Raw genomic sequence first — 70,053 nt, 5'->3', positions numbered from 1 at the left:
AACCAACACATCAAAAATATTCTTGCCAGGGTTCAAGATGCTTGCCTTCATGGCGTGGAAAGGCAGGGTGCACTCCAAATCTTTTGAAAGCTTTCTTCTCTTCAAAAATCCTATTTTCAAAAATATGCAAATAACACATATTTCAAAAATAGTACAAAAAAGTTGTTTGGAAAATTTTCAAATAAATCTTAAAATAAACTAGACAGAATTTGAGAGATGTAGGAAAAAGAATCAATTCATTTGGAGTTATATTTAAAAAGTTATAGACAGTCAAAGCTCTGGTCAAAATCTGTTTTTAAAAGAAAATCCAGAAAATAAAACGGTTCGAATGGAATTACGCTTTCGCACAGAGAAGACGTACTTGAGCCTTTACGCCTCCACTTATCCAGCGTGGGCGGCGCATGAGTCACTGACAGTGGGCCCGGGGGACCCACTGGTCAGGTTTGACTAGTCGACCTCCCTCCTCTTCCTCTGCCCCGAGAGGAGGCGGGACTCCGGCAATGCTCGCCGGCGAACGGCGGCATCGTTCGGGAAACGGAGGTCACCCGCAGGCTCAGGGGATCGAGACGGTCACTCCGGTAGTCGTTACGGTCTCGGGGGTGGACGGAGCTGCCGGCGGCGAGCTTCGCGGCGGACGGTGGCCGTCGGGCAAAGTGATTTTTCTCCCGCGGCGAGTCCCGATCAAAATCGAGCAGGGGGAATGGTTCACGGGAGGAAGAGGGAGTTCTTGGTGAAGAGAACGGAAAGGGGGAGGCCCTGGTGGTGCCGGAATGAACGAGGCAGTGGCGGCGGCCGTGGTTGCCGGAGATGGGGAAGGAGACCTCCCCGGGTCGATTGGCTGCCAATGGGGGTCCTAGGGAGATGGCTTGGGACTGCCTGCATGCGGAGACGAGCTCGGGGCTCCTTAAATAGGCGATCGGGGTCGGTTCCGACGGTGGCCGCGGATAAGGTCGCCGGCGACCGCCATTCTGTAGCTAGGGCGTCGTGGCGGCGACGAGCGCTAGTGGACACGCTTGTGGATGAGCTCGCGCTGTTCCAGGGGGCTGGTGGCGAGCGGGAGAGGCTCGGGCGGCGCCGACATGAGCAGGGGCTGTCGGGCGGCCGTGGCGGCTAGCTCCTGGCTTGCTGGGGACGTGGCGAGGGGCGGCTTGGCGTGATGCGGTGAGAAGGGGAGTGCGTAGCGCGGCTCTGCAGTGGGTAAAACCAGGTGCGCGATGCGTTTGCTCGGGCGCGGCACGTGCAAAATGCGTGCTCTGCTCGCGCCCAGAGGACGCACGGAACGTGCTCGACGAAATGCCAATGCATGCCACAGGGCTTGGGTGAGGCTGGCACTTAGCAGACCTAGGTTAGGAGTAACTGGGATTCTAGTGGACATGTTAGTTTGATCAGAGGTGCAAGTTCACAGTGCAATGACAAAATTCATGTCAAAGTTGTTCATGCACTTAAGGTGTTTGACAAAATGCCACGGGCACCTAGGCATTTCTTGGAGGGGCCAAAATCTCCAGATGGTGGTCTCATTGGATGCATAAGAAAGTGGTGAGGTTAGTTTGTCAAAAGCACAAAGTTGTTAGTGCAAGTTTTGCAAAACTCCAGTTCTGGACAGGAGATAAATGGAAGTATTTCATGAACCAAAAATATTCAAATGGGTGCATGCTCCTGGACTTAGGGGTTTGGTAGGGCTGTCTACAAGTAGGAGAAGGCACAAGGTTACTGGAGCAAAAATAAATAGGGTTGCAGTAGAAATCACAAGGCTGCACCAGAATGGAAAAGAGGTTGATTCACTCAAAATTTTCAAAGAACAACACTAGGTTTTTGCATAATGTTGAATCATATGTTACTATCAACATCCCATAATTTTGGTGGAGGCTAGAAAGAAATATCTAAATGCGTTGTAGTGCAAAATTGCACTCTGGACCAGAGATGAAAAATTGATGCAGAGCTCAAAATATTACAAGAATAAAATATATTTTTGCATAAAAGTGATTTAAAAACATCACATGACATCTCCAAATTTTGGTTGGAACTTTAAGTGAATTTATCAAATGGTTGTAGTTCAAATATGGCCATGTAACCTTGGAAAAACCATTTTTCAAGAAAATAAAGATCAAGCAAATTAATTATGTAATTAGTTCTACTAATAAAAGAAAAGTTTTTCTTGAGAGGTTAAACAAGTCCAAAAACATATTTGAAAAGTTTTCACTTTGGGGAAAAACTCCATAAATCAAGGGAGGAAAAGGTTCAAAAATAAAAAGGGAGCCCAGAAAATAAAAGTTTTAATTTCCTGGCAAAATTTTTAATTAATAAAACAAGGTTAAAAATTTGGGGTGTCACACATCACCCTACAGTCTCTAAAGGAGAGATTTTGTGAGTGGTTATTCGGGTACAAGTTGTCCCCAACACTGACAGCAGTTAGCACCTGACACCGCACCTAATCCACGTGATCGCCGCCACCGCTGAGAGCCAACACTCAAGCGGCAGCATCACGACAATCATCGAGGATCATCGCGCACAGGAGCATGGAGAACCCCAGCAATGCCGCCAGCCCTCCGCACACCAGGATCATGTACCAGTCCGGCACCGCCCCCGCCATTAGAGCCTCGTCTCGAGCTTCTGTAGACGGAAATGGAAGAAAAGGAAGGAGAAGGAGAAGTGAAGCCAGGTGGGAGGAAGAAGAGAGGAGCACCGCGGTCATTTTATAGCTCGAGATCGGTGTACGGTGGGCAAAGTCCACCAGCGTCGCTCGTCGCTCGATCGCCGGTGTTTGGAGGCGAATCCGCGAGTAGTGCCGACAGCGCACTGGCCCGCGAGGTGAGTGCACGCTGCACCGGCAGCTAGCAGGCTGTGCACTACCGCGGTACGGCCTAGATGATCTACGCACTAGACGTCGCCGGTGGAGAACGCATGGGAAAGCGCACGGGAGAGAGAGGGAAGAAAGAGCCAGAGGAAGAAGGAGAGACTGACAGTGGGCACCGGGTCCACCTATCAGCCAGAGGGAGCACTGTGCTCTCGGGTACGACCAACGTATTTTAGAAAATTTAGAGTTTAATTCTAAATTTTCTGTAACCAAAAGTAGAGATGTCTCGTTTTCCCCAACCATGGATTTTCTACGCAACGCCAGTCTTCCACACTGTAGTTTTACGCCACTTATTGCCCACTCACTATAGCCATATTTTATTGAATGAATAAGACGGTTATTTTGTGATTTTTTTTATTTTGAGAGTAATTCTTTTCAAAACAGCTTTTAGCAAATCTCGAGGATGGGATTTTTCTTAAGGGGCGTAGTGTTGTGACACCCCAAAATTTTGACCTTGTTTCATCAATTAAAATTTTGCCAGGAAATTAAACTTTTATTTTCTGGATTTTCTTTTGATCTCAGAACCATTCCTTTCTTGGTTATTGTGGAGTTTTTACCCCAAGTGAAAACTTTCCAAGTGTATTGTTGGACTTGTATACCCTCTCAAGAAGACATTTCTTTTACCAGTGGGATTGATTATATAATTAATTTTCCTGATCTTTATTTCTTTAAAATGGTTTCCTTTGGTTTTTAGGGTCCCATTTGAACTACAACTCTTTTATAAATTTATTTAAAATTCTAACAAAAAATTTGGGGATGTCATGTGATATTTTAAAATCACTTTCATGCAAAAACATCTTTGATTCATTGGAGTTTTTGAGCCCTACCTCAAGTTTTCAAAACTGGTCTAGTGTGTATAATTGCACTGCAACCTATTTAAATATTTCTTTCTAGCCTCCACCAAAATTAGGGGATGTTAGTAGGTTTATATTATTCAACTTTATGCAAAAACCCCTGGATGTTCTTTGAAAAATTTGAGTGAATCATCCTAATCTTCATTCTGGTCCAGCATAGTGAATTGTATTGCAACCATATTGTAACTTGCCCTTTCACTCTTGATTCTTTTTCCTACTTATAGCACACCCTACCAAACCCTTAAGTCTAGGAGAGTGGACCCATTGGGCTATGTTTAGTGCATGCCATGATTCCATTTACCTTCTGTCCAGAATCAGTTTTCTCACAAACTTGCACTAACAAGTTTTTATTTTTGTCAAACTAACCTTGCCATCATCACCTACATCTAAAGAGACCCCAATCTGGAGAGTTTGGCCACCCCAAGAGTTGCCTAGATGCCCTTGGCATTCTGTCAAACACCTTGAGTGCATGATCAGAATTGGCATGAACACTAGTTTGCATTGTTAACCTGCTTACTTTGCCAAACCAGCATGTCAACTAAGCTCCTAGCTAACCCTAACCTAGTCCTGTTATTTTTTTGTTTGCATACAAGCCTCCTATCTCACCAGGGCATTTCGTCGAGCAGTCACCGTGCGTGCTCTTGGCGCGGCCAGAGCGCGTGTTTTGCACGTGCGTGCGCCCGGGTCGCCGCGTCCCACTGCCGCCTCCCCCGCGCCCGTTCTGGCCCTTCCCGCGCCCAGCCAACGCGCCCCGGCTCCTCCCTCGCCGCAGAGTCGCCCCTGGAGCCCCACAGCACCGCCGTCAGGTCGGACATGGCGGCTAGCGGCTGGCCACAGCAGGGCTCTGCCATGGATGGTGCCGCCCGAGCCACAGCCGCGCGCCAGCTGCCCCTGGAGCAGCCCGAGCTTATCCAGGAGCTCGTCTACTAGCGCCCGTCACTGCCACGCACTCCCAACTATGGAATGGCGGTTTGCCGGTGATCCTATCCACGACCGCCGAAGAACCGACCTCGAACGCCTATATAAAGGAGCCCCGAGTCATCCAGACCCTCAGGTAACCCCGTACCATCCCCCTAGCACTCCCATAGCCGGCCAACGATGGAGGGAGGCCATCTTCCTCATCTCCGGCCAGTTCGGCCGCCGCCTCGCTCCGGTTCAATTCGTCGCAGGCAGGACCACCCCGTCCATCCTGTGCTTCCATTCTACTCCCCTCGACTGTGCGGAGCTACCCCGCCTCTCAAACGCAGTCAAGAACCATCGTAACTCGTTCCCCCAAATCCACCCGAAGCCACCCCCGCCGCGGAGCTCGCCGTCGGCGACTCCCTTCGTCCCCGCCAGCCTGTCGACCACCGGGAGGACCGCCCTGGACCAGCGGATCCATCCCTGCCCTTGGATCCCCGTGGGGAGCCGCCATTCGTCGGCGGCGATCGCCGGAGCCCCGCCTCGCTCGGACAGAGGAGGAAGGAGGCGCGGGAGACTGGTCAAACCTGACCAGTGGGCCCAAGGGACCCACTGTCAGTGACCCAGCCCCACCGAAGCGTGTTTTAAGTGGAGGCGTATTCCTCCAAATACGCCTTCGCTGAGAGGAAAGCGTAAGCCCCCCGAAACATTTCCTTTTTTTCTCGTTTTATTTAAAATAGAAATTTGACTAAACTTTGACTAGCTATAACGTTTTAAATATAAGTCTAAATAACTTGATTCTTTTTCTGTTGTTCCTCAAATTTGGTCTACTTTATTTTCGTATTGATTTGAAAATTTTCCAAACAACTTTTTTTGTACTGTTTTGAAACTATGTGTTGATTTGATTTTTTTTCAAAATAGGAATTTTGGAGAGAGAAGGAAGAAACTTTCAAAAGTTTTGGAATGCACCCTGCCTCTCCACAGCGTGAAGGCAAGCATTCTGAACCCTGGCATAATATTGTGTGTGTTATCCGATACGGTTACAACACCACCTTGACTCGGAGTATCTGTTAATTTTTATGTGATGTTATGATCATACTTACGATCACATAATAATGTTTCTATGCCATCAGAGTTGGATACGTTTGTGATAGTAGTCACCCTCGTATGCCTCCCATGCCTACCGGAAGGAAGCCGGAAGTGTCTCTGTCTTGGGTAGACATGGGCTTATCTCTAGTTCCTCATCGGGATGGTTGTGTCCGATATGGCATGATGAGGTATGAGGAGTGGTGATTCTATCTATCGGTTGAAATATTTTTGTTATGCTAATCATGCATGGAAAACTAAAACCTCCTGAGTCGACCATAGATCGAGTCTTGTTCCGGTAACCCCCATACTTGTTTCGTACTACCACTTGTCCCTGCCACAGGAAGGGTACCGTTCAGTAAGTTTTCAACCCCTTTCTAGCACACACCGTACAGAAAGGCCATGGTGGAAGATACCGACTACAGCTGGTAGGCATGCCACCTGGTCCGGGGGCATGGGTGTTTCGGTTGTAGCTGAAGGGGTAGCTCCCCGAGTTTGCGCGCGGTATAAATTTTGTGATCCCATGCTAGTCGAGGTTGTAGACTCCCCTCTTAGAGTTTTGCTTAACAGGTGTCTTGGGTGATTCCAGACACCGGTGGAGTTCAGCTGGTGTGTGCGAGTCAGGTGTGTTTTCAAGTAAAAGTCCATAGACGGAATTAGTCCCGATGGACTAAAGAAACCCGTTACTCGTGGGTAAAGAGTACACCCTATGCAGAGGTTATATCTATTCGAATAGCCGTGTCCATGGTTAGGGACTACAGTCTGGGATGGGTCAAGTGTCGGTCATAGTGTCGGTCTTCGGAAGAAAGTTTGCTAAACCAAAACATGGATCATGACTTGTGGCACATGATGATTATGATTACTATTATTATGGACTGACCGTTTACATTATTTGAATTATTGAGTATACTTGGGACGGTTCTACCTCCTGGATATTCACTGTGATTACTCTCATATAAGCCCTTTATGAGGTGTCGCCGAGACACCTGACTGTGGCATGCTTATTATTTAAATTACTTTATAAGCCCTTTATGAGGTGTCGCCGAGATGCCCGACTGTGGCATGCTCGTTATTTAAATTACTTTATAAGCCCTTTATGTGGTGTCACTCAGACGCCCGACTATGGCATGCTTGTTATTTAAATTACGTTATAAGCCCTTTATGCGGTGTCGCTCAGACGTCCAACTGAGGTATGCTTTATATCATTATCCTTTCGAGGCGTCACTTCAGACACCCGATCGGTGCATTATTATTTTACTCTCTGATCGCATATTCATATTTGACACAAATAACCTGCTTGTGTGCATCATGGATTTTTCGTGACTGACATGTGATTGTGGAATAATTCAGAGCATGAGTTTCAATTGTTATATTATACCTGGGTTCTTAATGTTTGCGAGTACATTCAAAAGTACTCACTGGCTTGTCCTTGGCTATTGTCTTGGCCAGATTTCCCGCGTGGAGAGGAGCACTGGGACGACAATCCCGGAACCTAGGCAGTGATGAGAGCAGTCTCGCGAAGATAGGAGTTATCTAGGTCAGTTGTTCCTGTGGGAAATGGAGTCCCATAGAGGCTGATGATCCGCAAACCGCTTCCGCCATCAGCCACTAGTAACCATTTGTTGTACTCATAGACCAGAATGGTCTTGAACTACATATCTTGTACTTTGCTTGGAGTTTCTGTATCAAGTTGGTGTCTCATCAGCTAACAATAATCCTGGAGCTGGTGAGCACAAGGGCCATTTTCTGGGAAATTAATATCCCGAAAATCCGGTCCTGACGTACGGGCGGGGTCTCGAACGCCTACTCGCGCATACGTATGGCGAGGGCTCGTGTACATGGCTGGGTCGGAACGGAGAAACAACATCGTCGTCGTGTTCATGGGGAGGCAACGGAATGCGTGGTCGTGTTCATCGGGAGGGCTTGGATGGAACAAGCGATGGAAACGAGGCCTGGCGTACCGCAGAACGGAGGAAACAGCCTTGTGTTCGACCGGCCATGTTCGAAACGGGATCCTGTTCATCGGGAGGGGTGTGGCATACCGCAAAACGGAGGAAACAGACCTCCTACGGTCGAAACGGGGGTCATGTTGATCGGGAGGGGTGTGGCATACCGCAAAACAGAGGAAAGGACTTGTGTTGGAGCACTACGGTCGAAACGGGGGTCCTGTTCATCGGGAGGGGTGTGGTGTACCGCAAAACAGGACTCCACGGGATACTGTTCATCTCCACCGTCGACATCCTCCAGCCTCCACGGGCTCCTGTTCATCCAGCCTCCACGGGCTCCTATTCATCCAGCCTCCATGGGCTCCTGTTCATCCAGCCTCCACCGCGCGCTACTCCACCGGCTACTGTTCAACTACCCCTCCACTGTCTACTGTTCATCCAGCCCTCCACACCACGGGGTCCTGTTCAACCACCCCTCCACGGGCACCCCTCCACCGTCTACTGTTCATCCAGCCCTCCACACCACGGGGTCCTGTTCAACCACCCCTCCACCATCTACTGTTCATCCAGCCCTCCACACCACGGGGTCCTATTCATCCACCCCTGCACGGGCACCCCTCCACCGTCTACTGTTCATCCAGCCCTCCACCACACCACGGGGTGTCCTGTTCATCCAGAGGCAACGCCACCGCTCACTGTTCATCCAAACCCCCTGCAACGCTCACTGTTCATCCCAACGATCGGCTTCAGTTAGCAGCAATAGCAAAGGAATCACTTGATCGGGTTCAGTTAACAGCCATCGATCGATCGCTCGGGTTCAGTAACGCGTAGCCTATAGTGCAATCGCTCGGGTTCAGTTAGAGCCCAACGCCTCGCTCGGGTTCAGTTAGAGCCAACATGCCTTGCACACACGCGCGTACATGTACGAGAGAAACGCGCATCGCTCAGCCCCCGACCTCCCACCGTAACGGGGAACTCCCTGAAATTTTCCTCCCCCTCGCTTCTACCATGGTTTTTTCCGTCATGGACGGTCCAAAGAATGTCATGCAGCTGCGTCTCCAGCCCGCCCAGGACGAAAAGCCCATTTTCTGTCATGATCTTTTGTCATAGAAGTAGGAGCCCAACACATCTATGATGATACCGGGTTTTGTCACAATTATTGTCATAGAAGTGTCATATGTATGACAGAAAAAAAATTCGTTCGGCCCAAAATGTCACGGATGTGTATTTTTTTTGTAGTGCGAGCACGTCCGTCGCTACATGGCTGCTATGGACGTCAGGTTCTCCAATACCTGGCAGGTTCTTTGGGCAGATGACCGGAGATATGATCCTGTGATGGTTCCTTCTCTTTGGGTGTCCACCGCCCGCGTCTTAGGAACTGCGAGTGACCTAGATTCTTCTATAGTATTCGATCATTATTAGCTACCTAGCCAGTTATGTATTCGATATATAATATTCGAGACGATGTATTAGAGATTATATATATTATTAGAGACGATGTATTTGAGATTATATATTATTCGAGATGATGTATTCAAGATTATATATTATTTGAGACAATGCATATTATGTACTATGATTTATTTTTTCCTTATTGATTGCATCCATGCATTGTAATTTGAATACTAAATTGTTTGATATTTCTTTTGGATTAGTTAAATAAAAGCTATGGCGGACAATACCGTCAGAGAGGGAGAAGAGGCCCTTTTCGAGATCATACGCAGCCCTCGCGGGCCAGATGATCTGAATGAAGCAGATGACGGCTCCCAATATCTGAACAATACCAGGGAGGGTGATGATAAGATATTCGATCTCGACGACCGAATGGATGAAGTCATGAACTATGATTATGATTATGATGATGCAGACAATGTTGATCTCGAAATAACAAAGACTGGCAAGGTATATTTATATAAGCAGGCATCTGGTGATCATCACATGTTTTCTTATTTGAAGATATATTAACGAATCGATCTTTCTTCTTTCAGCCCTCCGGATCGAGCAAATCTGCTTCTACAGACAGCAGGACAAAGCGAGGCCTGGGAAAAAAGTTGAAGGAGGGTGTAAAGTACAACATCGATTCCATCAAAGCTAATGGCGAACCCCTCATGCCTAAGAACATTGCGAATAAGTTCGCTCATCAGTGTGGAGTTCTTGTGAAGGACCAACTCCCGATCTCCATTCAAGAATGGAAAGAGCCAAAAAATAAATGTCCAGATGTTACTTGGGTCAATGACAGACCAAAAAATGCTTTGGGAATCTCTCATGGAACATTTCACCCTACCAGATCATTTCACTGATGCAGATGTGCAGAAAGTCAAGGACGCTGCTCTTAGGAAGATGGTAATTGCATTCAACACCCACAAGAAAACTGTATGGGCCGACTACGTCGAGGGAGAAAACAAGACTCCAGAATTCAAGGGAACACTGGAGAAGCAAAGAGAACACTGGCCCGCTTTCGTGAAATTCAAGGAATTCGAATTAGCTAAGGAACAGTTGAGAAAAAACAAGGCCAATGCCGCAAAAAAGACGCAGTTCCATAGGCTGGGGCCAGGTGGCAACACGGTGGCAATGCCTAAGTGGGATAAGTCTGAGGAAGAGATGCTGGATGCAGGGGTCACTCCAGTTACTAGAAGCTGGGGCCCCAGGTGCAGAACTTGGTTTTATGCACATGGGGGGCGTTGGACCCGAAGACAGGCCTAGTTTCCAAGAAGGCAAGTCTAAGAGCCGAAGATAAGTTACTTCAAGCAATAGAAGATGCTCGAACGGGGGTGTTCATGCCCAACAGAGAGAACGACGAGCTTACGCGCACCCTGGGAAACCCTGAACACCCGGGAAGAACACGAGGCAAGGGCGTTATTCTGGTATGAGGGCTTTTCAGAATGGAACGACGACTACATGACCCGTGCAAGAAGGAAGATGGAGGAGGATAAGAAGAGGAAGATGGAGGAGGAGCAGAGGAAGTAGGAAGCAGAACGCCTTCAAGGCCTAGAATTAGCGCACGCGGACTTGGCACTCAAATTCCAGCGGTAGCAGCAGCAGATCGACTTAATTAGCCAGGAAAGGAGGTCTCAGCAGCGGCAGCAGCTAGCGGATGATCCAGCATTGGATAGCACCATCCCATCCATGTCGAGAAGCAGGATTGGTTCCGTCCCGGGGGACACACTGCTGGATAGATACCCCGTGGATGACATCATGCAGAACACTAACTGTGAGCTACACTTCAAAATAAAGAACATATCCATGAAGGTGGCGGACGTCGTTGCTTATACAAATCCCCCCGAAGCAACCTTCCATTGCAACCCGATTCCAGCCGGCTATGCTTGTGTCATGGTTGATGAGGGGGTGGACCAATATTCGAGGCTAGAGCTTGACATTCCTGGACAACACGAGGAGCACACACTAGGAGAGGCCATACATCATATCATCCTATGGAGAAAGGATTGCATCATCTTTTGAAGGCCACCGACACTGCGTCGTCATCCGACTCCTCCTTGATGTGAGGCCACTCCTCCTCCTCCAAGTCCGGCACAGCAGCAGGCCACTCCTCCTGCTTCAAGTACAGCACAGCGTGAGGCCACTCCTCCTCCTTCAAGTCCGACATCGCGTGAGGCCACTCCTCCTGCTTCAAGTCCGGCACAGCGTCAGGCCACTCCTAATGCTCCAACTCAGCCACGTCAGCCGTCTCCGCCGCCTCAGCAATCGGGGAAGAGAGCCGCCGCAGTTGTGGCATGTAGCGCTACGAGTCGAGGTAGTACAGGAGGTACAGGCGGAGCCAAGCGATATAAATATGGTCCAAGCCTCGCTCCTCTTCCTCAGAGGCCTTACGACATGACCGAGGAGCAAAACGCAACCATAGTGAAGGACCAAGTGGACGCCCATTTTGGACCGAAACCGGCACCGCCGCCAAGGGAGAAAGTGCTTGAGGAAAAGATTGACCACTTTATATGTATGGCTAGACCACTAGCTCCCAAGCCTGTTGACTCAGACTATGAGCGCCAAATCAGGAAGGCACATCAAGCACGAGTACAGAAGGAGTCGAGCTCGAGCTCGAGCCAAGCAGCTGGCAAAAAATGCGGGAAAACTGTTCCCCAGCTGGGAGAACAGGCGATGCAATTGATCCCCCTGTTAACGTTCCCCAACTAGGCAATCTGGTAATAACCGAGGAGCACATAATGCAGGATGAAATGCTCGGTATGACTGTTGGACAACTCCTCGAGATGGAGCCCATGTCTCTGCTTAGAGAGGAGGAAATAAAACGGAAATATGTCCGTGGTGAACCTTTGGTTGAGCCCGAGGAGGTCAAGAACCTCCCAACGAGAATGTATGAATTGCATCAATGGCACATGAAAATTTGCAAGACCCACAATCTATAGTCCCTCATGGTGAAAGTCAAGGAAGATGATTACTTCCATAAGCTAGCTCTGTCTATTGAGTATAAAGAACTGTTTCAGTTATTCAAATATGACGCACTCGACAAATCTATCGTCCGTTGCTATTGTTTGTAAGTGATTTCTTTCTATAATTTAAGTCTCAAGCTAGCTGTAGTGCTCTCGTTGATCATTACCTATAATTATCCTCACTATATATTTTTTTCTGTGGTATTATATAGGATGAAGATGTCCGAATTGAGTAAAGCTGGACGCTATGGCATTGGGTTCATTGACCCAAATACCATTAATGAAGAGACATGGTCATATGAACATTATAAACAAGAAGTAGAGAATAACATGCTAGAGTTCTTGAAGCGCCTCATTACCAATGCAGATATACTACTTCCTAACAACTTCCAGTGAGTCACACTATCTTGTACTACAAATTATGTTTTTGTTTCTAGCTAGATGTTAATAAGCGTATAGGGTTTAGGGTTAGTTGATGAGTGTTATGCACACGCCCGCTTAATTTATACATGCAAACGTGCGCATGCAGGTACCACTGGATTTTGGTAGACATTAAAGTTAAAGAAGGAAAAGTTGAAGTACTGGAATCACTGCTTAAAAAACCTAAAGAGTACTCAATCGTGAAGGGGATAGTCAACAGGTAATTTCAATCATTATATATATGTCCTGATATCAACTAATTAATAACTCCTTTATTCATTTTCTTTGCCGGCAAGCCGGCATGGCTTGGCAAAAGTTCATCAAAGACGTTCCAGGCCAGTTCAGAGAGAATATGTATTGGTATCGACCCACGGTCATTAATTAAGTAGTACTAGCTAGCTAGCTACCATGCAATCTCTTTAATTCTAGTTTCAATAACATTAATTATCATGCTTGATTAATTATTATCTGATTGAACTCTATTCTCGTACAGGCCACGAAGCAGGAGCCGGGGAATGAATTATGTGCATACTACGTTTGCGAGAACATTCACATGATGATGTTCGAAAGGAGCACATCTGATAGAAAGATATGGGTACGTTTGCCAGAACACTATACACAATTTTTACATCATTATCGATATCTAGCCACACAACTAATACATGCATATTGATCTCCTTCTTAACAGTTCACTGAGGTGCGGCAGAAGCTCCTACCAATGGATCGTGTACGAGCAATTGCAGAGGAAATAGCGGGATTTTTGCTCGACCAGGTCATAGATCCTAGAGGAGAATTCCATTACCCGCTACCGCAGTAATGCCTCCATGTAGGAGAGATTGTATATATATACGTACATGTGTATGTGTGAATATGGTGGTGCGAGACATTTGATGATAACATGTACAATATGTAGTATCGTAAAATACCAGCAAACGAAAAAGAATTAAATGGAAAACACAAAATTAAAGGAAAAAGAAACCCTGAACCCAAAACCCCTCTAACCTTTTAGTACCGGTTGGTGTTACCAACCGGTACTAAAGGTCTCCCCGTCCCCGGTGCTGGCTCATGCCACGTGTTGGCCCTTTAGCGGCGGTTCGTGCATAACTGGTACTAAAGGGAGGGACCTTTAATCCCCACCCTTTAGTGCCGGTTGCAGAACCGGCACTAAAGGCCCTGACGAACCGGTGCTGTAGCCCGGTTCTACACTAGTGGACGAGCATACACAAAATATTCAGATTGAAGGCATCATAATCAAAGATAGCATATGAACACCGAGTGAACAAAGGCAATAAAAGAACAACCCATCAAGGATGATACAGAAAATATGGAGATTGATGAGGTGATACTCTAAGTTGACAAAGACGTTTTTTATTTTCACATGTCATTATTATTTTTATTCTGGTGGGATAGAACAATATGTAATTTGTAGTATAATAATATCATGCCTATAATTCTTTACTCACCTTAATAATATTTTCTGTTTTATAAGTACTGTATAATATTGTATTATTGTGTGTTTCAGTTAGTAAGCGAGGAAGAATCAAATGAAATAGACGACACAGATGGAGTAGAAAAAAATAGCACACATGCTACTGATTGCGAAGTGACAAAGGCATGCTTTCTTTTCAACTATCCCAAATAGTTCTAATTATAATTATTTTATATCCTCCATACAAATTATTCTTTGTAATGTTCCTCTCAGGAATTAACATTCAAGGAAACAAGTGAACAAATGCAGCCAACTCAAGACGATGAATTAGCACAAAGATTCGACACCGAAGGGGGAGAAACTATAGGGGACAAGCTGGCTGAATCAAATAGAATAGACAACAAAGATGAAGTGCAGAAAAAAAGAGCTCGCGGTTCACTGAATCCGAGGTGACACAGGCATATATTTTTTTTCAACTATGTCCCAAATAGTTCTAATTCTAACTATATTATATCTTGTAATGTTGCTTTCAGGAATTAAGCTTCAACGAAACAAGTGAACAAATACAGCCAGCTCAGGATGAGGAATTAGCACAAACATTTGGCACTGAAGGGGCAGAAACTATAGGGGACACGATGCTAGAATCAAATGGAATAGCTGACAAAGAAGAAGTGGAGAAAAAGCATAGCATGCAGTCCACTGATTCCGAAGTCTCTGAAGTGACAGAGGCATCAGAGGACGAAGAATTAGCACACACATCCATCACGAAAGGGGCACAAACAGGGAAGCCTATCTGTCGTGGTTTTGTCACGGCAGATGTCCTAGCGAAAGGACTTAGTCGTGGAGCCATCGCAACGGGTTAGCTTAAAGGGGTTAAAGTGGACAAAGGACGCAGAGAGTTTATACTGGTTCGGCCCCTTGTGGTGAAGGTAAAGGCCTAATCCAGTTGTTGTGGAATTGCTAGGGTTTCGATGACCAGGGAGCGAATCCGCTATGCCTGGCTCTCGAGTTGTTGTTTCCTGTCCCTAAACCGCCGTCGGGTCGTCCCTTTATATACACAGGTTGATGCTCGGCGGTTTACAGAATCCCGAGGCCGGCTCATAAACGTGTATGGCTCAGTTTCTACCTTGCTTATCTTACAACACAAGTTACATATGATTTGGCGGTTTATGTGTACAGTCCATAACCCGCCTCTGGGCCTTGGGCCTTCATAAAGCGCCACAATCCTTGTCTTCATGGGCCTCATATATAAATAACTCATTATGGGGATAACTCGGCCTCTCCTGGCCGGTTTATACCCAGTAGTAATATCCCCAACATTAGGCCCTAGATTGATTTGAACTGGTTCATGTCAATCTTAAACACTTGAGAAAAATTCTTCTTTCAGCACCTTCGCATAAATCTTGTAAACCGCCATGACGTCATCTTCCAGTATCATGATCGTCTAGCTTAGCACTATGATCGTTTAGAGCATCTCCAGCCGCCCCCAGGCGATTTTTCGGCCGCCGGCGCTAAAAAATCGGCCCAGTCGTGCCCCCAAGGGCCCAGTTTTCGCCGGCTCGGGCCGAAATTGGCGTCGGCGGACCCAACCCGAACCCGACGCGCTGGGGGTTGCTCGGGGGCGCCGGGCGAATCGTTTTTGGCGCGAAGAGCCGCGGGCCAGCCGCGTCAGCAACTCGACTCTCTTCTCGCTGCTTCGTCGTCCTCATCGCCTCGTTTCCCGTGACGAATCAATGCCAAAGCTGCATGCGCTGCCGCGCCGGTCAGCCTCCATTGATGCCTCACGGGCGGCGCAGTGAAGGCCGGGCGACGCGCCTCCCCTCGGCCGCCACGCGTAACTCGCCGGCCAAGCCTACAAAGCGGCGCCTCCGCCTATATAAGCCGATCACCAGCGCGCCGGAGACACGCACAGATACTCCACGCCGACGCGCCCATTTCTCCCCCTTCCTCTTCTCGTCGTATCCAGTTGAGAAGAATGGCTGAGCGCTTTCCAGGCGACGGCGTGGCGGCGAATGGCTTCGGGCGCTGCCATCTTCACGAGGACGAGGCTCGCCTCCTTTTCGAGGCCGAGTACCCAGTCCCGCCGGACATGCGGGTGCCCGGGGCTTGGAGGATCAGCGCCGGCGGCATGCCGGTGCCACCACCACTCACCGGGGCGGCGCGGCGTGCGGAGATCGCACGGATCCGCGTGTCCCTGCCACGGGCGGCGAGGGAGGGGCCACGGTACGTCCCCGACAGCCCGCTCTGGGAGCCCTACTTCCGCCGCCGTCACGCCGAGCAGCTCGAGGCCACCAACGGCATCGTGCCCTTTGGCAGGCTCAACTCCGAGGGCCGTCGCCGGTGGTGGGGTGTGGCCGGCCGTACGTTGGAGGCCGTCCTCGAGTACATCGAGGGCGGCAACACGCCGCGCCTCGAGTACCCCGCTCCCCCATCCTTCTCACGACGCCGTGGAAGCTCTTGGACGCCGAGGCGCATGGAGCGACCCAGGGCGTCCTCCTCCTTGTCCGGCCGCTCGTCGGGCTCTCCCTGCCTCCGCCCCGTCAAGCCGGAGCCCCAGGACACGCCTGTCAGCGCGCGTACCCGCAGCTCCAGCGTCCGCATCAGCGACTCCGCCCCCCCCCCCACCGGCCGCTTCGTCCTCGTCGAGCCCAAGCCGGAGCCCGGCCTCCTCGCGGAGTACGAGGAGATAGGCTGGCGCGGCTTCTCCGACGAGGACGCCCTGCGATGGGCGCGGGATGACTACCTCCGCGACGAGATGGTCCGGCAGTGCCGAGCCCTGGAGGAGATCGCCGCCCGCAAGCGTGGGCGTGAGGACGAGCACGGCATCGTCGTCCTCGACAGCGACGACGATGACGACGGCCCCGGACCGTCCAACCCGCCGCGCCAACCGGGGGAGGGATGCAGCAAGGACGGCGGCGGCGAAGGCGGGGACGCCGACGCCGACGACAATGACGACGGCGGAGACTACACGCGGTTCTACCGCCTCCTCGGCATGTAGAACTGCGACGGCGGGCGGCGAGCAATGATGGAGACGGCGGGGGCAGCCCGTGCTAGTTTTTTTCTTTTTTCTTTTTTGTAAAATATGTTTAAATTTGAACGAACTCCCCGATGTTTGCGTTAAATTTGAGCCGTGTTTGCGCCATATTTGACTTTTTAAAAAAACATGGGCGCCGCGACTGGGGGCATCACGCCCCCAGTGCGCGGTTTAGCGCCGGTGCGCCCCCAGGGGGCGAATTTTAGCCCCTCCTGGGGGGCCAACGGTTAGATATGCTCTTAGTTTATTGCTATTGCTTTCTTCATGACTCATACATGTTCCTATGACTATGAGATTATGCAACTCCTGAATACCGGAGAAACACTTAGTGTTCTATCAAACATCACAACGTAACTGGGTGATTATAAGATGCTCTACAGGTGCCTCTATGGTGTTTGTTGAGTTAGCATAGATCGAGATTAGGATTTGTCACTCTGATTGTCCGAGAGGTATCTCCGGGCTCTCTCAGTAATGCACATCAATATAAGCCTTGCAAGCAATGTGACTAATGAGTTAGTTACGGGATGATGCATTACGTAACGAGTAAAGAGACTTGTCGGTAATGAGATTGAACTAGGTATGATGATACCGACGATCGAATCTTGGGCAAGTAACATACCGATGACAAAGGGAACAACGTATGTTGTTGTGCGGTTTGACCGATAAAGATCTTCGAAGAATATGTAGGAGCCAATATGAGCATCCAGGTTCCGCTATTGGTTATTGACCGGAGATGTGTCTCGGTCATGTCCACATAGTTCTCGAATCCGTAGGGTCCGCACGCTTAACGTTCGATGACGATTTGTATTATGAGTTATGTGATTTGATGTACCGAAGGTTGTTCGGAGTCCCGGATGAGATCACAGACATGACGAGGAGTCTCGAAATGGTCGAGACATAAAGATTCATATATTGGAAGTTTATATTCGGACACCGGAATGGTTCGGGTCGTTTCGGATTCGGAGTACCGGGGGTTACCGGACCCCCCTCCCCCCCAGGAATCTATTGGGCCTCATGGGCCTTAGTGGAGAAGGGAGAGGGCCGGCGAGGAGGTGGCGCGCGCCACCTTGGCCCAATCCGAATTGGGCAAGGGGAGGGGACGGCGCCCCCCTCCTTCCTTCTCTCCTCCTCCTCCTTCCCCCCTTCTCCCACTTGGAATAGGAAAGGGGGGGGGGCGAATCCTACTAGGTTTGCAGTCCTAGTAGGACTCCCCCCCATGGTGCGCCTCCCCCTTGGCCGGCCTCCTCCTCCCCCTCCTTTATATACGGGGGAGGGGGGCACCCCATAAACACACAAGTTGATCTTTAGCCGTGTGCGGTGCCCCCCTCCACAGTTTTCCACCTCGGTCATATTGTCGTAGTGCTTAGGTGAAGCCCTGCATCGGTAACTTCATCATCACCGGCACCACGCCGTCGTGCTGACGAAACTCTCCCTCGGCCTCAACTGGATCAAGAGTTCGAGGGATGTCACCGAGCTGAACGTGTGCAGATCGCGGAGGTGCCATGCGTTCGGTACTTGGATCAGTTGGATTGCGAAAACGTTCGACTACATCAACCGCGTTACTAAACGCTTCCGCTTTCGGTCTATGAGAGTACGTGGACGCACTCTCCCCGCTCGTTGCTATGCTTCTCCTAGATAGATCTTGCGTGACCGTAGTCAAGTTTTTTTAAATACTACATTTCCCAACAGTTATCGCACAGGCGGCATTGCCGAGACGAGCTGGCGAGATCCTGCTGTCACCGGCCACATTGGCAATGGCCAGTCCCAACGTGTGCCGGCCGAGGAGCAAAAGAAAGCGGCTCCGCCGCATTAGATGACCAGGCCACGGGACCGGACCATGAGGCCCTTCCCAGTGCTCCACCGTGGACAGGTGCTAAGCATGCCACATAAGTGGAAAAATGACATGGCACATCATTTAAAGAGGGGAGAGAGCACTTTGGTGACCCCAGGAAGAACCAATGCCAAGCGCGAGAACCTAGGCAAACCACTTAAATGAAACAATTTGACCAATGCATGAAAGACTTTAGGTGTTAACTCATTAAATAAAGTGTGCTTAGCAACAACAAGTTAAGCACCTATGCATTGGGGAGTTGAGTTGCTAAGGTATTTAATGCACTTAGCACCTCATCTAAACACCATTGCATTGGGAGAGGTCTGAAGAGGCGCCGTGGAACTTGGGACGCGGACATGCAGGGAACTAGAGCTCCGACGAGATCGCGCGCCCACCATCCACTACCGTACACAGTAGTTCGTGCCCAAGCTCCAGCGGTGGCAGTGACAAGAGCGAAAGAGCAGCTTTGGGACCTTCACCCCGTTGACCCTGCCTCCAACACTCCAGCAGCTACCACCTCGGCAACAAACACCAGAAGGGCATCCTGTACAGGTCGTCGTTCATCAGCCTCACAATGGAGCCGCCGGCCGTCGCGCACCCAGCCGCGCCGACGCCAGCTGCATCTGCCACCGTATTCGCTCATTCCGCACACTGCTGGGCACCGTTGGCACGCCCTGCCGCTACTACTCGAGTGCGCCACCTCTAATGTGCACTGCCGCTTGATGAGATTACACCGAGCACCTTCCGTGTACGTGTCTGAGTCAAAAACCACTCCGAGGGACCAAGTTTTGCTGGTTTTAAAGTCGAGGGACCATTTTTATACTTTTGAAAAAATTTAAGGACACTAAATATACTTTTCCCTTGATGAAACGACCCTTTCCGTCGGACGACACGTCGATTCGGGAATCAGACTTTTTTTTGTGCGAGAAAGATTCGCACATCAGACTTAGGCCCTGTTTGGTTCATAAGTCCTAGGACTTTTTTTAGGCTCAACTTTTAAGTCCCAAGTCCTTAAAAGTCCCTACCTGTTTGTTTCTTGGGACTTAACATGGACTAAAAGACCATATTCCAACTAGAACTCCCTATAAGTCCCTCTGAGAGTCTTATTTTATAAGTCCCAAATGCCCACTTTAAGTCTCTATCGGGTTGTTTGGACACGGGATTTATGCCAAACCTGTTTCCACTATTCGCGTTCAGGATTCTAACCGCCTAAAACTATGTTTGGTTGATCCAACAAATCTCAGGATAAGGAAAACTTGGTTTCCCATAAACCAGGAAAACGAGTATTTGGAAAAACGACTAATACTCGTTTTTCTACAAACCAGTTTAGCTTATCGTTCGTTTCAATCAGACTCTAGCTTCCATGAGACATGCGCCGGTGGGTAGCGTTCAAGTACGTCTACTAGGGCAAGGTTAGCCCCGTTCCAGGTGTCCTAACTGCTCCTCAGCGAGGACGACGGCCGCGTTTCTCCTGTGACCGTGGGCGTGCTTGGTGCCACTGTGGTCGTCGTGTGTGTGACGAGACGAGATGTACATGGCTTTGCTGGAAACGACGGCGTGCAGCATCCAGTACAACAAGGTCGCATTCCGATTCCAGGTGCTGGTGTGAGTGCCCCGGCTGCTGCTCGCTCGACTGTCATCCGTCAACGAGGTGCGCAAATCCAGCAAGTTGGTGCCGCCGGCGAGCCCACCATTCTTACCGTCAGTGAAGCAGCAGGTGGGGCAAGCGACGGCCCAGGACCTCCTCAAGGAGCGGCTACTCGAGCAGTCCAGCTCTGTCCCATGCCCACGCCGTTCAGCCTCGAGAACACCTACCTCGCGCGCTCTTTTGCATCACGTAGATCAGCTGAAGACGAGGCCGACAGAGAGCAGCACAGTGGGGTTGATGGCGGTGGTGACGCCGCCGAAGACCAGCTTGTCGCCACCGGCGTCCCGGCCTGGTCAGACGCAAGGAACAGTGCAGCCTCCGTCACGTCGACCGCGCGGCGCGCGCAGCACCTGCCCACGCAGCACGTTGTGCGTCTCTGTCATGGCCTCCGTTTCCTCGGCGCTCACGGCCACCACGGCGCAGCTCAATGAAATAGCGCCTGAGTTCCCCGGCGGTCGCATGCACCAGGCCCAGCATCGGCCAGCAATTTGATGGACATGACGTGATCAAGCACGCCCAACTCCATGTTCGTGATAGGCATGTCGAGAGCTGCGGAATATGCCGTGGTCGACGTGCTGGGCATGGTGCCTCCCATATGAACAGCTTGGAATCTTTCTCAAGGTTGAGGATGACCCAAAAGAGACAGTCTAAATAAAGTATTCTATAAACTAGTTTTAATAAAACAACAACTTAAAGGAAGCGGCGATTTGGAGCCCGAGCTCAGCTGCTCTCATAATCTGCATCGTTCGTTTCGGTCTTGGGATGTGGACAAATCCAGCTGGTGCGAGAGATACGTGCGAGGAGAAACAGAATAAATCAGGGCGTACGGTAGGAAACAGTGCGATACAAGCGGGGCGGTGGGGCGCGTCCCGACGGCCGTTTCGCTGGATGGGTCTGGGCCGTGGACCAGGACGACGGCTTTCCTTCTAGGCCGTGGACCAGGTAGTGGACTTTCATATCTAGGCCGTGGACCAGAATGTTAGGCTGGTTATTCTGGGCCAATGACTCAGATAGTGGGTCCGTGTGGCCGGTGGGCATTTACGCCGCTTGAGACTGTCGTCGGTCGACGCGACCCCCCCTCGTCCGGCAAGAGATGGGGAAAAAAGATAGATTTGTCCTCCACTACCGCCTGGTTCGTCCTACAGTGCCCTCCTCGCCGCCGCGGTACCGGGGAGTCTCGTCGCCGGAAAAGGCGGAGAGTCGGACGGGAGGCCGGCGAACCGGGTTGCGTACGGGACTGTGCTCCGGCTGCGGCCTAAAGTAATGGAGGGAGAGGGTATGGAGTTTCTACTCGACGCCGTTGACAGGTTGGTTGCCGGCGAGATCTAAGAAATATTTGCTGTTCTTCGTAACTGGCGGCGGCGTGACTAGATCTTATATTTCTAATCCTTTTGCGGGCGACTGGCCTTTTTGTATTTTGCAGGTTCCCGGTGCGCGAGGAATTTGCAGACAGCCTAGAGAACCCAGATCCAGTTCAACTACTATATTTGCTGGAGAGCGGGACTGCAACTAAGGATATGGGTGAGGTCAATGGCGTCACTGAGCAGACTCAGGTGGAGGACGTAGAAGCAGCAGCTGCAACCCAGCAAGGTGTCCATGGTTTCCAAGCTGAATCTCCCACGAGGTCTGCTCAATCAACAGGCAGGGTGAATCCACAGGCCCCCGGATGGACGAAAAGGTGAAAACTGCACTATGCTGTTTGCAACTAGCACTTTAAAATGCTGTTGAAATTCGTACCCTACATACATTTGTCTGTGCAAAAAGTGATTCAGAAAGTTCGTCTGTTATGGCTTCGTAAATGATTTATGAAGTCATTTCCCAAAAATCATGATTCTGCAGTAGCCTTCGGGTGTGGATTAAAAGAAGACATCCATTGTTATTACGTTCCCGACAAATTTGCTTAAAACAAAAATGAATACTGAATGTATATATTGGAATTAAAGGGGCCGCTGGCTTTAGTGGTGGGTTATGAGGACAAGCCCAGTGTCCTGTTTTTACTTGTATGCTATAGGACTAGCAACAAAATACAACTGTAATCATTTCGAAAGAAAAAGAAGTCAGGGGAAACTGTTCCTGTCGACTCTGAAAAGAAATGTAGAATCTAACTACATAACCCCCCCTTTTTTTTCTTAATTTGCAGGCTTCGGCTCGGAAGTGCACCACCTGACCGGGTGCCCTGCCCATCGAGGATGAGCGCATTAGAAATTTCAATACGCAAGTATGCAGAGCAACCTGATAAGAGCGTCGTGAAACCAGAGCTGGGGCTTAGTTTTGATTCGTTGGGTGAGGCGTATGATTTCTATAACCTGTACTCATGGGAAGTGGGTTTCGGGATAAGATATGGAAAAAGCAGACTCAACGCCGAGAGGACAAAAACTATGCAGGAAATAGTGTGTGGTTGCTCGGTGAGTGCTTGTTTCATACAACAAAATAACTGAAATGAAGTGAATATGAAACATTTTATTTAGTTGATCCGCTGAATTGTACAATTTCAATTAGAAAGCAAACTCTTGTACTAACGTGACTGCTCCGCGGCCTGCAGGGAAAACCGGAGACTGAAAACAGTCGATCCTGTAGATGTGAGTGCCCAGCTCTGATCAGGCTCCTACGTGCTTCCGACAACAGCTGGTACATCACAGAGCACCGGGCAAGTCATAACCATTCCATGTCGCTGACAATGGGAGAGAAAGTGCACTGGCCATCTCATAAGCACATAGATGTTTACACCAAAGACTTAATAAAGCAACTGAGGGAAAACAATGTAAATCTTGGGAAAGTATACAGCATCATTGGGAGCTTCTTTGGTTCTGTGGAAAAGGTCCCCTTCACGAAGAGGACGCTAAGGAATATCTGTGGCCAAATTAGCTGTGAGCAAGCTGAAGACGACGTTAGGAAGACGCTTCAAGCGTTTGCTGACATCCGAGCAAATGACCCTGGGTTCTCCTATGTGGTTTTGGCTGAGAAAGACAGCAAAGTTAAGAACCTGATGTGGGCTACCGGCAGCAGCAGGATGCAATACAGATTCTTTGGCGACGTTGTGACTTTTGACACTACCTACAGGACAAACTTATATGATATGCCGTTTGGGCTATTTGTCGGAGTCAACAACCACTACCAGAGTATTATCTTTGCGGGGGTGCTGATGCGTGACGAGCAGGAAGAAAGCTTTGAATGGGTGTTTGAGGAATTTGTACGTATGATGGGTGGACCTCCGCCAAAGACAATACTTACAGGTGAGAGTGTCCAGCAAAACAGGGAAAAAACAAGATACTATTCGATCTGTCTTGGTAATTTTTATTCATTATCGGCAGACTTATTAAGATTTGGAATGCTTCTCTTTATTGTGCAGACCAGTGCAGGGCGATGGAGGTAGCAATCAAGAAGATATATCCTGACACGGTGCATCGTTGGTGCAAATGGCACGTTCTGAAGAAAGCGAAGGAGACACTAGGGCCCTTGTACACGAAGAAGAGTGATTTTCAAGCTGAATTCCACAAAGTTGTTAACCATATGCTGACGGAGGAGGAATTTGAAACAGCGTGGGAGGCGCTGCTAGATAAGTACAGCTTGAGGAGCCATAGCTACATGACCCAAATATATGAGACTAGGCGGAAGTGGGAAAAACCTTATTTCAGAGGAGTGTTCTGCGCAAAAATGACAAGCACGCAAAGGAGTGAGAGTGCAAACCACATGTTGAAGTCTTACATGCCACCAGCAAGCCCAATGCACGTGTTTGTCAGGCAATACATGAAGCTTCAGTTTGACCGCGAGCGCGACGAAAGCTACGAGGAAAAGAGGACAATGATAGTGAGTGCACTCTTAGCATGAGTCGTTAGTAGTTCTGGCTGCACCAGAAGCATCTTGCAATAGATGCAAAACTGATCAATCGACTTGATTTTATTTCCATTCTTCGTTTTGTTTTACTTGCAGGGCGGTGCGGTGAGGCGGACTAATCTCGCAATAGAGCGACATGCCAGCAAGGTGTACACCAGGAACATGTTTGAGGAGTTCGGTCGTTTACTAATGGAAGGAACTGCATACAATGTTACAGAGGTGGAAAGGATGAGGAAATACAGGACCACTCACAATAATGGAGCAAAAAGGGAAAAGTGGAGTAGGGTCGAGTACGAGGTGACCATCAGCGAAGACAGGTCGATATTCAATTGCGAGTGCGGGCAATTTGAACACACAGGGATGCTTTGCAGCCATGTGTTGAGGGTAAGAATCCAACATAGATCGCATGCTGCGAAAGAATAAAGAAACTCATTAGCTGCAAACACACTTGTTGAGTCTGTTGTTCTTGACGTGCAGGTTACGGAAATTCTTCACCTTGAAGACATTCCAAAACACCATATCCTAAAACGTTGGACCAGGGATGCAAGGGATATACTCCCCGATCACCTGGTGCAATACCAAAAAGACAATTCACAAAATTTGTCATTTACGTTTAGGCATGCGACGCTGTACTTCAAAGCCATGGAAGTTGTGAGGATGGGGGACGCAAGCGCTGCATGCTATGAACACGTCAATGCCAACCTGGATTTGCTGCTTCAGAGTGCGGCGCCTCTAGCAGAGAAAAGGGATGGCCTCGCTTTTGAGGACCGTGTGATTTCAAATGAAGATGCCAGGCACTCTGCCAATGGCGGCAACTCATTAGCTAGTCTACATGGTGATCACTGCCAAAGTGCTACTAATTCTGTCAGCACGAATGCGTTACAGAGCCTCGCAGCACCGGAGAAAAGGAAGGGTCCAGGCAGGCCGACGAACAGCAGAGACAAGGCGCCATATGAAGGGCTTAGTAAGAGAACCCGGTTCTGCAGCCTGTGTCGGCGGGGAGGTCATAAACGGACCACATGCCCAGATAGGGGTGATGAGCCAAAGAAGCCGAGAAAACCAGGCAAATGCAAAAACTGTGGTTTGGAAGGGCATCGGCGTACTACATGCAAAAGGCCGATTGGGTTTGCTGATAACTGATGTAGTTGTTCCATTTTACCAAACATGAATGTTTTTCCCTGGGAGGGTGTATGAGTTGGTTTTATGTTGTACGATGTTATCTGCTAGCTGCATGCTAGTACTGCTAAGTTTTATGCTTGTATCCAGCCGGTAGGCCAGAACTATTTTTCTGCTGTACTGTCTATCTTGGAGGTAGAATATTTTCCGCAATACATGGAGCTACAAAAATATGGGTGCCGTCGGCGGTTTTCATTGTGATTCGTAGTGTCTAGCATGAGAGAGGAGCACTGGTTTCCTGCTCCGATGGTTTTGCTTACGACGTGGAACCAGCCACGCGGCGCAGCGACCCAACGCCGGAAACATGCACACAACCCCAGCCCCCTCTTGTTGAACCCTCGCCATACTTCCGCGCTCGTGCGCAACGATTCAAAATTCAAAAAAGATGATTTAATGCATGTGTGGGAGCGGAATTACGGGTTGGCAACGCCACGGGGGTATAAGTAAGAAGTGAGGGGGGGGGGTGGTTGTTCGGCAGCCTCACCTTGAGAAACACCATTGCCATACTGCTTTGAATTTTTTTGAAATCGGTGGCCTGCATCTGATGGAGGTTTCTCTAGCTGAATCGGGGGCCAGTGGTACAACTAGGGGTGCGGCGCGCGATGGTTTCGACGGCGTGAATCTTCGAGTAGTCCCTTGCTTTTTCCTTCGAGATTTCTGTGTATTATTCAGCAGCAAGTCCATCGTGACCCAGCTTGGAACCGCTTTGTAATGTAGCCGTCGTCTCCCCCGCGATTCGATTGCGCAAGTAGTGCGTGGAGCTCGACGGATCTGCAGAACGAGGTCGACGCCGCCCATGGGGAGGTAAGCATGCCAAACGGCTGATCGCTCTCACGCAGGTGGCCCGATGCATATCAACAGGGGCTGGCGGATAATGTCCTGATGTTATGTTTTTCCAGGGCGAGGTCGTCCAACAGCAAGAATCTCAGCCGCAAGCTTTGGGCTGCGTGGTGGGGCAAGATTCATGGGAAGAAGGATTTGGTGAGTTCGATCCAGCTGCGGACCCAGGCTCCCCTGGTACCACTTGTAGCTCTGCCGTGGACAGCGAGTCCGTTGTGTTAGGCTATGGCGACGATGGAGATTCTGAAGATGAGGATGAAATTACCAGCGTGCAGGCAAAACGCCGCCGGATTGTAGATTAGAACCCGCGATTTGTTATAAGTACTCAACTAGTCTTTGGTGAATTTGGGTAGGTTCATTAGCAGTTCAGGACTGCACTGCATCTGGAGCCTACTACCTTCTTTCCATGTACGAGCTGTGCTGCGTTGACAAGTCTGATGAGCTTACATACGAACCCTTCTTCTCTCTAGTGCCATTGGTCTTGATGACGTTAGTTTGGGTCAACTAACAAAGAACAAATCAAGGGCTTCGCCGTGAGACCGCGATGACTTAATAAAGTGAATCCCCCGCATGATTGATTAGGTCTAGAGTTGGTGTGTCATTAGTGCACGGTGGCGATAAGCAGTGCGCATGGGGGAGAATTATTGAATGCATGGGTTGGTGGGCGTTTTTTGTACATGGTGTGCCCACCGCATGCAAGCCCAAGCTGGGCCCCTGCTTCTCATTATTCGAAGTCCTTGGCATCGACCGCAGAGTGAACAGTTAATGTACTGTACCGATCAGGTGAGCATATCAGGGGCTACCCTCCTGGTTCCCCGCAAAAGGACGTGCGTACAATTGCTGTGTCCTCTTGTGTACGCGTGGTCACGCCTGGAGCATTGCCCCGTTGGCCATTTTTAGTAACTAGCTCAGCTGCGCCACGCGTTTAACAACAAGAATAATTTTAAAAAGGTGACCATATATTCTCCGTGACAAGTTTTGACAAGTTTTTTTGCATTGGGATCATGATGATCGAGTGTTAGCTACTTCGACGTGCGGCTTGCGCTGAGTTCTTCCCCGAACCAGAACGTATTTTGGCAACACTCATTGTACGCGCCTAACCATTGCTAGATTTTGTGCCAAAAAAAAAGATTAGGAATTTTTTGGGCGGCGTGGGCAGTGAGAAGTAAAGATGACTTGACCAGGCACTGGGTCACGGGGGAGAGACAGCTCGCAGCCTCATTTACAAAAGCCTACCTCGCACATATAGAATACTAGTATCTCCCTCACCAGTACTCACTTCCTCCTCTTCCACTGCTCTGTCCACCTCCCTCCCCCCACCATAAACACTGTTGAAAGACCCAAGATCCGGTGGCCGAAGGTTGGGACGGCGACTAGAAGGGCAGTGCCGGCGCCGATAGTGACGAAGGTGAGATTTCCCGATTTGGTAGCAGCTTATCGGGCGGCTCCGCTTTCCCACCTCCCCTTTTGCTCTTTTTCTACTGACTGCACTTTTGAGGCGGCTGCCCCGTTTTGGTTGGTTCTGATGGTCTTTTCTTACTCGAATCCTTGCTTCCTCCACTAGGCACATAAGCATGGAACCACCGGATCCACCACGGAAAAGGACACTGCCATGTGAGGAAGGTGATGTCAGCGGAAAGAACAAAAAAGCTAGATCCATCGTAGCAAACGGCGAATCCGACGAAGGGGACGGTCCACGAGGCCGTATCACTTCTCCCGGCGCGGCTGCTCCATTGGTGAGTCCTTCTTTTGACGGTGAAAAGACATCGCCATCCTCTCTCTCGAGCACGTGATGTTTAGATTAGGTTTCTGTTCTTGATTCCAGTGCGGCCATACGCCTTGGTGCGATTGACTAATCCGGATGGATGCGAATCTCTGAAAAATACATTTTTTTTTGCAGGGCGTGGCTTCCGAAGAGAATGAGTTGCCGCCAGAAGCCAAGGGAAAAAGGAAGCGAGTTCTAGCCAACGATTCCAGCGGAGGGGGGCCGAGCATGCGTAGATCTCGCCATACACTTGTTCTACTGCCCGACTACCAGCCCCATGAAGGTCAGGCGGTCCCAGCTGAACCGCCAGTACTCCTTGCAGAATCTGATGTCCTGCGTGGTAGGGTGGTGAAGTGTACTTGGAGCTGTCATCAAATCCTCCATCTAGGCTTAAGATCCTACAGTTTGGTGGATAGAACTGGCATGGCGAGCTTGTTGACAGCTGCATGGACTGGTGAGGCAGATAGGAGGTTTTATGCTTGGCTGCTTAGTAGATTTAGGTGGGAGGACATGAGATTCACATTCCCTGACGGGCAATATAGATATTTCAGCTCCAGGTCGGTCGTTAGGACTTTGGGTCTGAGAAACAGTGGGCGCCAAGTGAGTATGGTAAAATTGAAGGTAAAGCATAGGCAGAATTACACTCTCCGCATCAGAACAATACTAGGGATTGAAACTAGAAGTCACGCCAGGGACGGGGGGTTAACAATTGGAGCTGTACATGATACCATCACACGAATGTTGGCTTCAGGAGTTGGTAACTACCACCCCAGGGCATTTGAGATGGCATTCTCTCTATTAGCAGCAGGTACATGTGTTGGCCCCAAGCAATCATACTCGTCGATCCCCTAGGAGATGTTTGCATGTGTCCTGTGTGACGGTGGTACTGGTGAGTATGATCTAGCCGAGTGGGCATTTGAAATCATCAGATCGGCTGTAAAGAAATTGCACAAGGATTTGGATGCTGGGGTGAGAACACTAATAGTAGGCGGTAGTCATTTGGCACTCATTGTAAGTGATTTCTTCTGAATGTTTCTGAACACTTGTAAGCTATTTTGCAAATGAGGTTGTTGCATCTCTAACATGTTGCCACCTTTTTGTCTCTTTGTTGTGCTTGAATACTTGCAGGTGTGGTTCTTCGATTGGATTGACTTTGGACCAAATAATGTCGAGCCGCACACTGTCCCCCGCGTCAGTGTTTACACGGGACAGATCTGCAGGAGGCTAATCTACCTGATAAGGGAGTACCCAAATATATTCACTGTAAGATAGTGTCCTGTTCTAGAGAAATAATTACATGTACTGTCGGTCGAGCTAACAAGATTACAAAAATGTTGCTTCAAATTTGCAGACAAAGCCTTATGATGCGTTCAACCCGCTTGATGATGTTTGGCACAGTGTAGTCGGAGAGCCTGGTGGATTCCTACAACAGCCAGGTACATGAAAAAGATGGGGTCGGGTCAGACATTTCATTAATACAAAAGAAAAATTCCTAATACAACTATAAGTTGGGGACGGTTCTAACAAACATGTTCTGTTTCTTGTTTCACAAAACAGAACAATTAGGTGCACTCCAATCAGCTCTGGAACTCATTTCTGCCAGCCAGCAAAATGGCATGGTGTCTGACCATGTGCAAAGGGGAGATGGGCTAGCATATGACTCCAGACGATTTGCTGCCGTCCAGCAGGAGGGCTTGCCGTCTGGCCAAGGGCAACTAGGACAGAAGGCAGCATATGAGTACCGAAGCGATGCTAATCATAGCAAGCTATGCGCTGCAAAGGGGAAGTGGGCAGCGGATGATAGCTCAGACTCATCGAGCAGCGACAGTGACGACGAACCGGTCAACCCAAGTGTTCGTCTTGCTAAGAGATTGGAACAAGCTGATAGGAGAGGTTTGCACTATAGCATAGCCTTCCCCATATGAAAAAAATATAATAACAAAAATGTAAAAAAAATGCGTTGGGCACCACTGATGTCCTCCCTGTGGTTGTTTGTGCAGGTGAACCCATAGAACCACAGGATGCCCGCGGGGACATAAGGATTAATGATGTTGTGTGTAGTGCCCGTGTGACAGGCATGTGCTTGCGTGGCGAATGACTCGTTTGTAGTTATTATCAAAGTGTCTTCAAATGATAACAAACATCTGGAGATTTATGTTGAAACACTGCAGGGCCACGTAGCATGAACCGGCTCAGGAGAAGGCTGCAGCCCAGGGGGGGTGCTGGTGAGGCTCAATCAAGCACTGCACATGCGATTGTTACAAACAATGCGATGGTGCATGTGAGAGGCGACTACCTCAGGGCAGAACTCTATCAAATAGAGGCCCAGGCAAAAGCAGACCTTGAACGTTAGTTCCATGAAAATTTTAAGTTCTTTGTTGGTACTTGTGTGGTTAGCATACGGGGGGGGCACACCAACTGGCGGGGGTGTTACTAACAAATGATGTTCATATGTCAAGCAGACGCACAAATCCATGGAATTCTCCCGTGCAGAGGAGGAGCATCGGGTACTGATGCAGGTGCTGTCGACGGGGAGAGGCGTGAGCGTGTACGGAGCTTATCTGCAGCTGCTCTGGCTGTGGTTGAGCAAGCTATGGAGAATCCAGAACTTTTTGAAGGTTTGCTTTGCCCTCTTGGTATGCAGAAAGAGTAGTTGAGAAAATTGTGTGAGAGTATGTCGTTTATGTGCAGGTATATTTGATCAAGCTAGGCAGGTGCTAACAACCCTCGGGGTGCAAGGTTACAACACAGGTATCAGTACAAACCCATAACTAAGTGCGCTGGCTACTTAGACATATGTGTATGCGGCCATTGGAGAAATGCTAGATTTACCTAATGAGCTTGTTTAAGTATACAGATAATGTAACGGGGGATCATGACAATGTAAACAAGCCCTCCAAAGAAAGTGCCGAAGAAGTTACAAATCTGGGAGAGCCGGCAAGAGACAGCCAACTGGAAGGAGGCGATGCAAATGTTGGTGGCGAAAATTGGAGCAGGATGCTGAATACAAGCCAGCAAGTGGCAACGAGCCTTCCTACAATAAACAACAATGCTGACGGGTTGCCTAGCGGGGATATGGATGCTGTGCTTGGAGCAGAGGGTATATGATTCGATTTACTCATTTAGCGAGTCATCTTTTTTACAACATATTAGCAAATGATCAAAATCATGTTGGCAATTTTTTTCAGTCCTGGGTGATGGGTTCTTGGGCGTTGGATCTATGGTCCGCACTGAATATTCGGGAGAAGACGACGACTCAACGGGTATGGACCTACAGGACAGATTCTATCATCGATGCTTTCATAAAAATATGGTACTAGACTGATAGATGTTATTTGTTTCAGACTTGGATGATGAATTTCTTGCAGTGGCATCTCAAGTGCCGATTGATTACATGGATGTAACTGTACAAGCCCATGATGAAACAACCTTGGTGGGAGTGGATAATTTGATTGGTTTACTAGCTGCATTGAACACATGCATCTGCTGGATCGCGTGGATTGGAGGTGATTTCTAGTCTGAACTAACTTTGTCCATAAGATGCATAGTCATTGTAGCAAGCATGATCATTTTTGCTTAGATTAAAAAAATGGTATAAGAAACTGACCTGGCTGTTTCATTTCACATAGCCTTAATGGTTGTCAGGAGCGGAAGGGAAGAAGATACAGGCGATGAAGACCCACCATTGAGCGGCACTATCTTGCTGGGTTGGCATGGTGTGCCAGGCGTTGACGATGCTAGTCCAATTAGAAGACAACAACATTCCAGACGACAGCAGACATCCAGTCGATGTCCATTGGATGTTCAGGAATCATGCCGTCCTGGGCCTTGTTTCAATCATGACAACAGAGGTAACTAGCTGCCCCGGTGAAAAATACAGATTGTGTCACTTTTCACTTAAGTGGCAAGACAGCTGAGATATAGATTGTGTCCCATGGTCATCCTCTGTAGATGAAGATGATGATGAAGCCCGTGGACATGGATTGCCATCTGAGGATTGTGGATCAGCCAACCGTTTCCAACAAGCAATTATCACCTATCTTCATAACTGCAGCTCTATAAAACGTGGGAGATCTCAGAGTGGTGGGACTCGAAACGTGCTCGACGTAAACGATCTGGGTGCATCACAACCCATTGCAGCACAAGACCTGGCCAGAAATGCAGCTGCTGATACGGTGACAGAGATTGATGGCAATCAGAAGAAAAACCGCACAGTTGTGCTGGATGTGCAAACAAACTGTCGCCCTGGACCTTTTTTCAGGCATGATGATACAGGTAACTGTTAATGCCTCCATGTCCTGTCTTTGTTTAGCTCACGGATCCTTATTTATATACTGGAAACTTTAATTGCACTGCAGATGGCGCCGATGGACAAGCTCGTGCACAGGGGTTTCCGTCTGCCGTTTCAATGACTCCATTCCAGCAAGCGGTCCTCGGTTATCTGAAAAAATGTGGGATTAGATACAGTGTGACAAAAGGGGGTAAGAAGCAGGATTGCACACATGAGCCTGAGTTTCAAAGTGTTCATAACACAAAAAGAAAGGACTGGGGTGAACGCTACCCACCATCAGTTGGATTGAACCATGCCCAGCCTACTCCTGAAGCGATTTCAAGGTTCAATACCAACTTGCTAGCATGTGAGGGTGTGATTCTGAAGAAGTAAGCATTCATGCATGTTACCCCTTGTCTTGAGTTTTGTTTAGAAAGCAAATGAGCAGAATTAAAAATAGAAAAAGAAACAGTTCTGTCTTGTCCAATCTAACATGACTACCGAATAAATTTGTGCAGGAAATGGGTAAAACACTATCATCCAATACTGGCGGTGCTGTCTGGGCAAGACATCAAGGATGAATTGACGCCGGGGTGTGAGATGACAATGAATACATGGAGGTGTGTTCAACGCATGCTGTGGGAGAAGGATAATGGAATTTACAAAGGGTGGCTAGACAGATTCAGAGGGGTCTTCGACCCAAAATTTGTTGTAAGTACAATTTATTATTAAGTTGGGTAACATGAACTAGGAATGATATCCTTAATGTTGGTTCGGCGCACAACAATAAACATAGCCCCATGATACATTTACCTTTTCAGGAAGAGGTTTGCCGAGATGACGGGGAAACTGACTGGGATTACATCGACACTATGATGAACTCAGAAGTGAATGGATATAGAATTGATTGGCTTAAAAAGGTAAAGATTTTCGGTAAAAATTTAGTAGAAAAATAAATAACTGTGTTGATGGGTGGGACTGACATAGCATTTCAATGTGGGCACTCACCGCAACACACAGTTCTGGTTCCCAGTTGATTTTATGGACTGCTGGTCAATGTACCTTCTGGACAAGGATGAAAAAACTGTGATGGTGCTTGACCCAACAGAGACCGATGCCATGGATGAGATGAGGGTGAAACATGAGAGCCGTGCCATGAAGTTCCAGCGTAGGTTCTGCTCTCTGTTTAACAACTTTTTCAGCAGCGGCTTGGTTGACATAGAAGGTTGGAAATTCCTGTACCCACTAGTGGCGCAGCACGATCCATGCAGCAGGTTTGTGACCCTCCATAAAACCCTACCACACTCACCCCCGACTGATTAGTCCCTCCAGATGCAAATGCAGTGAATGAATACTCCTTTTTTTAAATGAAGCTAAATGCAAAGTTCTGCTGGTTTGGCAGGGAGGACAGTGGGGTGTACATTGCACACTACTACACTGACTTCATGGGGCTCTACCTCCGCTCAACGCTTTGCAAGGTTTGTGTAACTTCTTCCCGCATGGCTCGTGTTTGGAAAAGACAATATATGAAAATGAAAACAGGGTTTAAGGTGGAAAACAAACAAACACTAATGCCTTCCTGGTTGACTTGCTACTCTACAGAAACAGATTGATGATTTGCGGGGGAAACTTGCATATGAGGTTGTGGCCATGAAGGGCAACAAGGGAGACATACCGGAGTTCCTGTACGACGTCATCATAGACTGATGATCTGGTGTAGCGTACAATAAATGGACAGAGAAAGATTGGGCTACAAGCATGCAAGATCTTTTGTCAGCCGTCGTTGTACTACCAGTTCCTCTTTGAAGTGCGCGCAGTTTCATTTTGCATCGCTTCGGCACAAAACGCAGGGCGCAGAAACCTGGTTTTCCAAATCAGTCGTTTGTGTGCGTGCGTGGTGATTCAAGTTATGTAACCCCCTTAAATTTGAGACTTTAGACCTACAAGCTGGCAGCTGACCCTAAAAGCAAAGACTGTGTGGACTTGATGAGATCGTAGTAAACAATATTGAGTACTATAACTGGACGTGATTTGCCATAACAATTGGTGAATGACATGTTTTCTAGTCTTACTGTTATCTGAAAATTGAACAACAAGCTCGCCCCTTAGAAATAGCGTGGGATGATATTAAGCTTGTTTTGGACACTAGAAAAAAAAGACTTGTAAAAAGGGGCTGCCTTCAATCGTTTGAGAGTTAGTACTAGATGATGGCGATTGTATTGAACGGTTCATATATAAAAATGGCGACTGGTCTATAGAAGATGTAAACAAAAGAAAGAATGATGTCAAAATTTTGAGTGACTAGGTGATGACGATTGAAAAGGGAATTTTCAACAAAAGATCTGGATGCCGATTCTGTTTTTGTTATTTTTGTTAAGAAGAACTAGAAACAAACATGGTTGCCTTGCTCAAAGCTGCAATTTTTTGGAGATTTTACATGATTCGGTTGTCCCGTGGTGGTGCGTTCATATAGAGAGACGAACAGAATTTTCTTTCGTCAAAACCTGGGGCATGGATGTTACATGAAGAACCACTAGCTACAATAGGCACATCACCGCAACGAGAAATGCCTCGCCAGGTAATTCAAAACTAGTCTAGGCAACGTGGAAGTAAAAAATAAATTTTGGTTCATTGGGATATAAAGGGGGGGATGGTTTCATGATAGATTTGCAACAAGTCTGCTGCCGAGAAGCTAATGAAAGATCATGGTCCAGCCGTCGTGTGGATCATTACAGTGCTGATTGAACGAGAAAAGACATGAAGTAGGGAAATGGTCTGTTGGTACGTGATGCAGGCTAAAAATTACTGATGGAGTAGCAGAAGATACAGATCATTTTACTTGGGGGAGTCCGCTTAGCGCCCCTTTCGCACCCAACCATACTAACCAGACTGGTTTGAGCCGAGCCAGGAGTCAGTTGGTGCTAGGACCGTCCACAACGCCTCGTGCGCCAGCTTTGATGTATTCCCCTGTAGCTTGAGGCACTCGTGCAGGGCCTGCCTTTTTGTTTTGTCGGCGTTGTACTATTCAAGTGAGTACCGCATTGTACGGTTAGATGATGTCAGCCGTGAAGATAAAGAATGTAGTGAGCCGTTATGATGACTCAGCGGCGCTTCATGTTCAATTAAAAAAAACAAATTGCTTGAACTGTGGAAGTGGACACGATTGAGAAATGTGAACCTACCTTTGTTCGGGGGATCTTCAGCTTCTTGCCATCATAGTGCCTGGCGATGTGCAGTACACACGCCCCAGTTTCAACCCTGGTGCGTGCTCAGCATTGACATAAATAAGAAAACGATTAGGGAGAGGGGTCTGTTTGCAACAAAATGCCTTAGTTGCACCGAGAATTCATAGGGCGGACGGGAAAAAGCAGGCAGACATTGGGTAAAAAGATTTAAAGGGTGTACCTATCGAAATTTTCCTCAGCTACGGCGGGGTAATTTGTCGCCCACTGACCATCTTGCGTTGGCCATCCAGCGTAGTACTCATTCAAGCAGTGGAATAGCGCATGATGTAGCTTCCAGGCAATCAATTCAAGGCTATCCTTCTTTGTGTCGCTTGGGCCATCTCCTCTAATAAGTGGGTCAAGCACATGCAGCTTCCTTGCCATCATGTCCCACATGAGTATGATCCAGCCGTCCTCCAATGGGACTGGCAAGAAGAACTGAGTAAAATGCGTTGAACAATTAGTTATGAAATAAATGATGTCTAAAATGAACAAGTGTCAAGAAAAACACAGGTCTGCATGCCGCTAAAAGTCTTTATTAGTACTACCCATTAAAAAGGTGTGGAAGGAAAAAATGTGTGTACCATCTGGGAAGAGGTTATGTCGTACGGGATGTCCTTCCCCACCAGCTGTTTCTGAATCGAAATGTTTGTCACATATTCATGGTCCGCCAAGACAATGGTCTGGATGAACGGATGCATACGAGACGATATATTATTACAAGCCTTTGAGACAACTGAATCGGGGCGTGTACTCACATAATATAAGAATAACATAAATAGTTGGTAGCATATTAACAGGGAAAATTCCTTACCGCAAAATCAGGTTCCATGTTGTGCCTCCAATTCATGTATGGGCTTTCTGAGTTGGCTTCTTGGTCAGATTGAGAATATCTTCTCATGATTAGCGACATGAGCTCGTGGTGGAGATGCTCCATGCCGATTAGCTGTTCACGCATAGCCATCCCCGAAACGCGGACGAACCTAGGATTATCATGTATGATGTAGTGCCTGCATAGCGGAACAAGGTACGTCCAAAAGCAATGGCGTGGTTAGCACGATCATCAGTGAAGATCTTTTGCAAAAAAAAGGACTTTCAGTATGAAAAAAACTGAGAGTACATGGATAAGCCATTGTGGGTAAGCGGAAAGAGATTCGCAAAACACCTCTGCAAGTCCGACGGTGGCAGCTGTGAGAAGTGGGTGACAATGAGATCAGTGGTTGGCGCATGTGGTGGACGAGGCGCAACTCCATTCACCCATGGGTCAGTTGCAAAGCCATGCTAGAATATGTATTTCCGCCTCTCTAGATTAGTGCAACGTTGTCCGAACACAGTTAAAGGCGTGTTGGCTGGGAGGTCTGCATACATTTCAGCGATTGACATTAAGCATGACTTGAAGTAATTGAACAGATTGTGAGATGACCCTGGTGTCGATTTCTTGCTGGTAGAGTTAGAATCCTCTGCGTTGAAGATGCGTTTCCGCAATAGCCCAGCTGGTGCAACAGGCGATGTCGCTGCAAAACGACCGCCCATAACATAAAAAAAATATGGATTAGCAACGTTTTTAGGGGTGTAAAAAGGGTGTGCTTTTTGCATCTCCATGGATGATGGAGATCATATGAAGCAGTGGACATGTAATGGGAAATGTCGTCCCACCTTCACAACCAGATAGGTCAAGCCTTTGTCCCTGAATTCTTTCTGCCACAGGTGTCCTGAACCGAACCGACTTGGAATTCGTTGGAGCCGCTGATCCGTGAAAAAAAAACAGAATAAATGGCGTGTGCATATATGAAAGAATAAAGAGATTGAGCCGGCGGATCAGAAGTGTAGTTTTGCTGACCTGGCTCCGGACACTCAGTAAAGCCCCGTGCGCGGCAACACACACAACGCCTTGTGACTGAGTTAACCACTTTGTCTGAAAACTTGTACATGTCCATTTGTAGCCCATTTTTGGCTTGCAACAAAGCCTGCTGGATTGAGTTGCTTGCTTGATTTAGATGCATGAGGGCCATCGCGTTGTGCTGTTTTAAAATCATAGTCAACTCGTCTTGTACCTGCAAAAAACATACTGTGGTGAGAAAGGCTGCAGTACTACAACGAAAGGGAAAATAGTGCATGACAGAAATGAGAGAAAGACTCATACTAGGTGTGGATACTTCTCCCGCAGATATCTTGCAAAGTCAAGTGCCCCGGGAGCGCCGTCGGTTGGTGTTCGACCGCTCAGGTTAGCTTGGCGGCCTGCATTACCACACAATAGGGGTGGAGTGCTCCTCGTGTGTCCTGCCGCCGGGGTTCCACGCCGCCTTGAAAGCCTACTGGTGGTTGCGAAAGACGGAGCTGAATGCGGAAACTTCTGTCTCGTATAACAAACTGACGATGCATCTCTCAGCTATGGAAAAGGAGGATAGAAAGTGATGTGTTAGTATAAAACCAAACCATGGTTGCAAGAGGTACCAACAACCAGAAGGTGGTAGCGGGAATCAATGTTACATTGGCATGCGAGTACGAAGTAGTGCCCTTGATCGGGTCAACAGCCATGGTGAGCATTCGACGGAACGACTCGGGGTCGAAGTCAGCAATTCTGGGGAGCACGTTGTGCGACTTGTTACAGACACCTAGATCAAGGTTGTCGATGAGAAAGACCTGAGACAAAACAAACAAATTCAGGATGTCGTATGTCCGATGCCCGAATAAGGTTGATGAATGTGCATTGTGGTGCACCTACAGCATTTGCGGTTCTAGTGTACATCAATACATGTTGCTGTTAACTTGCCTGGAAGAAAAGGTGGCAACCCGTTAAATTGGTCGACAAATTGTTGGCCAACATATCTTTCTTCAGCTTAGTGACTGCGTCAAGGAGGTGCTGAAGCACATACTCGCACCAATTGAACTGGTCTATGGACTCAGTGCTAGCCACCGCTCCCCAGAAGTCGATGGTCGTGTAGTTGTGCTTCGTTGATGGAACTAGCACATGACCCATTACAAATATCACGAAGGCAATCTGGAAACAATCTTTCTCTAACTTGCTTGAATTCTCATTGATGTCGCGCATCAAAAAATCTTCAGCTGCCTTCAAACTATGAACACCGGTTCTGTTCATCTGGAGAGTTGTCTTTATGAATTGCACAGCCTCAGGATTTATGCTTGCATCCCTGCCCTTGACACTACGATGTCCACATGGAATCCCAAAAACCTTGTGTACATCCTCAGCAAAAAAAATCAGAACCTTGTTGTCCCTCAGCTTGATCTCCCGGCGGCTGACGCTAACTCTACTCATAATCCAAGCGCTCGACTTCAGACTCAACTTCTGCAGGGCTGGCAGCTTCAGCATACCGCCAAATCCAATCTGCTCCACCAACCACTTCTTGTAGTCGTCAAACTTCCGGATCACACACACTGCATGCTTCACGGAGATGCGTGATGTTGGGTTGGGTGGATCTGCAGGAACAGCGCTTGAGGACGACCCGTCGAAGTCGGAATCAGACCCAGCGGCTGCTGCGCCCAGACCGTCGTTGCCGCCGCCATCACCATGGTCGCCACAGCTGGCGGACTGCGAGCTGTGCTCATCCTGCAAGCGGATGCACAAAACAAAAAGGGGGTTTCCCACCCCCCGCACCACAATCAGATCCGGGGATAAAAAAACGGGGGCAGATGATAAGGGTACCAGATAAATACTGAACAAAGGGCGATAGGAGAAAGCGTACCATTCTACGGCGGCTCCGATGAACGGGAGACCTGGAGACGAGAAAGACCGGCGGCGGAGGCTGGCCGTAGATGAGCTGCTACTCGCGGGCGGCTGCTTTGGTGGGTACGAACTCGTTATGAGCGTCCTACATGACCCGGTGGGCTATGGATGAGCTGTACCCCTGTGTCGAAATGACAGATTTGACCCCTCACATTATTGCTAAAAAAATGTGGTTGACTGGCGCGGGGCAGCGCTACATGTGACCCAGATCGTCTTGGTACGATGCAAACGTGTCCCCCTCTAGAGTCGTTGATAAGTGAAACAAAGTACAAATTAAGTATATTTGCTGGGTTGGGGGACATGGTGTAAAGACGGCCGTACTAATGGACGAAAAAAATTCTGTCAAGCACACGTGCACGACATTGCATTACTGGTCCGTCCAGTGATTGAGGGCCTTGCGAATTAAGAACTAATACGCCGCAGTGGATGAAAAACATTTAGAGGGGCTTGAATAGAACAGGTCACCCGATATATAATTAAACATTACAATCTCCATAACGTCTGTTAACACATTACATGGGGATCACCCGATTGGCGCGCGGGGTGCTTAGTTTTTGGCCGGCATGATAGGGGGAAACAGGCTTAGAGGTACAGGGAGCCACCCTTGCTAGCAATTAACTGACCCTGACTAAACTACACACTCTACTGCGTCTGCTTGAAACGATGTCCCTAATTTCCTTAAGCAAAGTACATTGCGAGCACGACCATCAGCACAAGGACAGTGAGCATGATGTTGATAGCGGCCATCAGGACAGCTACTGCAGCCAGGCCTTGTGCTCCAGGTGAGGCGGCGGCAGCTACAACGGGCCTGAATGCATCAGCAATGGAGTGGTTCGCCGGCGGCGGAGGCGGCTGCACTGGAGCCTGGATGTGCTGCTGGGCTTGGGGCTGTATGGCAGCGGGAACGATCTGGGCAGCCCCGTTGCCGTGCTGGACCGCAAATCCATGACCGGCTGGATGCCAAGGATCTGCTCGTGGGTCATCCTCCTGCAGTACGCGCGCTGGAACTCAAAGAAACGACACTGACGAGCCTGGCAAGTGTGAGAGGAGAAAATGTGAACCATTAGCGAGTTCCGAAGACAGATCCAGATCGAGATCAAGGACGAGATGATTCAAACTTACGTCATGGCGAATGCACTTGTAGAAGCGATGACCAGCCTGGTTACCAGTCCTCGCGACGGCAGTCACGACCTCGTCGCCGCAGAGGGGGCATCCCATCAAAGGTAGCAGCCAGTCGGCTGGGACAGGAAGGGAGGAAGAAGACGATGAGGACATGGCGGAGCGAGCTAGATTCAACAATGGAAATGGCAGCGAGAGGGGTGGGCTCGGGAGAGTAAATGGAGTTCACTGGTGCGCTGCCCCAGAGTGAATGAGCTAGTTGGGGTGATGGACATTTATGGAGTTGCCCCTCTGACGCCGTTTGTGCTGAATACGGCTCATGCTGGCTCAGACGTGCTGCCGATCCGTCGCACCTCTGTCTGTCCCGGAACGGCTCCCCGACGTGCCGTGTACATTAATGCACCACTGACATGAGAACCATAAAATCGAAATACGGGCGGAAATACAAGACGACGCACAGATCTTGGCGCAGACCTCCGGTGTAGATTTCGAGAGCAGCTGAGCGCGGGCTCAGAATCGAATTTTCGCAACTTAAAACTGGTTTTCCTAAAAATACTCCTAAAACTGATTTAGCTAAAACTGGTTCCAAATACTAGTTATCCAAACAACCACTATAAGTCCCTCCTGCTTGATTTTGATGGGATTTATAGGGACTTTTATAAGTCCTTAAACCAGCAAGTCCCTAAACCAATAAGTCCCTGAAAACAAACACCCTTTTAGCTAGCTATGTAGTTAGGAGACCCTTTCCACCCACCCAGTCGTATAAAATTTATTGCTTTGAGAACGATGGACATGGAGTTGACTTGGCTTTTCAGGCTTAGCTAGTTAGCTAGCTAGCTTGTTCGTTGAAAAGCCAAGTCAACGAACAAGCAGTTATAGCCGGAGCAGCTGCCGGCGTAACATTGTTGCTTGTGTTCCTCTTGGCTGCTGGAGCGGCATTTGTAGTGTACCGTCGGCGTCGGCGTCTGGATATCATGGGGACGGAGGAGGAGTACCATGACCATGACACATACTCAGATGGAGAGCTGATGACGGAGATCGAGATGGGGATGGGTTCAAGGCGGTTCCCATACCGCGAGCTCGTGGAGGCGGCGAGCAACTTCGCCGCGGAGGAGAAGCTTGGGCAAGGTGGCTTCGGCGCCGTATACAGAGGCTATCTTAGAGATCTAGCTGGGCTTGCGGTGGCCATAAAGAGGTTCTTGAACTCCAAGTAGAAATCCTAGTCTGGAAAGAAAGAGTACAAGTCAGAGATCAAGGTGATAAGCAGGCTACGTCACTGGAACCTTGTGCAGCTCCTCGGGTGGTGCCATGGCCACGAGGAGCGCCTGCTGGTCTACGAACTCATGCCCAACCGCAGCCTCGACATACATCTCCATAGAGGCAAGGGCACCTTCCTCACATGGCCAACAAGGATGAAGATAGTGTTGGACCTTGGGTCTGCAGTGCTCTACCTCCACGAGGGGTTGGAGCAATGCGTGGTGCATCGGGATATCAAGCCCAACAACGTCATGTTTGACGAGTCCTTTGGAGCCAAGCTAGGCGGCTTCGGGCTCGCGAGGCTCATAGACCACGCCATCAGGATGCAGTCGCTGACTAGGATCTCAGGGACTCCACGCTACTTGGATCCCGAGTGCATCATCACCGGCATGGCTAGTGCTGAGTGATGAGCCCGATATGTATAGCTTCGGTGTCGTACTGCTGGAGGTGGCATGCGGCAGGAAGCCGATGAGCATACACTCCGACACCGACAAGAACAAGAACGGCGCGATCTTCCGACTGGTCGAGTGGGCCTGGGACCGTATGGCCAAGGAGCCATCATTGAGGCCGCCGACAAGAAGCTGAACGGCGACTACAAGGCGGCGGAAGTGGAGAGGGTGATGATCGTCGGGCTGTGGTGCGCGCACCCGGACCCAAGCGTGCGGCTGTCCATCAGGGCAGCCATGGCCATGCTCCAGTCCAAGGTCGGGGAAGCCAGGAGTCAGCTGCCGGTGCTCCCCTCCAAGATGCCGGTGCCCATGTAGTCATGTACGCGCCGCTACCGTTCGCCTTGGCCGACATTGGGTTGTCGTTGTCCTCCAACGTGCCACCACTAGTATTGCTACTTCCTCCCACGCGAGCACTTCCACAACCAGTCCAAAGGCATCTTCTACCCTACTGAAACACATAAGCAATAGCGGCAGTAATTTATGACCTGCGTTTTCATGAAGCAATCCTATTCTTGTAAAATTTACGGAAATGCTATCTGGCATCCGTCACATAATTGCATTTCTCAGCGAACGTTCTAATCACCGTAGGCTCTTCACGCACGAATCTTGTAGCTTAGCGAAGGCGCCATGTCATACTGCCCAAACAGTTCGCTGCTCCCCCTCCCCTCTCTTTCCAGTGGCTTGGCGACCTGTCGCCACCGAATCAAGCGCCGCTACTCGCTGGCGACAAGGCTTCACCGCATGCTTCTAGCATTAATGCTAACGACGGAGGTACGCATCGTCGATCGTTGCTTGTTGCCATGCATTTTACCGTGACGCCTCCGAAATTAATCGTGCACTAAACATCCATGTAGCATGCATGATCGAGATTGGTGACTCAGGATATAATATCACAGCACAACTTTACGACATAAAGGATAAACAAAGAAACAAAATATTACAAATCAGTGTCGCAATACCTGATATTACATCAAGAGTTAGGTCTAAGTACAGACAATTAATTACAAAGGTGTCTTAAGAAGGCGGAAACAAATAACGACTCTAGATCGAAAAGGCAAGCCTCCTGCCTGGGACCTTCGAACTGCTCCTCGCGATCTCGAATTCCACGTAGCAATCATCCTTGGGATCCTCTGGCTCCTAGGCTCTATCACCTAATCGTAACAACCGGGTAGAAGAAAAGGGGTGCAACACAACGGTGAGTACTCATCTGAAGTACTCGTAAGACTTAGGCCCCGTTCGGAAGTTCTCCAGGAGCCAGCTTCCAAAAATCGTTTCAAGAAGCTGACCTGAACGGTTCTGCTCCGAGAAGCTGGCTCCGTGGAGACGAGGAATACGCAGTGCAAATTTCTCAGAGATGAGGAGCAGCGTTGGCCTTGCTTCACAAAAATCAGATGTTGGAGTTCCTCGATATTACAGCTAGAATGCCACCCCGAAGTACCCCGAGACGAATCGTTTCCCTCGCTGAAAGACCAGCCCAGCAGAAACAACGCTCAAACTCCTATGCTCTCGCAACCCTAGGTAGCCGCCGCCTCATCGCTGGCCGGCCGCCACGCCGCCTTGCCGCTGCTGCCCCTCGAATCTCCCCCTCATCCCGCAGGTCCCCATCTATCGCCGCTTGCAGCAGTCGCCCGAAGTTCCCGCGTGATCATATCCTCCATCTACCGCCAGTTCTTAGGCTACCAACCCACTACATGGACGAACGGGAATTAGGAGCCGCAGCAGCCAGCCGAACGCCTCCTGCTCCTTCGTGAAGCTGGCTGGCTAGATTAGGAGCGGGAGCCAGCGTTTTTTGGAAGCCAAAGAGCTTCCGAACAGGGCCTTACATCAGATCTATATTACATATGCATTGATATCAAAGGAATAGGGTATATCTGTGGACTACACTACAAAAATGCTAGAACTAGAGGGAGAAAGCTCCATGCATCACAAGGGCCACCATCTTGCAGCAATAGACGAGAGGAGAGCGGATCATCTTGCAGCAAGGGAAGGAGTATGAGCATATACAATACCAACTTATAATTAACACAATGATACAATACCCTGAGATCCTTCCTCCATTCCCAGCGAGAAAAGATCCGCGGGCATTCCATATTTATTGAACAATGTATTTGAACAAGTATCCAGTTCAAGTTGTATAAAATCGGGATACACTCCAAGTGTCCTGTTACCGTTGACACGGCTATTCGAATATTTTAACTTCCCTGCAGGGGTGCACCACACTAGCCGATACGCTGCATTATCTCTGGCCGGACACACTTTTCTGGGTAATGCCCGGCCTCAGGAAATCATACGCCGTAGTCCTACCTAGACTCTTCAGAGAGGAGCAACTACAATAGAATCTCGCCTTGTGATGCAAAAATAGAAAATTCTATCTGGACCATTGGATCGACCATGGATGGCACAGATTGGAGTGGAGGATCACAGACCAATTAATGTACATATTCACAGAAAACCCACTACTACTAGTTGGATATGAAATAGGATTGTTGAACTTACCACCTCAACTTTCTTATTATCCAAACATTTTGTACTCACTAAATAAGTCTACTTTCAAATCTTCAGAGTCGATGCCCCCTCTTCGCACATATGTACCGCATGTATATTAGTAAAATGATAGCTTCTATTATATCACTCATTATGCAAGAAAACTTGTTTGTCAGTAAAAGGGAGGTCAATATAAATATTTGAGTATATGACAGAACCAAGCCACCCTCTTCAATTACATAGCCAACTAGGCCATTACAGGTACAAACAAGTATTGGAGCGACCGGAACATTCTAGGCAAAACTTTTTTCTGTACATGTGAAACTGAGCATTCCAGGTACAACAGAAGACATACATACATATCATGTTATACATGACATCATATGATCATTTCTAGCCATCCCATGCACAAATATTTGAGTTACTGGACCATCCTAGGCACAAAATTTTTAGTGCTTGCCAAAGTGAGCATCTCAGGCACAACCAGACATACATACATATCAAGTTTACACTTGACATGATCATTTTTAGTCCATGACCAGAAAAACCGAGTATGAAGGTGATCACCATTGAACACATATTGCTATCAAAATTTGCATCAACTTTTGGTTTCTTGATGGCACATGACAGGAAAGTTCTAGCCTTCGCCTCCAGTTGTACTGCTTCTTGCTGGGAGGGATCACACCAAAACAAATACAAGTCATTTTGAGAACAAGGTCATGTTAGTGTTATACATTCATACTTAAAGTATTTACTTGTGAGCTAATCGAATGAATATGCGTCAACAGTGCATTTAACTCGCTGGAACAAATCTCTGGTCCAGTTAATCATAAAACTCTAGAAAAAAGAGATCACAGCAGACATTCGACAGGGTATGCAGTAGTTTGGTTCCTTTTGTGTATTGTTTGCTAGCATAGGTTCTATGAGAACATGGTTGTAGGTCTGTGGACACTAATAAAAGGACTAGATGCATATTTAAGTCATTTGCCACAACTGACCTAATAAAGGGCTCAATAGTAAATAAATACTAAAAAGAGATCATTAGTTTGTGTTCTGATACTCCACGAGGTTGTGGTATATGTAAGATACCAAGCAATGATACCAGGTACCAACAAATACCAACTGAATACAACAATGATATACTTTACTCAACCTCTAAATCTGAAAGTTCTACTTCTCTTAAGCAATTCCCTTTAGCTCTCTATATGTACAAATTATTGTGCTGCTAGTGTGGTTGGTTACTGAGGGAGTCCTGGATTAGGGGGTGTTCGGGTAGCCGGACTATACCTTCAGCCGGACTCCAGGACTATGAAGATACAAGATTGAAGACTTCGTCCCATGTCCGGATGGGACTTTCCTTGGCGTGGAAGGCAAGCTTGGTGATGCGGATATTCAAGATCTCCTACCATTGTAACCGACTTTGTGTAACCCTAACCCTCTCCGGTGTCTATATAAACCGGAGGGTTTTAGTCCGTAGGACAACTTCATCATACAACAATCATACCATAGGCTAGCTTCTAGGGTTTAGCCTCCTTGATCTCGTGGTAGATCTACTCTTGTACTACCCATATCATCAATATTAATCAAGCAGGACGTAGGGTTTTACCTCCATCAAGAGGGCCCGAACCTGGGTAAAACATCGTGTTCCTTGCCTCCTCTTACCATTCGGCCTAGACGCACAGTTCGGGACCCCCTACCCGAGATCCGCCGATTTTGACACCGACATTGGTGCTTTCAATGAGAGTTCCTCTGTATCGTCGCTTTTAGGCCCAATGGCTCCTTCGATCATCAACAATGATGCAGTCCAGGGTGAGACTTTTCTCCCCGGACAGATCTTCATCTTCAGCGGCTTCGCACTGCGGGCCAATTCGCTTGGCCACCTTGAGCAGATCGAAAGCTACGCCCCTGGCCATCAGGTCAGGTTTGGAAGCCTAAACTACACGGCTGACATCCGCGGGGACTTGATCTTCGACGGATTCGAGCCACAGCCAAGCGCGCCGCACTGTCTCGATGGCATGATATAGCTCTGCCGCCGAATAGCGCCTTGGAGGCCGCACACGCATCGGTTCCGACCATTAATTCGGAGCCTACTATGCCGATCGAGGATCAGCGGTTGGACGCTGCCTCAGGGGCTGCGATCTCAGAGGCGATCGAGCCGAACTCCAGCCCCGCACTCCGCATGGCCCGTGACTCCGAAGAGCCGGATTCCTCTCCAAACTCTGAGCCCCCCGCGCCCCTGCCGATCGAATCCGATTGGGCGCCGATAATGGAGTTCACCGCCGTGGACATCTTTCAGCACTCGCCCTTCGGCGATATCCTGAATTCTCTGAAGTCTCTCTCTTTATCAGGAGAGCCCTGGCCGGACTACGGTCAGCAAGGTTGGGATACGGACGATGAGGAAATTCAAAACCCACCCACCACCCACTTCGTAGCCACTGTCGACGACTTAACCGACATGCTTGACTTCGACTCCGAAGACATCGACGGCATGGATGATGATGCAGGAGACGAACAAGAACTAGCACCTGTAGGCCGCTAGAAGGCCACCTTGTGATATGACATATATATGGTGGACACTCCAAAGGATGGAGATGGCGATGGAACAGTGGGGGACAATAACTCTAAGAAATAGTCCAAGCGCCGGCGTCAGCGGCGCCGCTCTAAATCCCGCCAAAGCAAAAACGGTGATTCCGGCATGGTAGATAATACTACTCCGGATAGCACCGAAGAACGCCCCTCCAGCAAGATTCAGCACATGAGGACAGAGAAGCCAGCCCTCATGAGAGGGCGGCGGACCAAGAGGTTGAGGACGATAGTTATATGCTTCCCTCCGAAGACGAGGCAAGCCTCGACGACGACGAGTTCGTCGTGCCAGAGGATCTCGCCGAACAAGAGCGTTTTAACGCAGGCTTATGGCCACGGCAAGCAGCCTCAAGAAAAAGCAGCAACAGCTTAAAGCTGATCAGGATTTGCTAGCTGACAGATGGACTAAAGTCCTTGCGGCCGAAGAGTATGAACTCGGACGCCCCTCCAAGAGTTACCCAAAGCGCAGACTGCTACCCCGACTAGAGGAGGAAGCACCTACATCACCAGCGCATGACATGGCCGACCGACCACCTCGTGGCCGTGACAGAGAGGCCTCTTGGCCCTCCACTAAGGCACGGGAAAATGCGCCCGACCTGTGCGACATACTGGAGGACAAGGCAAGGCAAACAAGATCGATCTACGGATCACGCAGGCACCCCATGGCATGTGACAGTGATCGTCACTCTGGATGCAATAAATCCGGCCGGGCCGAACTCAACAGACAAAGCTCCTTTGAGTTGCGTCGTGATATAGCCCAATACAGAGGCGCCGCACACCCACTATGCTTCACAGATGAAGTAATGGATCATAAAATCCCTGAGGGCTTCAAACCCGTAAACATCGAATCGTACGATGGCACAACAGATCCCGCGGTATGGATCGAGGATTATCTCCTTCATATCCACATGGCCCGCGGTGATGATCTACACGCCATCAAATACCTCCCACTCAAACTTAAGGGACCGGCCCGACATTGGCTTAACAGCTTGCCGGCAGACTCAATCGGTTCTTGGGAGGACCTGGAAGCCGCATTCCTTGATAACTTCCAGGGGACTTATGTGCAACCACCGGACGCCGATGACCTAAGCCACATAATTCAGCAGCCAGAGGAATCGGCCAGGCAATTCTGGACACGGTTCCTAACAAAGAAAAACCAGATAGTCGACTGTCCGGACACAGAGGCCTTAGTGGCCTTCAATCATAATATCCGTGACGAGTGGCTTGCCCGGCACCTAGGACAGGAAAAGCCGAAATCTATGGCAGCCCTCACGACACTCATGACCCGCTTTTGCGCGGGAGAAGACAGCTGGCTAGCTCACAGCAACAATTTAACCAAGAACCCTGGTAATTCGAATACCAAGGACAAGAGCGACATGTCGCGTTGGAACAAACAAAAGCGCCGCGTTAACAGGACAGCAACGAGGATACGACAGTTAATGCCGGATTCCGAGGCTACAAATCCGGTCAACGGAAAAAGCCATTCAAAAGAAATACTCAGGGCCCGTCCAGTTTGGACCGAATACTCGACCGCTTATGCCAGATACATGGCACCCCCGAAAAGCCAGCCAATCACACCAATAGGGATTGTTGGGTGTTCAAGCAGGCAGGCAAGTTAAGAGCCAAAAACAAAGACAAGGGGTTGTATAGCGACAACGAGGAGGAGCCCAGGCCGCCGAACAACGATGGACAGAAGGGATTTCCCCCGCAAGTGAGGACGGTGAACATGATATACGCAACCCACATCCCCAAGAGGGAGCGGAAGCGTGCGTTACGGGACGTATATGCGATGGAGCCAGTCACCCCAAAGTTCAACCCATGGTCCTCCTGCCCGATCACCTTTGATCGAAGGGACCACCCCACAAGCATCCGTCATGGCGGCTTTGCCGCATTGGTTCTAGACCCAATCATTGACGGATTTCATCTCACAAGAGTCCTCATGGACGGCGGCAGCAGCCTGAACCTGCTTTACCAGGATACAGTGCGAAAAATGGGCATAGATCCCTCGAGGATCAAGCCCACCAAAACGACCTTTAAAGGCGTCATACCAGGTGTAGAAGCCAACTGTACAGGCTCAGTGACACTGGAAGTGGTCTTCGGATCTCCGGATAACTTCTGAAGCAAGGAGTTAATCTTCGACATAGTCTCGTTCCGTAGTGGCTATCACGCACTGCTCGGGCGAACCGCATTCGCAAAATTCAATGTGGTACCGCACTATGCATACCTCAAGCTCAAGATGACAGGCCCTAGAGGAGTAATCACGGTCAATGGGAACACTGAACGCTCCCTCCGAACGGAGGAGCACACGGCAGCGCTCGCAGCAGAAGTACAAAGCAGCCTCTCTAGGCAGTTCTCCAGTTCGGCCTTCAAAAAGCCGGACACTGTCAAGCGCGCCCGGAGTACCCTACAACAAGACCGCCTGGCACGTTCTGAGCTAGTGTAGCAATGCGGCCCCAACCCTAGCCCTTGCGATATAGAGAAACCAGTGCTTCGCGTAGATAACTACGCTCTTGAAATACCATGGGCACAGGGGAAGGGGCACTATCACGACATGCCCGAAATACGGCTTAAACCGCACCAGGGGCTGCCGGATTCCTTTTTTTCTTTTTTTCTCTTAATCTCAGGACTCCATACTTCGGATGACCCGTTCAATTCAACTGCCGCACAAACGATGCAAGATCCAGGAACGCAGACAAGCCACGCCGCATTATGGAACTCCCAGGTGGTCTCTATTGCGAGCAGTATACCTGTTTTTTAATACAATTCCGCAGCCTGCCCCTGGCCAGGACATGTTAAATAGTCCAATTTCTTTTGCTTATCGCACTATTTGTATCGTTTCGCTTCCATAGCAGCCTTTCTATAAACAATGCATAGCTTTTTGTCTATTTTTTGCATTACCCTCTTTTTTATATATATGTTTATTAATAACATGTTGCATCCGTACACTGTGGTACGGCAAAAATACGCCAGGGGCTTCAGTACCCATCAATATGGCATGAGAAGTCCGTACACTTTCACAAGTGCGGCACCCCAAACTTATAGCACTATATGCATCGACTCCGAATCATGATTTGGGTCAATAGTTGGGTTTGCCCGGCTCCTATGTTTTGGTGCCTTACGTTCCGCTATATCGGCTAAGGTAGCACTAGGAGAACTACTGCGATTGTGCCCCAGTTGAGCTGGGCTGAGCACCTCAGTAGAGAAAGCTAAAACTGACTGTCATGATGAGGCAAGAGACCGGTCGCTGTTCGCAAGGTTTTTCGAGTCCTTAAAGACTTATGCCGCTTCGAGCGAGGAACCGGCTTTGTCCGGCCAAGGCGTGGATAGCGCCCCGAACTCGGTCTTCCGAATACTAGGGGCTTCGCCGAAATTTAAAATTATAGAGTTCTATGGCTAAGTGAGAGTGTTCAAGCATTATAGTCTGATTGCCTTGTTCATTGTGCTGAGCGCCTCCCTCGACGGACCCAATCATGGGAAAAAGAGCGCTCAGGTTTATCCCGAACACCCCAGCACTAGTGGCATGGGGGCAGAAGCCGACGACTGGCCATCTCTCAATTTTTTGATAAACAGCCGCACAGAAAGTAATATTTTAAATTCAACAAGCATTGCTTAGCGCATATGAACAAGTTTTCAGCGCACAGGATGACACGAGCGAGTTCATTCAAAAATTACATCCTTGGTACATTCATTCGCCATAAGGCGGGCACCAGCCAGAACATCCTTTAATAGTTCTCGGGCTTGCGATGCTCCTTCCTCGGCGGCGGCCCGTCCCTCACAAGCTTCTCACCGTCCAGCTTACCCCAGTGCACCTTTGCACGGGCAAGGGCCCTACGGGCACCTTCGATGCAGACGGAGCGCTTGATGACCTCGAGCCTTACACAAGCCTCCACCAGCCGCCGCACCAGTCCGAAGTAGCTCCCAAGCAGGGCCTCTCCAGGCCACAGCCGAGCTATGAAGCCCTTCAGGGCTTGTTCGGCCGCCTTGTGGAGCTCGACCAGCTGCTTTAGCTGGTCGCTCAAGGGCACAGGGTGTCCGGCCTCAGCGTACTGAGACCAGAACACCTTCTCTGTCGAGATGCCTTCCACGGCTCGGTAGAATGCGGCGGCATCGGATACGCTGCGGGGAAGATCTGCGAATGGCCCTGGAGAGCTCCGGATTCGGGTAAGTAACAAGTAGTTTACTTTCATATGTCTGCTTTGCATAGAGAATGCCTTACCCACCGCTATCTTTTTCACCGCATCCAATTCCTGGAGGGCCTTCTGGGCTTCGGCCTTGGCAGATTTGGCAGTTTTAAGGGCAGCAGCAAGCTCGGACGCTCGCGTCTTCGAGTCGAGCTCCAAACTCTCATGTTTTTTCATGAGAGCCTCAAGCTCTTGCTGCACCTCGCCGACCTGCGCCTAAAATTTCTCCCGCTCGGTGCGCTCCGTGGCCGCTTTCTTCTTGGCCTTGAACAGCGCCTGCTTGAGGGTCGCCACCTCAGTTGTGGCCCCTACAATAAGCAGTGTACTCCTGTCATTTTTTGCAATTGCGTCTTCTTATAGGCATTTTTTCTATAAGGTATCTCTTACCTTCTTTCTCCTCGAGCTGCCGTTTGGCAAGGCCGAGCTCTTGCTCGGTCCGCTCGAGGCCCTGCTTCAGGGCACCCACCTCCGCAGTCAGTGCGACGGTGGCCAGCAGCGAAGCCTGCATATGTATATTGACTCCTTTTTAGTTAGACTCCTGCGATATTTAGATCCTCTATTCGGCTTTTCTTTCCGAACGCCAAACAGAGCATCAGGGGCTACTGTCTATGCGGTAATATTTTTACATATTTTTTACTTACCTCGAAGCCTGTTAGAAGGCTAGCACAAGCTTCAGTCAGTCCGCTTTTGGCGGACCGAACCTTCTGGACCGCCGTACTCATGATGGTACAGTGCTCCTCGTCGATGGAGGCGCCCTTAAGCACCTCCAGCAGATTGTCCGGCGCCTCCGGTTGGACGGAGGACGCTGGCTCAATAGGCTTGCTCCTCTTGGCAGGAGTTCGCCTGCCACGGTCCGGAACCGTTGATGATTCCGGCGCGGTGTCCGGCTTCAAGCCGGACTTGGAGCCCTGGGGGGTCTGGTCCCCTTTACTCCTGAAGTCCGGGAGGTCGCCTCGCGGTTCCTCCTGGACCACCTCCTCTTGCCCCGGAGCTTGTCGCGACGCCACTTTGGCGCCATCCGCAGCATAGGGGGAGGTAGCGGGCGGAACTGAATTCACGTCCGATGAATCCAGGGAGCCGCTCAACGACTCGTCGAGCCCGTCCTTGGGCGGGCTGCATGATTATATTCGACATTAGGGAAAGCTGCGCAACAAAAGGAGTATCAGGAGTTACTCCGGTATCCGAACACTTACGATTTCGCCGGACGCTTGGCCCTGTCTGGCCACTCCTCTTCATCCTCGTCGGCGTCGGGGGCGTAGTCCGGCGGAGGGGTTTTCCTCTTCTTGGACCCTTCGGCCTCCCCTACTGGGGCGGCCTTCCTCTTCTTTCCTCCCCCCACTGGAGGGGGAGAGGTTTCTTCTTCCTCCTCCTCGTCTTCACGGGAGGAGTGCGTCTCGGACTCGTCGGACGACGAGTCCGACACCACCATATGCCGGGAACTCTTTCGAGTTCCCGTGGCCTTCTTCTTCTTGGCCTTCTTCTCAGGCACCACATAAGGTGCCGGAACCAGCAGCTTCACTAGGAGAGCAGGGGCTGGGTCTTCGGGCAAGGGAGCCGTACAGTTAATCAGTCTGGACTTCGCCTGCCAATCCTGTCAAAGGTGAGGGAGTTTAGATCCCGCATAGAGTCAAGCTATGAAGAAAACTTAACATCCTGTAAAAGATGAAAATATTTTACCTCGCCAGCAGGACGCTGCGAGCTGAATTCGCGGTCTTCGGAGGCGGATGTGGGAGCCTCGGCGCTTTTGGTTAGCCCCTTCCAGACATCTTCGTACGTCGTGCCGAAGAGCCTGCTCAAAATTCGGTGCTGCGCCGGGTTGAACTCCCACAAATTGAAGTCCCGTTCTTGACACGGAAGGATCCGGCGGACGAGCATGACCCGGACTACGTTGACAAGCTTGAGCTGCTTGTTCGCCAGGGACTGGATGCATTTTTGCAGTCCGGTCACCTCTTCTTCGTCGCCCCACGACAAGCCCGTCTCCTTCCAGTACGTGAGCCGCGTAGGGGGTCCGGATCGGAATTCAGGGGCTGCGATCCACTTCGGATCGCGTGGCTCGGTGATGTAAAACCACCCTGACTGCCACCCCTTCAAGGTCTCCACAAAGGAGCCCTCGATCCATAGGACGTTGGCTATTTTGCCCGCCATGGCACCTCCGCACTCCGCCTGGTTTCCGCGCACCACCTTTTGTCTTGACGTTGAAGGTCTTGAGCCAGATGCCGAAATGGGGGCGGATGCAGAGGAAAGCCTCGCACACGACGATAAACGCCGAGATATTGAGGATGAAGTTCGGGGCTAGATCGTGGAAATCTAGGCCATAGTAGAACATGAGCCCGCGGACAAATGGTGGAGAGGAAAACCCAGTCCGCGGAGGAAGTGGGGAAGAAATACTACCCTCTCATGGGGCCTTGGGGTGGGGAGAAGCTGCCCCTCCTCAGGAAGCCGGTGCGCGATGTATTTGGATAGGTATCCGACCTTCCTTAGCTTTTTGACATGACCCTCCGTGACGGAGGAGACCATCCACTTGCCTCCTGCTCTGGACATTGTTGGAGAAGGTTGAGGTAGGAAGTGCGGGCTTGGGCGCTGGAGCTCGGGTGTGTAGAAGATGGATAGGCAAGGGAGGAAGAAGGCATAGGTAAAAAGGTGGATCCTTATCCCCTTATATCGGCGGATGCGACTATGCGTCCCCACCAGCCTAGTAAAACTCGCTTGCCTCCCAAGCGCCGTGATAAATGGCGCGGTTGGGTTAACCACATCCGTATTGATGAGAATCCCGTAAATGGGGGACACGATCTCTGCTTTGACAAGACGTGCCAAGGAAACCGTCTCGCAAAACACGCTGAGGTGGAAAAGTGAAAACGATTTGAATAAAGGCTTGGCCGTAGTGTGATGTCACGCTGCGGAATACGTCAGCAGATTAGATTTGTGTTAATATTATTCTCTCTGTGGCAATACGTGGAAACTTATTTTGCAGAGCCGGACACTACTCTTGGTGTTTACAAACTTTTATGAAGAATTTGGAGGAGGAATACGCCTTGCAATGCCGAAGACAATCTACGCGCCGGACTCGTCGTCATTGAAGCCTGGTTCAGGGGCTACTGAGGGAGTCCTGGATTAGGGGGTGTTCGGGTAGCTGGACTATACCTTCAGCCGGACTCCAGGACTATGAAGATACAAGATTGAAGACTTCGTCCCGTGTCCGGATGGGACTTTCCTTGGTGTGGAAGGCAAGCTTGGCGATGCGGATATTCAAGATCTCCTACCATTGTAACCGACTTTGTGTAACCCTAACCCTCTCCGGTGTCTATATAAACCGGAGGGTTTTAGTCCGTAGGACAACTTCATCATACAACAATCATACCATAGGCTAGCTTCTAGGGTTTAGCCTCCTTGATCTCGTGGTAGATCTACTCTTGTACTACCCATATCATCAATATTAATCAAGCAGGACGTAGGGTTTTACCTCCATCAAGAGTGCCCGAACCTGGGTAAAACATCGTGTTCCTTGCCTCCTGTTACCATTCGGCCTAGACGCACAGTTCGGGACCCCCTACCCGAGATCCGCCGGTTTTGACAGTTACCGTACAATGTTTAGGGCAAGTATATCCACACCCATGGAGACTAAAATCTCCCTTAGATGAATATCAAGACTATTCGAGGACCTGTACTTGCAAACAGTTCAGCAAGGTGTATCTTTATAAGGCTGACAAAGATAAGTACACTCATCAATTGATATTTCTTCAAGTACACTCATCAAATGATAATTTCTTTAAGGCTGATATGAACTGCTTGTAAGCTCTGTTGTCTTTCAAATTAGCCACATAATTTATTATCAGGAATATCACTTGAGAATGACGAACTGAAAGGATCGATATAGTTGACTAGAGGGGGGGGGGTGAATAGGCAACTAACAATTTTTAGCTTTTCTTTACCAATTTAAACTTTGCATCAAAGTAGGTTGTCTAGATATGAAACTAGGTGAGAAACCTATATGATGGAACAACAATAAGCACACAAGCAAGCAAAAGATGCAACACAATATAAGCTTGCACAAGTAAAGGTACGAGATAACCAAGAGTGGAGTTGGTGAAGGCTAGGATGTGTTATCGAAGTTCCTTCCTTTTGAAGGGAAGTACGTCTCCGTTGGAGCGGTGTGGAGGCACAATGCTCCCCAAGAAGCCACTAGGGCCACCGTATTCTCCTCGCTCCCTCACACAATGTGAGATGCCATGATTCCACTATTGGTGCCCTTGGAGGCGGCGACCGGACCTTTACAAACAAGGTTGGGGCTCTCTCCACAACTGAATTGGAGGCTCCCAACGTAACCACAGAGCTTCACCACAATGGAATATGGCTCCGAGCTGACCTCAAACGTCTAGGGTGCTCAAACACCCAAGAGTAACAAGATCCACAAGGGATTAGTGGGGGGAATCAAATTTCTCTTGGTGGAAGTGTAGATCTGGGCCTTCTCAACCAATCCCCAAAGAATCAACAAGTTTGATTGGCTAGGGAGAGAGATCGGGCGAAAATGAGCTTTGGAGCAACAATGGAGCTTTGGGGGAAAAGAGGTAGGTCAACTTGGAGAAGAAGACCTCCTTTTATAAGGGGGAAAACAATCCAACCGTTACCCCCATTCAGCCCCGCACAGAGCGGTACTACCGCTGGGGGCAGCGGTACTACTGCTGGGGCCAGTGGTACTACTGCTCCCCCTTGCGGTACAGCCGCGCAGACTGAGGAAGGCCAGAGGCGGAGCAGGATCTAGACCCAGGGCGGAACTAGCAGCGGTGCTAGGGGCGGTACTAGCGCTTATGAGCGGTTCTACCGCCTCTACTGCTGCTGCTTGTGCCACAAAACCCGACGCGAGAGGCGACACCCTCGAATCGAGGCGGTAGGAGCCCAGAACAGCAGCGGTACTACGGCTGAGAGCCCCAGGCGGTACTACCGCTGTGGAGCGGTACTGCTGCTTGTGGCTCTTTAGCGGTACTGCTCCTGGGTTCTGCGGTACTACTGCTGGGACAAAATTTTACACCAGAAGCAACGAGGGATCCTCCCTCCAAGTGGGAAGGTACTGAGGGTGCAAAGGGGATGTGTACGTGATGATTCCACCCTAGCCTTACCAATGCGGACCCCCTCTTGATAGTACGGTGACTCCTACGAAACAAGTCCACCAAAACTGAAACGAAAAAGCTACACCGTCTTCACTTAAAGCTCCGAAGGGAAGGAATCGTCTCATGCCAAAGGATGATTATCTGAAATACAAAACGCACACGATTAGTCCGCAAGGGCGTTGTCATCAATCACCAAAACTACTTAGAGAGAGAGAGATGCCTTAACAATATCCCCCTTTTTGGTGGATTGATGACAACACGGGATTTGCACAAAGGTAAGACAAGAAAGTAAATGAAACCCAAAACTACAAAATATAGACGGAGCTCCCCCTGAATGTGTGCACCTAATTAGAGGTTCCTTTGGAATGCAAAGCACACACATTAGGATCAACACTGCCCCTCTATTTTATAGTCTAACACCATTAGCAACAAGTAATGGAACATATAAAGCTCGGATGCATAAGAGTAGGAGTGAGCAAAGAATATAACAGGATAAGCATGCAACTCACATACTACCAAGGTAGATAATATAAGGATAAGGTAGCATATGTCTCACACCATACGATAGGGTACCGGGTCTCACAAACACAAACCAAACAAACGCCAAAGACGAGAAAAGAGTTTGCGAGAAAGACAGGAAAGGCAAACACGCCACACAAACACACGCTTGCAACTCGACAACACAAATCCCTAAGATCTCTCCCCCTTTGGCATCGAGACACCAAATAGGCAAAGAGCGCTGCTACATCTCCAGGTGATAGCAAACTGAGGGTCTCCATCATCACATCCTAGCGGGATCGTCTACACTTCCATCATCAGTAGGAAACTGCTCGGTGTCTGAATTAGTCCACGGGCAGTGCTGCTGAACCCATCCTCCTCATCAGTGATCTTTCCCTCAGATCCGCTGGCAACGGTTGCACCCAACTGATTCTTGAGCTCCTTGTGACGGCTCCCGGCCTTCTTCTCAGAAACATGAGCCATATACTGTCCATGAGACTCCATGCAAAAGAGTTTCTTCATCTTGCGCTTGATCTTCTTTTCCCATGAGGGCTCCACTTCGGAGGGCTCATAATCCGCATCATCGTCAGCATCAGCCTCAACCTCGTTCTCCATGTCAGCAGCTGCAGATGGAATCCCAGACCTTGAAGCCGGGGTGCCCCAGTTGTCCTTCTTCTACAGACGCTTGATCTCATGAGAGATTAACTCACCAGTCTCCAGCACAACATTAGGATAAACGCGCGCCCAAGCCTTCTCAATGAGTAACATGATAAACGGACCATAGATAGGGGACTTGTGCTCAGAGATGGCGGAGACGAGTTTAGACCACATGACATGAGAGATATCCAATGATTCTCCTGTGTTTTCTTCCTTCTCATGCTGGCAGAAAAGAAGCATGTCTACGAGAAATGAGTGAACCATATCCAAGTTCCCAATGCGAGGGAAGAGAGTCTCTCGGAAGATGCGATGAAGAATGTCCAGATAGGCAAGCAACTCATAGGTCTCCTTCTGAGTCATGGGGTGAATCTTCAAAGTACAGTAGGGCCAGAGAGATTGCTTGTGAGTGGAAGTTGCATTGCGTTGAGGGCGAAAGCCAACTGGGTTCTCAAGTCCTTGATCTTCAACTCCAAGTAACTCCATGAAGGCCTTCCACTTGATAGAAAGCTGAAGGAAATATGACCTAGAGGCAATAATAAAGTTGTTATTTATATTTCCTTATATCATGATAAATTTTTATTATTCATGCTAGAATTCTATTAACCGGAAACTTAGTACATGCGTGAATACATAGACAAACAGAGTGTCACTAGTTTGCCTCTACTTGACTAGCTCGTTGAGTCAAAGATGGTTATGTTTCCTAGTCATAGACATGAGTTGTCATTTGATTAACAGGATCACATCATTAGAGAATGATGTGATTGACTTGACCCATTCTGTTAGCTTAGCACTTGATCGTTTAGTATGTTGCTATTGATTTCTTCATGACTTATACATGTTCCTATGACTATGAGGTTATGCAACTCCCGAATACCGGAGGAACACTTTGTGTGCTACCAAACGTCAAAACGTAACTAGGTGATCATAAAGGTGCTCTACAGGTGTCTCCGATGGTACTTGTTGAGTTGGCATAGACCGAGATTAGGATTTGTCACTCCGATTGTCGGAGAGGTATCTCTGGTCCCTCTCGGTAATGCACATCACTATAAGCCTTGCAAGCAATGTGACTAATGAGTTAGTTGCAGGATGATGCATTACGGAACGAGTAAAGAGACTTACCGGTAATGAGATTGAACTAGGTATTGAGATACCGACGATCGAATCTCGGGCAAGTAACATACCGATGACAAAGGGAACAACGTATGTTGTTATGCGGTTTGACCGATAAAGATCTTCGTATAATATGTAGGAACCAATATGAGCATCCAGGTTCCGCTATTGGTTATTGACCGAAGATGAGTCTCGGTCATGTCTGCATAGTTCTTGAACCTGTAGGGTTCGCACGCTTAACGTTAGGTGACGATCGGTAGTTCGGAGTCCCGGATATGATCACGGACATGACGAGGAGTCTCGAAAAGGTCAAGACATAAAGATCGATATATTGGACGACTATATTTGGACATCGGAATGGTTCCGGGTGAGATCGGGCATATACTGGAGTACCGGGAGGTTACCGGAACCCCCCGGGAGGTATATGGGCCTTATTGGGCCATAGTGGGAGAGAGAAGAAGGGAGCAAAGGAGGGGGCGCACCCCCCAAGACCAATCCGAATTGGGAGGGGGGCCGGGCACCCTTTCCTTCCTCCTTCCTCCTCCTTCCTTCTCTCCTAATCCAACTAGGGAAGGGGGGAATCCTACTCCCGGTGGGAATAGGACTCCCCTTGGGGCGTGCCTAGGAGGGTGCCTCCTCCCCCTCCTACACTCCTTTATATACAGGGGAGGGGGCACCCCATAGACACACAAGTTGATCATTGATCTCTTAGCCGTGTGCGGTGCCCCCCTCCACCATAATCCACCTCGGTCATATCGTCATAGTGCTTAGGCGAAGCCCTGCGCCGGTGGCTTCATCATCACCGTCATCACGCCGTCGTGCTGACGAAGCTCTTCCCCGACACTCTACTGGATTGTGAGTTCGTGGGACGTCACCGAGCCGAACGTGTGCAGATCACGAAGGTGTTGTACCTTCGGTGCTAGGATCGGTCGATTGTGAAGACGTATGACTACATCAACCGCGTTGTCATAACGCTTTCGCTTACGGTCTACGTGGGTACGTAGACAATACTCTCCCCTCTCGTTGCTATGCATCACCATGATCTTGCGTGTGCGTAGGAATTTTTTTGAAATTACTACGTTCCCCAACAGTGGCATCCGAGCCAGGTTTATGCGTAGATGTTATATGCATGAGTAGAACACAAGTGAGTTGTGGGCGATAATAGTCATACTGCTTACCAGCATGTCATACTTTGATTCGGCGGTATTGTTGGATGAAGCGGCCCGGACCAACGTTACGCGTACGCTTACGCGAGACTGGTTCTACCGACGTGCTTCGCACACAGGTGGTTGGCGGGTGTCAGTTTCTCCAACTTTAGTTGAATCGAGTGTGGCTACGCCCGGTCCTTGTGAAGGTTAAAACAACACGTACTTGACGAAAAATCATTGTGGTTTTGAGTCGTAGGTAAGAATGGTTCTTGCTCAACCCGTAGCAGCCACGTAAAACTTGCAACAACAAAGTAGAGGACGTTTAACATGTTTTTGCAGGGCATGTTGTGATGTGATATGGTCAAGACATGATGCTAAATTTTATTGTATGAGATGATCATGTTTTCTAACGGAGTTATTGGCAACTGGCAGGAGCCATATGGTTGTCGCTTTATTGTATGAAATGCAATCGCCATGTAATTGCTTTACTTTATCACTAAGTGGTAGCAATAGTCGTAGAAGCAATAGTTGGTGAGACAACAACGATCCTACGATGGAGATCAAGGTGTCGCGCCGGTGACGATGGTGATCATGACGGTGCTTTGGAGATGGAGATCAAAGGGACAAGATGATGATGGCCATATCATATCACTTATATTGATTGCATGTGATGTTTATCCTTTATGCATCTTATTTTGCTTAGTTCGGCGGTAGCATTATAAGATGATCTCTCACTAAATTTCCAGGTACAAGTGTTCTCCCTGAGTATGCACCGTTGTGAAAGTTCGACGTGCCAAGACACCACGTGATGATCGTCTGTGATAAGCTCTACGTTCACATACAACGGGTGCAAGCCAGTTTTGCACATGCAGAATACTCGGGTTAAACTTGACGAGCCTAGCATATGCAGATATGGCCTCGGAACACTGAGACCGAAAGGTCGAGCATGAATCATATAGTAGATATGATCAACATAGTGATGTTCACCATTAAAAACTACTCCATCTCACGTGATGATCGGACAAGGTTTAGTTGATATGGATCACGTGATCACTTAGATGATTAGAGGGATGTCTGTCTAAGTGGGAGTTCTTAAGTAATTTGATTAATTGAAATTTAATTTATCAGGAACTTAGTACCTGATAGTATTTTGCATGTCTATGTTGTTGTAGATAGATGGCCCGTGTTGTTGTTCCGTTGAATTTTAATGCATTCCTAGAGAAAGCTAAGTTGAAATATGATGGTAGCAACTACACGGACTGGGTCCGTAACTTGAGGATTATCCTCATTACTGCACAGAAGAATTACGTCCTGGAAGCACCTCTAGGTGCCACACCCGCTGCAGGAGCAACACCAAATGTTATGAACGTGTGGCAGAGCAAAGCTGATGACCACTCGGTAGTTAAGTGTGCCATGCTTTACGACTTAGAACCGGGACTTCAACGATGTTTTGAACGTCATGGAGCATATGAGATGTTCCAGGAGTTGAAGTTAATATTTCAAGAAAATGCCCGGATTGAGAGATATGAAGTCTCCAATAAGTTCTACAGCTGCAAGATCGAGGAGAGTTTTGTTAGTGAGCATATACTCAAAATGTCTGGGTATAATAATCACTTGATTCAACTGGGAGTTAATCTTGCTGATGATAGTGTCATTGACAGAATTCTTCAATCACTGCCACCAAGCTACAAGAGCTTCGTGATGAACTATAACATGCAAGGGATAGATAAGACAACTCCCGAGCTCTTCACAATGCTAAAAGCTGCGGAGGTAGAAATCAAGAAGGAGCATCAAGTGTTGATGGTCAACAAGACCACCAGTTTCAAGAAAAAGGGTAAAGGGAAGAAGGGGAACTTCAAGAAGAACGACAAGCAAGTTGCTGCTCAAGTGAAGAAGCCCAAGTCTGGACCTAAGCCTAAGACTAAGTGCTTCTATTGCAAAGGGACTGGTCACTGGAAGAGGAACTGCCCCAAGTATTTGGCGGATAAGAAGGATCGCAAGGTGAACAAAGGTATATGTGATATACATGTTATTGATGTGTACCTTACTAATGCTCGCAGTAGTGCCTCGGTATTTGATACTGGTCCTTTTGCTAATATTTGCAACTCGAAAGAGGGACTATGGATTAAGCGAAGATTGGCTAAGGACGAGGTGACGATGCGCGTGGGAAATGGTTCCAAAGTCAATGTGATCGCGGTCGGCATGCTACCTCTACATCTAGCTTCGGGATTAGTTTTAGACCTGAATAATTCTTATTTGGTGCCAGCGTTGAGCATGAACATTATATCTGGATCTTGTTTGATGCGAGACGGTTATTCATTTAAATCAGAGAATGATGGTTGTTCTATTTATATGAGTAATATCTTTTATGGTCATGCACCCTTGAAGAATGGTCTATTTATATTGAATCTCGATAGTAGTGATACACATATTCATAATATTGAAGCCAAAAGATGCAGAGTTGATAATGATAGTGCAACTTATATGTGGCACTGCCATTTAGGTCATATTGGTGTAAAGCGCATGAAGAAACTCCATTCTGATGGACTTTTGGAATCACTTGATTATGAATCACTTGGTTCTTGTGAACCATGCCTCATGGGCAAGATGACTAAGACTCTGTTCTCCAGAACAATGGAGCGAGCAACAGACTTATTGGAAATAATACATACTGATGTATGCGGTCCGATGAGTGTTGATGCTCGTGGCGGGTATCGTTATTTTCTGATCTTCACAGATGATTTGACCAGATATGGGTATATCTACTTGATGAAACATAAGTCTGAAACATTTGAAAAGTTCAAAGAATTTCAGAGTGAAGTGGAAAATCATCGTAACAAGAAAATAAAGTTTCTACGATCTGATCATGGAGGAGAATATTTGAGTTACGAGTTTGGTCTTCATTTGAAACAATGCAGAATAGTTTCGCAACTCACGCCACCCGGGACACCACAGCATAATGGTGTGTCCGAATGTCGTAATCATACTTTACTAGATATGGTGTGATCTATGATGTCTCTTACTGATTTACCGCTATCGTTTTGGGGTTATGCTTTAGAGACGGCTGCATTCACTTTAAATAGGGCACCATCTATATCCGTTGAGACGACACCTTATGAACTGTGGTTTGGCAAGAAACCAAAGTTCTCGTTTCTTAAAGTTTGGGGTTGCGATGCTTATGTGAAAAAGCTTCAACCTGATAAGCTCAAACACAAATCGGAGAAATGTGTCTTCATAGGATACCCAAAGGAGACTATTGGGTGCACCTTCTATCACAAATCCAAAGGCAAGACATTTGTTGCTAAGAGTGGATCCTTTCTAGAGAAGGAGTTTCTCTCGAAAGAAGTGAGTGGGAGTAAAGTAGAACTTGATGAGCTAACTGTACCTGCTCCCTTATTGGAAAGTAGTTCGTCATAGAAATCTGTTCTTGTGACTCCTACACCAATTAGTGAGGAAGCTAATGATGATGATCATGTAGCTTCAGATCAAGTTACTACCGAACCTCGTAGGTCAACCAGAGTAAGATCCGCACCAGAGTGGTACGGTAATCCTGTTCTAGAGGTCATGTTACTTGACCATGACGAACCTACGAACTATGAGGAAGCGATGATGAGCCCAGATTCCACAAAATGGCTTGAGGCCATGAAATCTGAGATGGGATCCATGTATGAGAACAAAGTGTGGACTTTGGTTGACTTGCTCGATGATCGGCAAGCCATCAAGAATGAATGGATCTTCAAGAAGAAGACAGACGCTGACGGTAATGTTACTGTCTACAAAGCTCGACTTGGTGCGAAAGGTTTTCGACAAGTTCAAGGATTTGAGTACGATGAGACCTTATTACCCATAGCGATGCTTAAGTCCGTCCGAATCATGTTAGCAATTGCCGCATTTTATGATTATGAAATTTGGCAAATGGGTGTAAAGACTGCATTCCTGAATGGATTTCTGGAAGAAGATTTGTATTTGATGCAACCTGAAGGTTTTATCGATCCTAAGAATACTAACAAAGTGTGCAAGCTCCAGCGATCCATTTATGGACTGGTGCAAGCATCTCGGAGTTGGAATAAATGTTTTGATAGTGTGATCAAAGCATATGGTTTTATGCAGACTTTTGGAGAAGCCTGTATTTACAAGAAAGTGAGTGGGATCTCTATAGCATTTATAATATTATATGTGGATGACATATTGTTGATTGGAAATGATATAGAATTTCTAGATAGCATAAAGGATACTTGAATAAGAGTTTTTCAATGAAAGACCTAGGTGAAGCTGCTTATATATTGGGCATCAAGATCTGTAGAGATAGATCACGACGCTTAATTGGACTTTCACAAAGCACATACCTTGATAAAGTTTTGAAGAAGTTCAAAATGGATCAAGCAAAGAAAGGGTTCTTGCCTGTGCTACAAGGTGTGAAGTTGAGTCAGACTCAATGCTTGACCACTGCAGAAGATAGAGAGAAAATGAAAGGTGTTCCCTATGCTTCAGCCATAGGCTCTATCATGTATGCAATGCTGTGTACCAGACCTGATGTGTGCCTTGCTATTAGTTTAGCAGGGAGATACCAAAGTAATCCAGGAGTGGATCACTGGACAGCGGTTAAGAACATCCTGAAATACCTGAAAAGGACTAGGGATATGTTTCTCGTTTATGGAGGTGACAAAGAGCTCATCGTAAATGGTTACATCGATGGAAGCTTTGACACTGATCCAGATGACTCTAAGTCACAAACTGGATAAGTGTTTATATTGAACGGTGGAGGTGTCAATTGGTGCAGTTCTGAGCAAAGCGTCATGGTGGGATCTATGTGTGAAGCGGAGTACATAGCTGCTTCAGAAGCAGCAAATGAAGGAGTTTGGATGAAGGAGTTCATATCCGATCTAGGTGTCATACCTACTGCATCGGGTCCAATGAAAAACTTTTGTGACAATACTGGTGCAATTGCCCTGGCAAAGGAATCCAGATTTCACAAGAGAACCAAGCACGTCAAGAGACGCTTCAATTCCATCTGCGATCAAGTCAAGGAGGGAGACATAAAGATTTGCAAGATACATACGGATCTGAATGTTGCAGACCCATTGACTAAGCCTCTCTCACGAGCAAAACATGATCAGCACCAAGACTCCATGGGTGTTAGAATCATTACTGTGTAATCTAGATTATTGATTATTGACTCTAGTGCAAGTGGGAGACTGAAGGAAATATGCCCTAGAGGCAATAATAAAGTTGTTATTTATATTTCCATATATCATGATAAATGTTTATTATTCATGCTAGAATTGTATTAACTGAAACTTAGTACATGTGTGAATACATAGACAAACAGAGTGTCACTAGTTTGCCTCTACTTGACTAGCTCGTTGAATCGAAGATGGTTATGTTTCCTAGCCATAGACATGAGTTGACATTTGATTAACGGGATCACATCATTAGAGAATGATGTGATTGACTTGACCCATTCCATTAGCTTAGCACTTGATCGTTCAGTATGTTGCTACTGCTTTCTTCATGACTTATACATGTTCCTATGACTATGAGGTTATGCAACTCCCGAATACCGGAGGAACACTTTGTGTGCTACCAAACGTCACAACGTAACTGGGTGATCATAAAGGTGCTCTACAGGTGTCTCCGATGGTACTTTTTGAGTTGGCATAGACCGAGATTAGGATTTGTCACTCCGATTGTCGGAGAGGTATCTCTGGGCCCTCTCGGTAATGCACATCACTATAAGCCTTGCAAGCAATGTGACTAATGAGTTAGTTGCAGGATGATGCATTACGGAACGAGTAAAGAGACTTGCCGGTAATGAGATTGAACTAGGTATTGAGATACCGACGATCGAATCTCGGGCAAGTAACATACCGATGACAAAGGGAACAACGTATGTTGTTATGCGGTTTGACCGATAAAGATCTTCGTATAATATGTAGGAACCAATATGAGCATCCAGGTTCCGCTATTGGTTATTGACCGAAGATGAGTCTCGGTCATGTCTGCATAGTTCTTGAACCTATAGGGTTCGCATGCTTAACGTTAGGTGACGATCGGTATTATGAGTTTATGTGTTTTGATGTACCGAAGGTAGTTCGGAGTCCCAGATATGATCACGGACATGACGAGGAGTCTCGAAATGGTCAAGACATAAAGATCGATATATTGGACGACTATATTTGGACATCGGAATGGTTCCGGGTGAGATCGGGCATATACTGGAGTACCGGGAGGTTACCGGAACCCCCCGGGAGATATATGGGCCTTATTGGGCCATAGTGGGAGAGAGGAGAAGGGAGCAAAGGAGGGGGCGCACCCCCCAAGACCAATCCGAATTGGGAGGGGGGCCGGGCACCCTTTCCTTCCTCCTTCCTCCTCCTTCCTTCTCTACTAATCCAACTAGGGAAGGGGGGAATCCTACTCCTGGTGGGAGTAGGACTCCCCTTGGGGCGCGCCTAGGTGGCCGGCCTCCTCCCCCTCCTCCACTCCTTTATATACGGGGGAGGGGGGCACCCCATAGACACACAAGGTGATCATTGATCTCTTAGCCGTGTGCGGAGCCCCCCTCCACCATAATCCACCTCGGTCATATCGTCGTAGTGCTTAGGCGAAGCCCTGCGCCGGTAGCTTCATCATCACCGTCATCACGCCGTCGTGCCGATGAAGCTCTTCCCCGACACTCTACTGGATCGCGAGTTCGTGGGACGTCACCGAGCCGAACGTGTGCAGATCGCGGAGGTGTTGTACCTTTGGTGCTAGGATCGGTCGATCGTGAAGACGTATGACTACATCAACCGCTTTGTCATAACGCTTCCGCTTACGGTCTACGAGGGTACATAGACAACACTTTCCCCTCTTGTTGCTATGCATCACCATGATCTTGCGTGTGCGTGGGAATTTTTTTGAAATTACTACATTCCCAAACAAAAGCAGCATGCCATTTGTCATTCAAGTCAGAGTCCTTTCCTCATCTATTCCAAGATGGACCATGGCATAAAACTGAGCCACCAAATCTGCATCAAAGTCCTTGTTGAACTACATGATCCTGAGGATGTTCAACTGAGGACACATCTGTAGGGCTTCGCCAAAGTAGGCAGGATCCTTTTCCATAAAGTCAATGTCGATGGTGCGAACATCAACATAGAGATTCTTCTTTGATTTCATAACATCAAAGTAGATGGCAAACTGAAAACGGTTCCAAACGGGCGGTTGACCAAAGTGGGTTCTTGATCTTCCGCATAGGGGTTGCGCCGACGCCTTTCCCAAAATTCCTTGGCATTCGTATCTGTCACAGTCTTGCCCCTAGGTTTTGGCTTGTGGGGAATAGTCTTCTTGTGCTGAGAAGGAGGAGGCACACTTGAGGAGGCAGCCGCAGTCTCAGAGGTGCGATAGCGCTTTGAAGTAGAACGCCCGGGGTTGACACGCCGGACATGCTGCTCAGAGGGGCCATCACTGGAACCAAACACACAGACAGAAGAAAAACACGAATGAAAGAGCATAAGCCAACAACCAAAGAAACATGGATCAAAATTTGGTACGAGTAGGATGGAAGTGGGCATCCAGCGGTAGTACCGCGATCAGTAAGCGGCAGTACCGCCCGAGCGGTAGTATCGCTCCGAGGGAGTGATACGTCTCCAACGTATCTATAATTTTTGATTGCTCCATGCTATATTATGTACTGTTTTGGGCAATATTGGGCTTTATTATCCACTTTTATATTATTTTTGGGACTAACCTATTAACCGGAGGCCCAGCCCAGAATTGTTGTTTTTTTGCCTATTTCAGTGTTTCGAAGAAAAGGAATATCAAACGGAGTCGAAACGAAATGAAATCAACTAGAGAAGTTATTTTTGGAAGGAAAGCTACCGGAAAAGCTTGGAGTGCACGCCAGGGGAGTCCCGGGCTGCCCACGAGGGTGGGGGAGCGCCCACCAGCCTAGGGCGTGCCCCTCTACCTCGTGGACAGCCCGGAGGTCCACCGACATACTTCTTTCTCCCATATATACCCACGTACCCTAATACTTTCGGAGAACAGAATAGATCGGGAGTTCCGCCGCCGCAAGCCTCTGTAGCCACCAAAAACCAATCGGGACCCTGTTCTGACACCCTGCCGGAGGGGGGAACCCTCACCAGTGGCCATCTTCATCATCCCGGCGCTCTCCATGATGAGGAGGGAGTAGTTCACCCTCGGGGCTGAGGGTATGTACCAGTAGCTATGTGTTTGATCTCTCTCTCTCTCTCTCTCTCTCTCTCTCTCTCGTGTTCTTGATTTGGCACGATCTTGATGTATCGCGAGCTTTGCTATTATAGTTGGATCTTATGTTGCTTCTCCCCCTCTACTCTCTTGTAATGGATTGAGTTTTCCCTTTGAAGTAATCTTATTGGATTGAGTCTTTAATGATTTGAGAACACTTGATGTATGTCTTGCCGTGCGTATCTGTGGTGACAATGGGTTATCACGTGATCCACTTGAAGTATGTTTTGGTGATCAATTTGCGGGTTCCGCCCAACATGAACCTATGCATAGGGGTTGGCACACGTTTTCGTCTTGACTCTGCGGTAGAAACTTTGGGGCACTCTTTGAGGTTCTTTGTGTAGGTTGAATAGATGAATCTGAGATTGTGTGATGCATATCGTATAATCATACTCACGGATACTTGAGGTGACATTGGAGTATCTAGGTGACATTAGGGTTTTGGTTGATTTGTGTATTAAGGTGTTATTCTAGTACGAACTCTAGGGCTGTTTGTGAAACTTATAGGAATAGCCCAACGGATTGATTGGAAAGAATAACTTTGAGGTGGTTTCGTACCCTACCATAATCTCTTCGTTTGTTTTCCTCTATTAGTAACTTTGGAGTGACTCTTTGTTGCATGTTGAGGGATAGTTATGTGATCCAATTATGTTATTATTGTTGAGAGAACTTGCACTAGTGAAAGTATGAACCCTAGGCCTTGTCTCCTATCATTGCAATACCGTTTACGCTCACTTTTATTGCTTGCTACCTTGCAGTTTTTATATTTTCATATTACAAAAACCTATATCTACCATCCATATTGCACTTGTATCATCATCTCTTCGCCGAACTAGTGCACCCATACAATTTACCATTGTATTGGGTGTGTTGGGGACACAAGAGACTCTTTGTTATTTGGTTGCAGGGTTGCTTGAGAGAGACCATCTTCATCCTACGCCTCCTACGGATTGATAAACCTTAAGTCATTCACTTGATGATTGCTTGAGCAATCTTGATCGAGTTTTGCAGAGATGTTAAGAAACTAATCTTGTCTTGAATTGGGAAAAGTGCCACTTTATGGTAAATGAGGGTATTGTCTTGGGGCATAAAGTTTCTGAAAGAGGTATTGAAGTTGACAAAGCCAAGGTTGATGCTATTGAAAAGATGCCATGTCCCAAGGACATCAAAGGTATAAGAAGTTTCCTTGGTCACGCCGGATTTTATAGGAGGTTCATTAAGGACTTCTCGAAAATTTCTCGGCCTCTGACTAATTTATTACAAAAAGATGTACCATTTGTCTTTGATGATGATTGTGTAGAAGCATTTGAAATACTTAAGAAAGCATTAGTCTCTGCACCTTTTGTTCAGCCACCTGATTGGAATTTACCCTTTGAAATTATGTGTGATGCTAGTGATTATGCTGTAGGTGCTGTTCTAGGGCAAAGAGTTTATAAGAAATTAAATGTTATCCATTATGCTAGTAAGACTCTAGACAATGCTCAAAGAAATTATGCTACTACCGAAAAGGAACTTTTAGCAGTTGTATTTGCTTGTGATAAGTTCAGACCCTATATTGTTGATTCTAAAGTAACTATTCACACTGATCATACTGCTATTAAATATCTTATGGAAAAGAAAGATGCTAAACCTAGACTTATTAGATGGGTTCTCTTGCTACAAGAATTCGACTTGCATATTGTTGATAGAAAAGGAGCTGAGAACCCCGTTGCGGACAACTTATCTAGGTTAGAGAATGTTCTTGATGACCCACTACCCATTAATGATAGCTTTCCCGACGAACAATTAAATGTCATAAGCACTTCTCGTAGTACTCCATGGTATGTTGATTATGCTAATTACATAGTTGCTAAATTTATATCACCTAGCTTCACATACCAACAAAAGAAAAAGTTCTTCTATGATTTGAGGCATTACTTTTGGGATGACCCACATATTTATAAAGAAGGAGTAGAT

General features: G+C 48.2%; 5 protein-coding genes and 1 pseudogene across 7 annotated transcripts; 4 read left to right on the top strand and 2 right to left on the bottom strand.

Moving 5' to 3' along the window:
* The first annotated feature begins 21,459 nt into the window (after positions 1-21,459).
* On the top strand, positions 21,460-25,497 carry LOC123057809 (protein FAR1-RELATED SEQUENCE 7). The gene is made up of 7 exons (XM_044480695.1): positions 21,460-21,709; positions 21,826-22,080; positions 22,543-22,807; positions 22,945-23,635; positions 23,752-24,209; positions 24,333-24,620; positions 24,714-25,497. Exons 1-7 carry the CDS (start codon positions 21,666-21,668, stop codon positions 25,374-25,376), a joined length of 2,664 nt encoding a protein of 887 aa, XP_044336630.1. The 5' UTR covers positions 21,460-21,665; the 3' UTR covers positions 25,377-25,497.
* Positions 25,498-29,316: 3,819 nt separating this feature from the next.
* LOC123056727 (uncharacterized) lies at positions 29,317-32,303 on the top strand. The gene is made up of 8 exons (XM_044480018.1): positions 29,317-29,453; positions 29,575-30,635; positions 30,709-30,768; positions 30,875-31,117; positions 31,206-31,280; positions 31,362-31,523; positions 31,647-31,868; positions 31,969-32,303. The coding sequence occupies exons 2-8, from the start codon at positions 30,458-30,460 to the stop codon at positions 32,301-32,303; spliced, it is 1,275 nt and encodes a 424-aa protein (XP_044335953.1). The 5' UTR covers positions 29,317-29,453; positions 29,575-30,457.
* Positions 32,304-32,328: 25 nt separating this feature from the next.
* LOC123060116 (uncharacterized) lies at positions 32,329-39,475 on the bottom strand. Of its 2 annotated transcripts, XM_044482686.1 has the most exons (12): positions 38,285-38,387; positions 38,002-38,154; positions 37,655-37,900; positions 37,352-37,565; positions 37,168-37,257; positions 36,677-37,025; positions 36,326-36,521; positions 36,096-36,194; positions 35,693-35,949; positions 35,470-35,545; positions 35,173-35,308; positions 32,329-32,458 (listed from the first exon to the last, which is right to left on the bottom strand). In XM_044482686.1, the coding sequence occupies exons 7-12, from the start codon at positions 36,473-36,475 to the stop codon at positions 32,361-32,363; spliced, it is 816 nt and encodes a 271-aa protein (XP_044338621.1). In that variant the 5' UTR covers positions 36,476-36,521; positions 36,677-37,025; positions 37,168-37,257; positions 37,352-37,565; positions 37,655-37,900; positions 38,002-38,154; positions 38,285-38,387; the 3' UTR covers positions 32,329-32,360. The 2 variants fall into 2 exon arrangements, with proteins under 2 accessions (XP_044338621.1, XP_044338620.1); XM_044482685.1 differs by lacking the exons at positions 32,329-32,458; positions 35,173-35,308; positions 35,470-35,545; positions 35,693-35,949; positions 36,096-36,194 and adding an exon at positions 39,216-39,475 and having other exon boundaries at positions 36,335-36,521; positions 38,285-39,079.
* On the top strand, positions 32,426-35,155 carry LOC123060117 (uncharacterized). Of its 2 annotated transcripts, XM_044482688.1 has the most exons (6): positions 32,426-32,676; positions 32,806-32,998; positions 33,109-33,207; positions 33,308-33,561; positions 33,690-33,765; positions 33,890-35,155. In XM_044482688.1, exons 1-6 carry the CDS (start codon positions 32,426-32,428, stop codon positions 33,992-33,994), a joined length of 978 nt encoding a protein of 325 aa, XP_044338623.1. In that variant the 3' UTR covers positions 33,995-35,155. The 2 variants fall into 2 exon arrangements, with proteins under 2 accessions (XP_044338623.1, XP_044338622.1); XM_044482687.1 differs by having other exon boundaries at positions 33,690-34,017.
* A 284-nt stretch (positions 39,476-39,759) lies between the features above and the next one.
* Positions 39,760-40,547, bottom strand: LOC123057808 (uncharacterized). The gene is made up of 2 exons (XM_044480694.1): positions 40,379-40,547; positions 39,760-40,287 (listed from the first exon to the last, which is right to left on the bottom strand). The coding sequence occupies exons 1-2, from the start codon at positions 40,529-40,531 to the stop codon at positions 40,054-40,056; spliced, it is 387 nt and encodes a 128-aa protein (XP_044336629.1). The 5' UTR covers positions 40,532-40,547; the 3' UTR covers positions 39,760-40,053.
* LOC123056726 (L-type lectin-domain containing receptor kinase IX.1-like) lies at positions 40,530-42,396 on the top strand (annotated as a pseudogene).
* The last annotated feature ends 27,657 nt before the right edge of the window (positions 42,397-70,053 follow it).

Source organism: Triticum aestivum, chromosome 3A (genome assembly GCF_018294505.1).
Source record: "Triticum aestivum cultivar Chinese Spring chromosome 3A, IWGSC CS RefSeq v2.1, whole genome shotgun sequence".
Lineage (NCBI taxonomy): Eukaryota > Viridiplantae > Streptophyta > Magnoliopsida > Poales > Poaceae > Triticum > Triticum aestivum.
Note: the sequence above shows the minus strand (reverse complement) of the source record. Positions and strands in the feature narration are given on the sequence as shown.

Excerpts from the sequence above, each read along its gene's own strand:
- LOC123057809 (XM_044480695.1), top strand. The coding sequence starts at position 21,666 with ATGGAGGGAGAGGGTATGGAGTTTCTACTCGACGCCGTTGACAG. Across the intron at positions 21,710-21,825 it reads CTACTCGACGCCGTTGACAG|GTTCCCGGTGCGCGAGGAAT; the intron begins GTTGGTTGCCGG and ends TGTATTTTGCAG. Across the intron at positions 24,210-24,332 it reads AGGAAAAGAGGACAATGATA|GGCGGTGCGGTGAGGCGGAC; the intron begins GTGAGTGCACTC and ends TTTTACTTGCAG.
- LOC123060117 (XM_044482687.1), top strand. The coding sequence starts at position 32,426 with ATGACTCCATTCCAGCAAGCGGTCCTCGGTTATCTGAAAAAATGTGGG. Across the intron at positions 32,677-32,805 it reads GAGGGTGTGATTCTGAAGAA|GAAATGGGTAAAACACTATC; the intron begins GTAAGCATTCAT and ends AAATTTGTGCAG. Across the intron at positions 32,999-33,108 it reads TCTTCGACCCAAAATTTGTT|GAAGAGGTTTGCCGAGATGA; the intron begins GTAAGTACAATT and ends TTACCTTTTCAG.
- LOC123057808 (XM_044480694.1), bottom strand. The coding sequence starts at position 40,531 with ATGTCCTCATCGTCTTCTTCCTCCCTTCCTGTCCCAGCCGACTGGCTG. Across the intron at positions 40,288-40,378 it reads ACAAGTGCATTCGCCATGAC|GCTCGTCAGTGTCGTTTCTT; the intron begins GTAAGTTTGAAT and ends CACACTTGCCAG.
- LOC123056727 (XM_044480018.1), top strand. The coding sequence starts at position 30,458 with ATGATGTTCATATGTCAAGCAGACGCACAAATCCATGGAATTCTCCCG. Across the intron at positions 30,769-30,874 it reads GGTGCAAGGTTACAACACAG|ATAATGTAACGGGGGATCAT; the intron begins GTATCAGTACAA and ends TTAAGTATACAG. Across the intron at positions 31,118-31,205 it reads TGCTGTGCTTGGAGCAGAGG|TCCTGGGTGATGGGTTCTTG; the intron begins GTATATGATTCG and ends AATTTTTTTCAG.
- LOC123060116 (XM_044482685.1), bottom strand. Across the intron at positions 37,258-37,351 it reads TACTGAGTGTCCGGAGCCAG|CGGCTCCAACGAATTCCAAG; the intron begins GTCAGCAAAACT and ends TTCACGGATCAG. Across the intron at positions 37,026-37,167 it reads TGACCTATCTGGTTGTGAAG|CGACATCGCCTGTTGCACCA; the intron begins GTGGGACGACAT and ends GTCGTTTTGCAG.